Source organism: Ambystoma mexicanum, unplaced genomic scaffold (assembly GCF_040938575.1).
Source record: "Ambystoma mexicanum isolate Mex_15411 unplaced genomic scaffold, UKY_AmexF1_1 Mex_scaf26, whole genome shotgun sequence".
Lineage (NCBI taxonomy): Eukaryota > Metazoa > Chordata > Amphibia > Caudata > Ambystomatidae > Ambystoma > Ambystoma mexicanum.
In genome coordinates this window covers 234,466-306,554 of record NW_027182440.1, presented here as the reverse complement: position 1 = coordinate 306,554, position 72,089 = coordinate 234,466, and positions in this window count along the sequence as shown.

Here is a 72,089-nt window from a genome sequence, read left to right as displayed (position 1 = left end):
GTGAGGTTGGAGTCTGTCACATTCCCTTGCATAGAGAGCATATGTTCGTAAAACTAACAACGAGCTGGGATTCTGTCAAATTCCAATGCATAGAGCGCACATGTTCCTAACAGTAACAGCAAGCTGGGTGTCTGTCACATTCCCTTACATAGAGAGCATATGTTCCTAACACTAACAGCGAGCTGGGAGTCTGTCACATTCCCTTGCATAGAGAGCACATGTTCTTAGCACTAACAGAGAGCTGGGAGTCTGTCACATTCCCTGGTATAGAAAGCACATGTTCCTAACACTAACAGGGAGCTGGGAGTCTGTCGCATTTCCTTGCATAGAGAGCAAATGTTCCTAAAACTAACAGCGAGCTGGGAGTCTGTCACATTCCCTTGCATAGAGAGCACATGTTCCGAACACTAACAGCAAGCTGGGAGTCTGTAACATTGCCTTGCACAGAGAGCACTAACAGCGAGCTGGTAGTCTGTCACAGTCCCCTGTATAGAGCACATGTTCCTAACACTAACAGCGAGCTGGGAGTCTGTCACATTCCCCTGCATAGAGAGCACAAGTTCCTAACACTAACAGCTAGCTGGGTGTCTGTCACATTCCCTTACATAGAGAGCACATGTTCCTAACACTAACAGCGAGCTGGGAGTCTGTCACATTCCCTAACAGCGAGCTGGGTGTCTGTCACATTCCCTTGCACAGAGAGCACTAACAGCGAGCTGGGAGTCTGTCACATTCCCTTGCATAGAGAGCACATGTTCCGAACACTAACAGCAAGCTGGGAGTCTGTCACATTCCTTTGCACAGAGAGCACTAACAGCGAGCTGGGAGTCTGTCACATTCCCCTGCATAGAGAGCAAATGTTCCTAACACTAACAGCAAGCTGGGAGTCTGTCACATTCCCTTCCATAGACAGCACATGTTCCTAACACTAACAATGTGCTGGCAGTTGGTCACATTCCCTTGCACAGTGCACATGTTCCTAACACTAACAGCGAGCTGGGCGTCAGTCACATTCCCCTGCATAGACAGTACATGTTCCTAACACTAACAGCGAGCTGGGAGTCTGTCAAATTCCTTTTCATAGAGAGCACATGTTCCTAACACTAACAGCGAGCTGGGCGTCTGTCACATTCACCTGCATAGAGAGCATATGTTCCTAACACTAGCAGCGAGCTGGTAGTCTGTAACATTCCCTTGCAGAAAGAGCACATATTCCTAACATTAACAATGAGCTGGGCATCTGTCACATTCTCCTGCATAAGGAACTCATGTTCATAACACTAAGAGTGAGCTGGGAATCTGTCACATTCCCTTGCATAGAAAGCACATGTTCCTAACACTGACAGGGAGCTGGAAGTCTGTTGCATTTCCTTGCATAGAGAGCAAATGTTCCTAAAACTAACAGCGAGCTGGGAATCTGTCACATTCCTGGGCACATAGAGCACTAACAGCAAGCTGGGAGTCTTTCACATTCCCTTGCATAGAGAGCACTAGTTCCGAACACTAACAGCAAGCTGGGAGTCTGTCACATTCCCTTGCACAGAGAGCACTAACAGCGAGCTGGGAGTCTGTCACATTCCCCTGCATAGAGAGCACATGTTCCTAAAAATAACAGCAAGCTGGGAGTCTGTCACATTCCTTTGCATAGAGAGCACATGTTCCTAATACTAACAGCGAGTTGGGTGTCTGTCACATTCACCTACATAGAGAGCACATGTTCCTAACACTAGCAGCGAGCTGGGAGTATGTCACATTCCCTTGCAGAGAGAGCACATATTCTTAACATTAACAGCGAGCTGGGCGTCTGTCACATTCTCCTGCATAAGGAGCACATGTTCCTAACACTAAAAGTGAGCTGGGAGTCTGTCACATTCCCGGGCACAGAGAGCACTAACAACGAGCTGGGAGTCTGTCACATCCCCTTGCATAGACAGCACATGTTCCTAACACTAACAACGAGCTGGGAGTCTGTCACATTCCCTTGCATAGAGAGCAAATGTTCCGAGCACTAACAGCGAGCTGAGAGTCTGTCGCATTCCCCTGCATAGAGAGCACATGTTCCTAACACTAACAGCAAGCTGGGAGTCTGTCACATTCCCCTGAATAGAAAGTACATTTTCCTAACACTAACAGCAAGCTGGGCGTCTGTCACGATCCCCTGCATAGTCAGCACGTGTTCCTAACACTAACAGCGAGCTGGGAGTCTGTCACATTCCCCTGCATAGAGAGCACATGTTCCTAACACTAACAGCGAGTTGGGAGTCTGTCACATTCCCCTGTATAGAGAGGACATGTTCCTAACACTAACAGCAAGCTGGGCCTCTGTCACATTCCCCTGCATAGAGAGCACATGTTCCTAACACTAACAGCGAGCTGAGAGTCTGTCACATTCCCCTGCATAGAGAGCACAAGTTCCTAACACTAACAGCTAGCTGGGCGTCTGTCACATTCCCCTGCATAGAGAGCACATGTTCCTAACACTAACAGCGAGCTGGGAGTCTGTCACATTCCCTAACAGCGAGCTGGGTGTCTGTCACATTCCCTTGCACAGAGAGCACTAACAGCGAGCTGGGAGTCTGTCACATTCCCTTGCATACAGAGCACATGTTCCGAACACTAACAGCAAGCTGTGAGTCTGTCACATTCCTTTGCACAGAGAGCACTAACAGCGAGCTGGGAGTCTGTCACATTCCCCTGCATAGAGAGCAAATGTTCCTAACACTAACAGCAAGCTGGGAGTCTGTCACATTCCCTTCCATAGACAGCACATGTTCCTAACACTAACAGCGAGCTGGGCGTCAGTCACATTCCCCTGCATAGACAGTACATGTTCCTAACACTAGCAGCGAGCTGGTAGTCTGTAACATTCCCTTGCAGAAAGAGCACACATTCCTAACATTAACAATGAGCTGGGGATCTGTCACATTCTCCTGCATAAGGAACTCATGTTCATAACACTAAGAGTGAGCTGGGAATCTGTCACATTCCCTTGCATAGAAAGCACATGTTCCTAACACTGACAGGGAGCTGGAAGTCTGTTGCATTTCCTTGCATAGAGATCAAATGTTCCTAAAACTAACAGCGAGCTGGGAATCTGTCACATTCCTGGGCACAGAGAGCACTAACAGCAAGCTGGGAGTCTTTCACATTCCCTTGCATAGAGAGCACTAGTTCCGAACACTAACAGCAAGCTGGGAGTCTGTCACATTCCCTTGCACAGAGAGCACTAACAGCGAGCTGGGAGTCTGTCACATTCCCCTGCATAGAGAGCACATGTTCCTAACACTAACAGCGAGCTGGGAGTCTGTCACATTCCCTTGCATAGACAGCATATGTTCCTAACACTAACAGTGAGGTTGGAGTCTGTCACATTCCCTTGCATAGAGAGCACATGTTCCGAACACTAACAGCAAGCTGGGAGTCTGTCACATTCCTTTGCACAGAGAGCACTAACAGCGAGCTGGGAGTCTGTCACATTCCCCTGCATAGAGAGCAAATGTTCCTAACACTAACAGCAAGCTGGGAGTCTGTCACATTCCCTTCCATAGACAGCACATGTTCCTAACACTAACAATGTGCTGGCAGTTGGTCACATTCCCTTGCACAGTGCACATGTTCCTAACACTAACAGCGAGCTGGGCGTCAGTCACATTCCCCTGCATAGACAGTACATGTTCCTAACACTAACAGCGAGCTGGGAGTCTGTCAAATTCCTTTTCATAGAGAGCACATGTTCCTAACACTAACAGCGAGCTGGGCGTCTGTCACATTCACCTGCATAGAGAGCATATGTTCCTAACACTAGCAGCGAGCTGGTAGTCTGTAACATTCCCTTGCAGAAAGAGCACATATTCCTAACATTAACAATGAGCTGGGCATCTGTCACATTCTCCTGCATAAGGAACTCATGTTCATAACACTAAGAGTGAGCTGGGAATCTGTCACATTCCCTTGCATAGAAAGCACATGTTCCTAACACTGACAGGGAGCTGGAAGTCTGTTGCATTTCCTTGCATAGAGAGCAAATGTTCCTAAAACTAACAGCGAGCTGGGAATCTGTCACATTCCTGGGCACATAGAGCACTAACAGCAAGCTGGGAGTCTTTCACATTCCCTTGCATAGAGAGCACTAGTTCCGAACACTAACAGCAAGCTGGGAGTCTGTCACATTCCCTTGCACAGAGAGCACTAACAGCGAGCTGGGAGTCTGTCACATTCCCCTGCATAGAGAGCACATGTTCCTAAAAATAACAGCAAGCTGGGAGTCTGTCACATTCCTTTGCATAGAGAGCACATGTTCCTAATACTAACAGCGAGTTGGGTGTCTGTCACATTCACCTACATAGAGAGCACATGTTCCTAACACTAGCAGCGAGCTGGGAGTATGTCACATTCCCTTGCAGAGAGAGCACATATTCTTAACATTAACAGCGAGCAGGGCGTCTGTCACATTCTCCTGCATAAGGAGCACATGTTCCTAACACTAAAAGTGAGCTGGGAGTCTGTCACATTCCCGGGCACAGAGAGCACTAACAACGAGCTGGGAGTCTGTCACATCCCCTTGCATAGACAGCACATGTTCCTAACACTAACAACGAGCTGGGAGTCTGTCACATTCCCTTGCATAGAGAGCAAATGTTCCGAGCACTAACAGCGAGCTGAGAGTCTGTCGCATTCCCCTGCATAGAGAGCACATGTTCCTAACACTAACACCAAGCTGGGAGTCTGTCACATTCCCCTGAATAGAAAGTACATTTTCCTAACACTAACAGCAAGCTGGGCGTCTGTCACGATCCCCTGCATAGTCAGCACGTGTTCCTAACACTAACAGCGAGCTGGGAGTCTGTCACATTCCCCTGCATAGAGAGCACATGTTCCTAACACTAACAGCGAGTTGGGAGTCTGTCACATTCCCCTGTATAGAGAGGACATGTTCCTAACACTAACAGCAAGCTGGGCCTCTGTCACATTCCCCTGCATAGAGAGCACATGTTCCTAACACTAACAGCGAGCTGAGAGTCTGTCACATTCCCCTGCATAGAGAGCACAAGTTCCTAACACTAACAGCTAGCTGGGCGTCTGTCACATTCCCCTGCATAGAGAGCACATGTTCCTAACACTAACAGCGAGCTGGGAGTCTGTCACATTCCCTAACAGCGAGCTGGGTGTCTGTCACATTCCCTTGCACAGAGAGCACTAACAGCGAGCTGGGAGTCTGTCACATTCCCTTGCATACAGAGCACATGTTCCGAACACTAACAGCAAGCTGTGAGTCTGTCACATTCCTTTGCACAGAGAGCACTAACAGCGAGCTGGGAGTCTGTCACATTCCCCTGCATAGAGAGCAAATGTTCCTAACACTAACAGCAAGCTGGGAGTCTGTCACATTCCCTTCCATAGACAGCACATGTTCCTAACACTAACAGCGAGCTGGGCGTCAGTCACATTCCCCTGCATAGACAGTACATGTTCCTAACACTAGCAGCGAGCTGGTAGTCTGTAACATTCCCTTGCAGAAAGAGCACACATTCCTAACATTAACAATGAGCTGGGGATCTGTCACATTCTCCTGCATAAGGAACTCATGTTCATAACACTAAGAGTGAGCTGGGAATCTGTCACATTCCCTTGCATAGAAAGCACATGTTCCTAACACTGACAGGGAGCTGGAAGTCTGTTGCATTTCCTTGCATAGAGAGCAAATGTTCCTAAAACTAACAGCGAGCTGGGAATCTGTCACATTCCTGGGCACAGAGAGCACTAACAGCAAGCTGGGAGTCTTTCACATTCCCTTGCATAGAGAGCACTAGTTCCGAACACTAACAGCAAGCTGGGAGTCTGTCACATTCCCTTGCACAGAGAGCACTAACAGCGAGCTGGGAGTCTGTCACATTCCCCTGCATAGAGAGCACATGTTCCTAACACTAACAGCGAGCTGGGAGTCTGTCACATTCCCTTGCATAGACAGCATATGTTCCTAACACTAACAGTGAGGTTGGAGTCTGTCACATTCCCTTACATAGAGAGCATATGTTCGTAAAACTAACAACGAGCTGGGATTCTGTCAAATTCCAATGCATAGAGCGCACATGTTCCTAACACTAACAGCAAGCTGGGTGTCTGTCACATTCCCTTACATAGAGAGCACATGTTCCTAACACTAACAGCGAGCTGGGAGTCTGTCACATTCCCTTGCATAGAGAGCACATGTTCTTAGCACTAACAGCGAGCTGGGAGTCTGTCACATTCCCTGGTATAGAAAGCACATGTTCCTAACACAAACAGGGAGCTGGGAGTCTGTCGCATTTCCTTGCATAGAGAGCAAATGTTCCTAAAACTAACAGCGAGCTGGGAGTCTGTCACATTCCCTTACATAGAGAGCACATGTTCCGAACACTAACAGCAAGCTGGGAGGCTGTAACATTGCCTTGCACAGAGAGCACTAACAGCGAGCTGGTAGTCTGTCACAGTCCCCTGCATAGAGAGCACATGTTCCTAACACTAACAGCGAGCTGAGAGTCTGTCACATTCCCCTGCATAGAGAGCACAAGTTCCTAACACTAACAGCTAGCTGGGCGTCTGTCACATTCCCCTGCATAGAGAGCACATGTTCCTAACACTAACAGCGAGCTGGGAGTCTGTCACATTCCCTAACAGCGAGCTGGGTGTCTGTCACATTCCCTTGCACAGAGAGCACTAACAGCGAGCTGGGAGTCTGTCACATTCCCTTGCATAGAGAGCACATGTTCCAAACACTAACAGCAAGCTGGTAGTCTGTCACATTCCTTTGCACAGAGAGCACTAACAGCGAGCTGGGAGTCTGTCACATTCCCCTGCATAGAGAGCAAATGTTCCTAACACTAACAGCAAGCTGGGAGTCTGTCACATTCCCTTCCATAGACAGCACATGTTCCTAACACAAACAATGAGCTGGGAGTTGGTCACATTCCCTTGCACAGTGCACATGTTCCTAACACTAACAGCGAGCTGGGCGTCAGTCACATTCCCCTGCATAGACAGTACATGTTCCTAACACTAACAGCGAGCTGGGAGTCTGTCAAATTCCTTTTCATAGAGAGCACATGTTCCTAACACTGACAGGGAGCTGGAAGTCTGTTGCATTTCCTTGCATAGAGAGCAAATGTTCCTAAAACTAACAGCGAGCTGGGAATCTGTCACATTCCTGGGCACATAGAGCACTAACAGCAAGCTGGGAGTCTTTCACATTCCCTTGCATAGAGAGCACTAGTTCCGAACACTAACAGCAAGCTGGGAGTCTGTCACATTCCCTTGCACAGAGAGCACTAACAGCGAGCTGGGAGTCTGTCACATTCCCCTGCATAGAGAGCACATGTTCCTAAAAATAACAGCAAGCTGGGAGTCTGTCACATTCCTTTGCATAGAGAGCACATGTTCCTAATACTAACAGCGAGTTGGGTGTCTGTCACATTCACCTACATAGAGAGCACATGTTCCTAACACTAGCAGCGAGCTGGGAGTATGTCACATTCCCTTGCAGAGAGAGCACATATTCTTAACATTAACAGCGAGCTGGGCGTCTGTCACATTCTCCTGCATAAGGAGCACATGTTCCTAACACTAAAAGTGAGCTGGGAGTCTGTCACATTCCCGGGCACAGAGAGCACTAACAACGAGCTGGGAGTCTGTCACATCCCCTTGCATAGACAGCACATGTTCCTAACACTAACAACGAGCTGGGAGTCTGTCACATTCCCTTGCATAGAGAGCAAATGTTCCGAGCACTAACAGCGAGCTGAGAGTCTGTCGCATTCCCCTGCATAGAGAGCACATGTTCCTAACACTAACAGCAAGCTGGGAGTCTGTCACATTCCCCTGAATAGAAAGTACATTTTCCTAACACTAACAGCAAGCTGGGCGTCTGTCACGATCCCCTGCATAGTCAGCACGTGTTCCTAACACTAACAGCGAGCTGGGAGTCTGTCACATTCCCCTGCATAGAGAGCACATGTTCCTAACACTAACAGCGAGTTGGGAGTCTGTCACATTCCCCTGTATAGAGAGGACATGTTCCTAACACTAACAGCAAGCTGGGCCTCTGTCACATTCCCCTGCATAGAGAGCACATGTTCCTAACACTAACAGCGAGCTGAGAGTCTGTCACATTCCCCTGCATAGAGAGCACAAGTTCCTAACACTAACAGCTAGCTGGGCGTCTGTCACATTCCCCTGCATAGAGAGCACATGTTCCTAACACTAACAGCGAGCTGGGAGTCTGTCACATTCCCTAACAGCGAGCTGGGTGTCTGTCACATTCCCTTGCACAGAGAGCACTAACAGCGAGCTGGGAGTCTGTCACATTCCCTTGCATACAGAGCACATGTTCCGAACACTAACAGCAAGCTGTGAGTCTGTCACATTCCTTTGCACAGAGAGCACTAACAGCGAGCTGGGAGTCTGTCACATTCCCCTGCATAGAGAGCAAATGTTCCTAACACTAACAGCAAGCTGGGAGTCTGTCACATTCCCTTCCATAGACAGCACATGTTCCTAACACTAACAGCGAGCTGGGCGTCAGTCACATTCCCCTGCATAGACAGTACATGTTCCTAACACTAGCAGCGAGCTGGTAGTCTGTAACATTCCCTTGCAGAAAGAGCACACATTCCTAACATTAACAATGAGCTGGGGATCTGTCACATTCTCCTGCATAAGGAACTCATGTTCATAACACTAAGAGTGAGCTGGGAATCTGTCACATTCCCTTGCATAGAAAGCACATGTTCCTAACACTGACAGGGAGCTGGAAGTCTGTTGCATTTCCTTGCATAGAGATCAAATGTTCCTAAAACTAACAGCGAGCTGGGAATCTGTCACATTCCTGGGCACAGAGAGCACTAACAGCAAGCTGGGAGTCTTTCACATTCCCTTGCATAGAGAGCACTAGTTCCGAACACTAACAGCAAGCTGGGAGTCTGTCACATTCCCTTGCACAGAGAGCACTAACAGCGAGCTGGGAGTCTGTCACATTCCCCTGCATAGAGAGCGCATGTTCCTAAAACTAACAGCGAGCTGGGAGTCTGTCACATTCCCTTGCATAGACAGCATATGTTCCTAACACTAACAGTGAGGTTGGAGTCTGTCACATTCCCTTGCATAGAGAGCACATGTTCCGAACACTAACAGCAAGCTGGGAGTCTGTCACATTCCTTTGCACAGAGAGCACTAACAGCGAGCTGGGAGTCTGTCACATTCCCCTGCATAGAGAGCAAATGTTCCTAACACTAACAGCAAGCTGGGAGTCTGTCACATTCCCTTCCATAGACAGCACATGTTCCTAACACTAACAATGTGCTGGCAGTTGGTCACATTCCCTTGCACAGTGCACATGTTCCTAACACTAACAGCGAGCTGGGCGTCAGTCACATTCCCCTGCATAGACAGTACATGTTCCTAACACTAACAGCGAGCTGGGAGTCTGTCAAATTCCTTTTCATAGAGAGCACATGTTCCTAACACTAACAGCGAGCTGGGCGTCTGTCACATTCACCTGCATAGAGAGCATATGTTCCTAACACTAGCAGCGAGCTGGTAGTCTGTAACATTCCCTTGCAGAAAGAGCACATATTCCTAACATTAACAATGAGCTGGGCATCTGTCACATTCTCCTGCATAAGGAACTCATGTTCATAACACTAAGAGTGAGCTGGGAATCTGTCACATTCCCTTGCATAGAAAGCACATGTTCCTAACACTGACAGGGAGCTGGAAGTCTGTTGCATTTCCTTGCATAGAGAGCAAATGTTCCTAAAACTAACAGCGAGCTGGGAATCTGTCACATTCCTGGGCACATAGAGCACTAACAGCAAGCTGGGAGTCTTTCACATTCCCTTGCATAGAGAGCACTAGTTCCGAACACTAACAGCAAGCTGGGAGTCTGTCACATTCCCTTGCACAGAGAGCACTAACAGCGAGCTGGGAGTCTGTCACATTCCCCTGCATAGAGAGCACATGTTCCTAAAAATAACAGCAAGCTGGGAGTCTGTCACATTCCTTTGCATAGAGAGCACATGTTCCTAATACTAACAGCGAGTTGGGTGTCTGTCACATTCACCTACATAGAGAGCACATGTTCCTAACACTAGCAGCGAGCTGGGAGTATGTCACATTCCCTTGCAGAGAGAGCACATATTCTTAACATTAACAGCGAGCAGGGCGTCTGTCACATTCTCCTGCATAAGGAGCACATGTTCCTAACACTAAAAGTGAGCTGGGAGTCTGTCACATTCCCGGGCACAGAGAGCACTAACAACGAGCTGGGAGTCTGTCACATCCCCTTGCATAGACAGCACATGTTCCTAACACTAACAACGAGCTGGGAGTCTGTCACATTCCCTTGCATAGAGAGCAAATGTTCCGAGCACTAACAGCGAGCTGAGAGTCTGTCGCATTCCCCTGCATAGAGAGCACATGTTCCTAACACTAACAGCAAGCTGGGAGTCTGTCACATTCCCCTGAATAGAAAGTACATTTTCCTAACACTAACAGCAAGCTGGGCGTCTGTCACGATCCCCTGCATAGTCAGCACGTGTTCCTAACACTAACAGCGAGCTGGGAGTCTGTCACATTCCCCTGCATAGAGAGCACATGTTCCTAACACTAACAGCGAGTTGGGAGTCTGTCACATTCCCCTGTATAGAGAGGACATGTTCCTAACACTAACAGCAAGCTGGGCCTCTGTCACATTCCCCTGCATAGAGAGCACATGTTCCTAACACTAACAGCGAGCTGAGAGTCTGTCACATTCCCCTGCATAGAGAGCACAAGTTCCTAACACTAACAGCTAGCTGGGCGTCTGTCACATTCCCCTGCATAGAGAGCACATGTTCCTAACACTAACAGCGAGCTGGGAGTCTGTCACATTCCCTAACAGCGAGCTGGGTGTCTGTCACATTCCCTTGCACAGAGAGCACTAACAGCGAGCTGGGAGTCTGTCACATTCCCTTGCATACAGAGCACATGTTCCGAACACTAACAGCAAGCTGTGAGTCTGTCACATTCCTTTGCACAGAGAGCACTAACAGCGAGCTGGGAGTCTGTCACATTCCCCTGCATAGAGAGCAAATGTTCCTAACACTAACAGCAAGCTGGGAGTCTGTCACATTCCCTTCCATAGACAGCACATGTTCCTAACACTAACAGCGAGCTGGGCGTCAGTCACATTCCCCTGCATAGACAGTACATGTTCCTAACACTAGCAGCGAGCTGGTAGTCTGTAACATTCCCTTGCAGAAAGAGCACACATTCCTAACATTAACAATGAGCTGGGGATCTGTCACATTCTCCTGCATAAGGAACTCATGTTCATAACACTAAGAGTGAGCTGGGAATCTGTCACATTCCCTTGCATAGAAAGCACATGTTCCTAACACTGACAGGGAGCTGGAAGTCTGTTGCATTTCCTTGCATAGAGAGCAAATGTTCCTAAAACTAACAGCGAGCTGGGAATCTGTCACATTCCTGGGCACAGAGAGCACTAACAGCAAGCTGGGAGTCTTTCACATTCCCTTGCATAGAGAGCACTAGTTCCGAACACTAACAGCAAGCTGGGAGTCTGTCACATTCCCTTGCACAGAGAGCACTAACAGCGAGCTGGGAGTCTGTCACATTTCCCTGCATAGAGAGCACATGTTCCTAACACTAACAGCGAGCTGGGAGTCTGTCACATTCCCTTGCATAGACAGCATATGTTCCTAACACTAACAGTGAGGTTGGAGTCTGTCACATTCCCTTACATAGAGAGCATATGTTCGTAAAACTAACAACGAGCTGGGATTCTGTCAAATTCCAATGCATAGAGCGCACATGTTCCTAACACTAACAGCAAGCTGGGTGTCTGTCACATTCCCTTACATAGAGAGCACATGTTCCTAACACTAACAGCGAGCTGGGAGTCTGTCACATTCCCTTGCATAGAGAGCACATGTTCTTAGCACTAACAGCGAGCTGGGAGTCTGTCACATTCCCTGGTATAGAAAGCACATGTTCCTAACACAAACAGGGAGCTGGGAGTCTGTCGCATTTCCTTGCATAGAGAGCAAATGTTCCTAAAACTAACAGCGAGCTGGGAGTCTGTCACATTCCCTTACATAGAGAGCACATGTTCCGAACACTAACAGCAAGCTGGGAGGCTGTAACATTGCCTTGCACAGAGAGCACTAACAGCGAGCTGGTAGTCTGTCACAGTCCCCTGCATAGAGAGCACATGTTCCTAACACTAACAGCGAGCTGAGAGTCTGTCACATTCCCCTGCATAGAGAGCACAAGTTCCTAACACTAACAGCTAGCTGGGCGTCTGTCACATTCCCCTGCATAGAGAGCACATGTTCCTAACACTAACAGCGAGCTGGGAGTCTGTCACATTCCCTAACAGCGAGCTGGGTGTCTGTCACATTCCCTTGCACAGAGAGCACTAACAGCGAGCTGGGAGTCTGTCACATTCCCTTGCATAGAGAGCACATGTTCCGAACACTAACAGCAAGCTGGTAGTCTGTCACATTCCTTTGCACAGAGAGCACTAACAGCGAGCTGGGAGTCTGTCACATTCCCCTGCATAGAGAGCAAATGTTCCTAACACTAACAGCAAGCTGGGAGTCTGTCACATTCCCTTCCATAGACAGCACATGTTCCTAACACAAACAATGAGCTGGGAGTTGGTCACATTCCCTTGCACAGTGCACATGTTCCTAACACTAACAGCGAGCTGGGCGTCAGTCACATTCCCCTGCATAGACAGTACATGTTCCTAACACTAACAGCGAGCTGGGAGTCTGTCAAATTCCTTTTCATAGAGAGCACATGTTCCTAACACTAACAGCGAGCTGGGCGTCTGTCACATTCACCTGCATAGAGAGCATATGTTCCTAACACTAGCAGCGAGCTGGTAGTCTGTAACATTCCCTTGCAGAAAGAGCACATATTCCTAACATTAACAATGAGCTGGGCATCTGTCACATTCTCCTGCATAAGGAACTCATGTTCATAACACTAAGAGTGAGCTGGGAATCTGTCACATTCCCTTGCATAGAAAGCACATGTTCCTAACACTGACAGGGAGCTGGAAGTCTGTTGCATTTCCTTGCATAGAGAGCAAATGTTCCTAAAACTAACAGCGAGCTGGGAATCTGTCACATTCCTGGGCACATAGAGCACTAACAGCAAGCTGGGAGTCTTTCACATTCCCTTGCATAGAGAGCACTAGTTCCGAACACTAACAGCAAGCTGGGAGTCTGTCACATTCCCTTGCACAGAGAGCACTAACAGCGAGCTGGGAGTCTGTCACATTCCCCTGCATAGAGAGCACATGTTCCTAACACTAACAGCGAGCTGGGAGTCTGTCACATTCCCTTGCATAGACAGCATGTGTTCCTAACACTAACAGTGAGGTTGGAGTCTGTCACATTCCCTTGCATAGAGAGCATATGTTTGTAAAACTAACAATGAGCTGGGATTCTGTCAAATTCCAATGCATAGAGCGCACATGTTCCTAACACTAACAGCAAGCTGGGTGTCTGTCACATTCCCTTGCATAGAGAGCACATGTTCCTAACACTAACAGCGAGCTGGGAGTCTGTCACATTCCCTTGCATAGAGAGCACATGTTCTTAGCACTAACAGCGAGCTGGGAGTCTGTCACATTCCCTGGTATAGAAAGCACATGTTCCTAACACTAACAGGGAGCTGGGAGTCTGTCGCATTTCCTTGCATAGAGAGCAAATGTTCCGAACACTAACAGCAAGCTGGGAGGCTGTAACATTGCCTTGCACAGAGAGCACAAACAGTGAGCTGGTAGTCTGTCACAGTCCCCTGCATAGAGAGCACATGTTCCTAACACTAACAGCGAGCTGAGAGTCTGTCACATTCCCCTGGATAGAGAGCACAAGTTCCTAACACTAACAGCTAGCTGGGCGTCTGTCACATTCCCCTGCATAGAGAGCACATGTTCCTAACACTAACAGCGAGCTGGGAGTCTGTCACATTCCCTAACAGCGAGCTGGGTGTCTGTCACATTCCCTTGCACAGAGAGCACTAACAGCGAGCTGGGAGTCTGTCACATTCCCTTGCATAGAGAGCACATGTTCCGAACACTAACAGCAAGCTGGGAGTCTGTCACATTCCTTTGCACAGAGAGCACTAACAGCGAGCTGGGAGTCTGTCACATTCCCCTGCATAGAGAGCAAATGTTCCTAACACTAACAGCAAGCTGGGAGTCTGTCACATTCCCTTCCATAGACAGCACATGTTCCTAACACTAACAATGAGCTGGGAGTTGGTCACATTCCCTTGCACAGTGCACATGTTCCTAACACTAACAGCGAGCTGGGCGTCAGTCACATTCCCCTGCATAGACAGTACATGTTCCTAACACTAACAGCGAGCTGGTCGTCTGTCACATTCACCTGCATAGAGAGCATATGTTCCTAACACTAGCAGCGAGCTGGTAGTCTGTAACATTCCCTTGCAGAAAGAGCACATATTCCTAACATTAACAATGAGCTGGGCATCTGTCACATTCTCCTGCATAAGGAACTCATTTTCATAACACTAAGAGTGAGCTGGGAATCTGTCACATTCCCTTGCATAGAAAGCACATGTTCCTAACACTGACAGGGAGCTGGAAGTCTGTTGCATTTCCTTGCATAGAGAGCAAATGTTCCTAAAACTAACAGCGAGCTGGGAATCTGTCACATTCCTGGGCACATAGAGCACTAACAGCAAGCTGGGAGTCTTTCACATTCCCTTGCATAGAGAGCACTAGTTCCGAACACTAACAGCAAGCTGGGAGTCTGTCACATTCCCTTGCACAGAGAGCACTAACAGCGAGCTGGGAGTCTGTCACATTCCCCTGCATAGAGAGCACATGTTCCTAACACTAACAGCGAGCTGGGAGTCTGTCACATTCCCTTGCATAGACAGCATGTGTTCCTAACACTAACAGTGAGGTTGGAGTCTGTCACATTCCCTTGCATAGAGAGCATATGTTTGTAAAACTAACAATGAGCTGGGATTCTGTCAAATTCCAATGCATAGAGCGCACATGTTCCTAACACTAACAGTGAGCTGGGAGTCTGTCACATTCCCTTGCATAGAGAGCACATGTTCTTAGCACTAACAGCGAGCTGGGAGTCTGTCACATTCCCTGGTATAGAAAGCACATGTTCCTAACACTAACAGGGAGCTGGGAGTCTGTCGCATTTCCTTGCATAGAGAGCAAATGTTCCTAAAACTAACAGTGAGCTGGGAGTCTATCACATTCCCTTACACAGAGAGCACAAACAGTGAGCTGGGAGTCTGTCATATTCCCTTGCATAGAGAGCACATGTTCCGAACACTAACAGCAAGCTGGGAGGCTGTAACATTGCCTTGCACAGAGAGCACTAACAGCGAGCTGGTAGTCCGTCACAGTCCCCTGCATAGAGAGCACATGCTCCTAACACTAACAGCGAGCTGGGAGTCTGTCAAATTCCCTTGCATAGACAGCACATGTTCCTAACACTAACAGTGAGCAGGGAGTCTGTCACATTCCCCTGCATAGAGACCACATGTTCCTAACACTAACAGCGAGCTGGGCGTCTGTCGCATTCCCCTGCATAGACAGCACATGTTCCTAACACTAACAGCGGGCTGGGAGTCTATCACATTCCCTTGCATACAGAGAACATGTTCCTAACACTAACAGCGAATTGGGCTTCTGTCACATTCCCCTGAATAGAGAGCACCTGTTCCTAACACTAACAGCGAGCTGGTAGTCTGTCACATTCCCCTGCATAGAGAGCACATGTTCCTAACACTAACAGCGAGCTGGGAGGCTGTCAAATTCCCTTGCATAGACAGCACATGTTCCTAACACTAACAGCGAGCAGGGAGTCTGTCACATTCCCCTGCATACAGACCACATGTTCCTAACACTAACAGCGAGCTGGGAGTCTGTCAAATTCCCTTGCATAGACAGCACATGTTCCTAACACTAACAGCGAGCAGGGAGTCTGTCACATTCCCCTGCATAGAGACCACATGTTCCTAACACTAACAGCGAGCTGGGAGTCTGTCAAATTCCCTTGCATAGACAGCACATTTTCCTAACACTAACAGCGAGCAGGGAGTCTGTCACATTCCCCTGCATAGAGACCACATGTTCCAAACACTAACAGTGAGCTGGGCGTCTGTCGCATTCCCCTGCATAGACAGCACATGTTCCTAACACTAACAGCAACCTGGCCATCTGTCACATTCCCCTGCATAGGGAGCACATGTTCCTAACACTAACAGCGAGCTGGGAGTATGTCACATTCCCTTCCACAGAGAGTACATCTTCCTAACACTAACAGCGAGCTGGGAGTCTGTCACATTCCCTTGCATAGAAAGCCGATGTTCCTAACACTGACAAGCAGCAGGAAGTCTGTTGCATTTCCTTGCATAAAGAGCAAATGTTTCTAAAACTAACAGTGTGCTGGGAGCCTCTCACATTCCCGGGCACAGAGAGCACTAACAGCGACCTGGGAGTCTATAACATTCCCTTGCATAGACAGCACATGTTCCTAACACTAACAGCGAGCTGGGAGTCGGTCACATTCCCTTGCATAGAGAGCACATGTTTCTAACACTAACAGCGACCTGGGAGTCTGTCGCATTCCCCTGCATAGAGAGCACATGTTCATGACACTAACAGCGAGCTGGGCGTCTGTCACATTCACCTACATAGAGAGCACATGTTCCTAACACTAGCAGTGAGCTGAGAGTATGTCACCTTCCCTTGCAGAGAGAGCACATGTTCCTAAAACTAACAGCAAGCTTGGAGTCTGTCACATTCCCTTGCATAGAGAGCAAATGTTCTGAGCACTAACAGCGAGCTGAGAGTCTGTCGCATTCCCCTGCATAGAGAGCACATGTTCCTAACACTAACAGCAAGCTGGGAGTCTGTCACATTCCCCTGAATAGAAAGTACATTTTCCTAACACTAACAGCAAGCTGGGCGTCTGTCACGATCCCCTGCATAGTCAGCACGTGTTCCTAACACTAACAGCGAGCTGGGAGTCTGTCACATTCCCCTGCATAGAGAGCACATGTTCCTAACACTAACAGCGAGTTGGGAGTATGTCACATTCCCTTCTATAGAGAGCACATCTTCCTAACACTAACAGCAAGCTGGGAGTCTGTCACATTCCCTTGCATAGAAAGCACATGTTCCTAACACTGACAAGCAGCAGGAAGTCTGTTGCATTTCCTTGCATAGAGAGCAAATGTTCCTAAAACTAACAGCGAGCTGGGAGTCTGTCACATTCCCGGGCACAGAGAGCACTAACAGCGAGCTGGGAGTCTATAACATTCCCTTGCATAGATGGCACATGTTCCTAACACTAACAGCGAGCTGGGAGTTTGTCACATTCCCTTGCATAGAGAGCACATGTTTCTAACACTAACAGCAATCTGGGAGTCTGTCGCATTCCCTTGCATAGAGAGCAAATGTTCCTAAAACTAACAGCTAGCTGGGAGTCTGTCACATTCCCATGCACAGAGAGCACTAACAGCGAGCTGGGAGTCTATAACATTCCCTTGCAAAGATGGCACATGTTCCTAAAAATAACAGCAAGCTGGGAGTCTGTCACATTCCTTTTCATAGAGAGCACATGTTCCTAATACTAACAGCGAGTTGGGTGTCTGTCACATTCACCTACATAGAGAGCACATGTTCCTAACACTAGCAGCGAGCTGGGAGTATGTCACATTCCCTTGCAGAGAGAGCACATATTCTTAACATTAACAGCGAGCTGGGCGTCTGTCACATTCTCCTGCATAAGGAGCACATGTTCCTAACACTAAAAGTGAGCTGGGAGTCTGTCACATTCCCGGGCACAGAGAGCACTAACAACGAGCTGGGAGTCTGTCACATTCACCTGCATAGACAGCACATGATCCGATCACTAACAATGAGCTGGGAGTCTGTCACATCCCCTTGCATAGACAGCACATGTTCCTAACACTAACAACGAGCTGGGAGTCTGTCACATTCCCTTGCATAGAGAGCAAATGTTCCAAGCACTAACAGCGAGCTGAGAGTCTGTCGCATTCCCCTGCATAGAGAGCACATGTTCCTAACACTAACAGCAAGCTGGGAGTCTGTCACATTCCCCTGAATAGAAAGTACATTTTCTTAACACTAACAGCAAGCTGGGCGTCTGTCACGATCCCCTGCATAGTCAGCACGTGTTCCTAACACTAACAGCGAGCTGGGAGTCTGTCACATTCCCCTACATAGAGAGCACATGTTCCTAACACTAACAGCGAGTTGGGAGTCTGTCACATTCCCCTGTATAGAGAGGACATGTTCCTAACACTAACAGCAAGCTGGGCCTCTGTCACATTCCCCTGCATAGAGAGCACATGTTCCTAACACTAACAGCGAGCTGAGAGTCTGTCACATTCCCCTGCATAGAGAGCACAAGTTCCTAACACTAACAGCTAGCTGGGCGTCTGTCACATTCCCCTGCATAGAGAGCACATGTTCCTAACACTAACAGCGAGCTGGGAGTCTGTCACATTCCCTAACAGCGAGCTGGGTGTCTGTCACATTCCCTTGCACAGAGAGCACTAACAGCGAGCTGGGAGTCTGTCACATTCCCTTGCATACAGAGCACATGTTCCGAACACTAACAGCAAGCTGTGAGTCTGTCACATTCCTTTGCACAGAGAGCACTAACAGCGAGCTGGGAGTCTGTCACATTCCCCTGCATAGAGAGCAAATGTTCCTAACACTAACAGCAAGCTGGGAGTCTGTCACATTCCCTTCCATAGACAGCACATGTTCCTAACACTAACAATGATCTGGGAGTTGGTCACATTCCCTTGCACAGCGCACATGTTCCTAACACTAACAGCGAGCTGGGCGTCAGTCACATTCCCCTGCATAGACAGTACATGTTCCTAACACTAGCAGCGAGCTGGTAGTCTGTAACATTCCCTTGCAGAAAGAGCACACATTCCTAACATTAACAATGAGCTGGGGATCTGTCACATTCTCCTGCATAAGGAACTCATGTTCATAACACTAAGAGTGAGCTGGGAATCTGTCACATTCCCTTGCATAGAAAGCACATGTTCCTAACACTGACAGGGAGCTGGAAGTCTGTTGCATTTCCTTGCAGAGAGAGCAAATGTTCCTAAAACTAACAGCGAGCTGGGAATCTGTCACATTCTTGGGCACAGAGAGCACTAACAGCAAGCTGGGAGTCTTTCACATTCCCTTGCATAGAGAGCACTAGTTCCGAACACTAAGAGCAAGCTGGGAGTCTGTCACATTCCCTTGCACAGAGAGCACTAACAGCGAGCTGGGAGTCTGTCACATTCCCCTGCATAGAGAGCACATGTTCCTAACACTAACAGCGAGCTGGGAGTCTGTCACATTCCCTTGCATAGACAGCATATGTTCCTAACACTAACAGTGAGGTTGGAGTCTGTCACATTCCCTTGCATAGAGAGCATATGTTCGTAAAACTAACAACGAGCTGGGATTCTGTCAAATTCCAATGCATAGAGCGCACATGTTCCTAACACTAACAGCAAGCTGGGTGTCTGTCACATTCCCTTACATAGAGAGCATATGTTCCTAACACTAACAGCGAGCTGGGAGTTTGTCACATTCCCTTGCATAGAGAGCACATGTTCTTAGCACTAACAGCGAGCTGGGAGTCTGTCACATTCCCTGGTATAGAAAGCACATGTTCCTAACACTAACAGGGAGCTGGGAGTCTGTCGCATTTCCTTGCATAGAGAGCAAATGTTCCTAAAACTAACAGCGAGCTGGGAGTCTGTCACATTCCCTTGCATAGAGAGCACATGTTCCGAACACTAACAGCAAGCTGGGAGTCTGTAACATTGCCTTGCACAGAGAGCACTAACAGCGAGCTGGTAGTCTGTCACAGTCCCCTGTATAGAGCACATGTTCCTAACACTAACAGCGAGCTGGGAGTCTGTCAAATTCCAATGCATAGAGCGCAAATGTTCCTAACACTAACAGCAAGCTGGGTGTCTGTCACATTCCCTTACATAGAGAGCACATGTTCCTAACACTAACAGCGAGCTGGGAGTCTGTCACATTCCCTTGCATAGAGAGCACATGTTCTTAGCACTAACAGCGATCTGGGAGTCTGTCACATTCCCTGGTATAGAAAGCACATGTTCCTAACACTAACAGGGAGCTGGGAGTCTGTCGCATTTCCTTGCATAGAGAGCAAATGTTCCTAAAACTAACAGCGAGCTGGGAGTCTGTCACATTCCCTTGCATAGAGAGCACATGTTCCGAACACTAACAGCAAGCTGGGAGGCTGTAACATTGCCTTGCACAGAGAGCACTAACAGCGAGCTGGTAGTCTGTCACAGTCCCCTGCATAGAGAGCACATGTTCCTAACACTAACAGTGAGCTGAGAGTCTGTCACATTCCCCTGCATAGAGAGCACAAGTTCCTAACACTAACAGCTAGCTGGGCGTCTGTCACATTCCCCTGCATAGAGAGCACATGTTCCTAACACTAACAGCGAGCTGGGAGTCTGTCACATTCCCTAACAGCGAGCTGGGTGTCTGTCACATTCCCTTGCACAGAGAGCACTAACAGCGAGCTGGGAGTCTGTCACATTCCCTTGCATAGAGAGCACATGTTCCGAACACTAACAGCAAGCTGGGAGTCTGTCACATTCCTTTGCACAGAGAGCACTAACAGCGAGCTGGGAGTCTGTCACATTCCCCTGCATAGAGAGCAAATGTTCCTAACACTAACAGCAAGCTGGGAGTCTGTCACATTCCCTTCCATAGACAGCACATGTTCCTAACACTAACAATGTGCTGGCAGTTGGTCACATTCCCTTGCACAGTGCACATGTTCCTAACACTAACAGCGAGCTGGGCGTCAGTCACATTCCCCTGCATAGACAGTACATGTTCCTAACACTAACAGCGAGCTGGGAGTCTGTCAAATTCCTTTTCATAGAGAGCACATGTTCCTAACACTAACAGCGAGCTGGGCGTCTGTCACATTCACCTGCATAGAGAGCATATGTTCCTAACACTAACAGCGAGCTGGGAGTCTGTCACATTCCCTTGCATAGAGAGCACATGTTCTTAGCACTAACAGCGATCTGGGAGTCTGTCAAATTCCAATGCATAGAGCGCAAATGTTCCTAACACTAACAGCAAGCTGGGTGTCTGTCACATTCCCTTACATAGAGAGCACATGTTCCTAACACTAACAGCGAGCTGGGAGTCTGTCACATTCCCTTGCATAGAGAGCACATGTTCTTAGCACTAACAGCGATCTGGGAGTCTGTCACATTCCCTGGTATAGAAAGCACATGTTCCTAACACTAACAGGGAGCTGGGAGTCTGTCGCATTTCCTTGCATAGAGAGCAAATGTTCCTAAAACTAACAGCGAGCTGGGAGTCTGTCACATTCCCTTGCATAGAGAGCACATGTTCCGAACACTAACAGCAAGCTGGGAGGCTGTAACATTGCCTTGCACAGAGAGCACTAACAGCGAGCTGGTAGTCTGTCACAGTCCCCTGCATAGAGAGCACATGTTCCTAACACTAACAGTGAGCTGAGAGTCTGTCACATTCCCCTGCATAGAGAGCACAAGTTCCTAACACTAACAGCTAGCTGGGCGTCTGTCACATTCCCCTGCATAGAGAGCACATGTTCCTAACACTAACAGCGAGCTGGGAGTCTGTCACATTCCCTAACAGCGAGCTGGGTGTCTGTCACATTCCCTTGCACAGAGAGCACTAACAGCGAGCTGGGAGTCTGTCACATTCCCTTGCATAGAGAGCACATGTTCCGAACACTAACAGCAAGCTGGGAGTCTGTCACATTCCTTTGCACAGAGAGCACTAACAGCGAGCTGGGAGTCTGTCACATTCCCCTGCATAGAGAGCAAATGTTCCTAACACTAACAGCAAGCTGGGAGTCTGTCACATTCCCTTCCATAGACAGCACATGTTCCTAACACTAACAATGTGCTGGCAGTTGGTCACATTCCCTTGCACAGTGCACATGTTCCTAACACTAACAGCGAGCTGGGCGTCAGTCACATTCCCCTGCATAGACAGTACATGTTCCTAACACTAACAGCGAGCTGGGAGTCTGTCAAATTCCTTTTCATAGAGAGCACATGTTCCTAACACTAACAGCGAGCTGGGCGTCTGTCACATTCACCTGCATAGAGAGCATATGTTCCTAACACTAGCAGCGAGCTGGTAGTCTGTAACATTCCCTTGCAGAAAGAGCACATATTCCTAACATTAACAATGAGCTGGGCATCTGTCACATTCTCCTGCATAAGGAACTCATGTTCATAACACTAAGAGTGAGCTGGGAATCTGTCACATTCCCTTGCATAGAAAGCACATGTTCCTAACACTGACAGGGAGCTGGAAGTCTGTTGCATTTCCTTGCATAGAGAGCAAATGTTCCTAAAACTAACAGCGAGCTGGGAATCTGTCACATTCCTGGGCACATAGAGCACTAACAGCAAGCTGGGAGTCTTTCACATTCCCTTGCATAGAGAGCACTAGTTCCGAACACTAACAGCAAGCTGGGAGTCTGTCACATTCCCTTGCACAGAGAGCACTAACAGCGAGCTGGGAGTCTGTCACATTCCCCTGCATAGAGAGCACATGTTCCTAAAAATAACAGCAAGCTGGGAGTCTGTCACATTCCTTTGCATAGAGAGCACATGTTCCTAATACTAACAGCGAGTTGGGTGTCTGTCACATTCACCTACATAGAGAGCACATGTTCCTAACACTAGCAGCGAGCTGGGAGTATGTCACATTCCCTTGCAGAGAGAGCACATATTCTTAACATTAACAGCGAGCTGGGCGTCTGTCACATTCTCCTGCATAAGGAGCACATGTTCCTAACACTAAAAGTGAGCTGGGAGTCTGTCACATTCCCGGGCACAGAGAGCACTAACAACGAGCTGGGAGTCTGTCACATTCACCTGCATAGACAGCACATGATCCGATCACTAACAATGAGCTGGGAGTCTGTCACATCCCCTTGCATAGACAGCACATGTTCCTAACACTAACAACGAGCTGGGAGTCTGTCACATTCCCTTGCATAGAGAGCAAATGTTCCGAGCACTAACAGTGAGCTGAGAGTCTGTCGCATTCCCCTGAATAGAAAGTACATTTTCCTAACACTAACAGCAAGCTGGGCGTCTGTCACGATCCCCTGCATAGTCAGCACGTGTTCCTAACACTAACAGCGAGCTGGGAGTCTGTCACATTCCCCTGCATAGAGAGCACATGTTCCTAACACTAATAGCGAGTTGGGAGTCTGTCACATTCCCCTGTATAGAGAGGACATGTTCCTAACACTAACAGCAAGCTGGGCCTCTGTCACATTCCCCTGCATAGAGAGCACATGTTCCTAACACTAACAGCGAGCTGAGAGTCTGTCACATTCCCCTGCATAGAGAGCACAAGTTCCTAACACTAACAGCTAGCTGGGCGTCTGTCACATTCCCCTGCATAGAGAGCACATGTTCCTAACACTAACAGCGAGCTGGGAGTCTGTCACATTCCCTAACAGCGAGCTGGGTGTCTGTCACATTCCCTTGCACAGAGAGCACTAACAGCGAGCTGGGAGTCTGTCACATTCCCTTGCATACAGAGCACATGTTCCGAACACTAACAGCAAGCTGTGAGTCTGTCACATTCCTTTGCACAGAGAGCACTAACAGCAAGCTGGGAGTCTGTCACATTCCCTTCCATAGACAGCACATGTTCCTAACACTAACAATGAGCTGGGAGTTGGTCACATTCCCTTGCACAGCGCACATGTTCCTAACACTAACAGCGAGCTGGGCGTCAGTCACATTCCCCTGCATAGACAGTACATGTTCCTAACACTAGCAGCGAGCTGGTAGTCTGTAACATTCCCTTGCAGAAAGAGCACACATTCCTAACATTAACAATGAGCTGGGGATCTGTCACATTCTCCTGCATAAGGAACTCATGTTCATAACACTAAGAGTGAGCTGGGAATCTGTCACATTCCCTTGCATAGAAAGCACATGTTCCTAACACTGACAGGGAGCTGGAAGTCTGTTGCATTTCCTTGCATAGAGAGCAAATGTTCCTAAAACTAACAGCGAGCTGGGAATCTGTCACATTCCTGGGCACAGAGAGCACTAACAGCAAGCTGGGAGTCTTTCACATTCCCTTGCATAGAGAGCACTAGTTCCGAACACTAACAGCAAGCTGGGAGTCTGTCACATTCCCTTGCACAGAGAGCACTAACAGCGAGCTGGGAGTCTGTCACATTCCCCTGCATAGAGAGCACATGTTCCTAACACTAACAGCGAGCTGGGAGTCTGTCACATTCCCTTGCATAGACAGCATATGTTCCTAACACTAACAGTGAGGTTGGAGTCTGTCACATTCCCTTACATAGAGAGCATATGTTCGTAAAACTAACAACGAGCTGGGATTCTGTCAAATTCCAATGCATAGAGCGCACATGTTCCTAACACTAACAGCAAGCTGGGTGTCTGTCACATTCCCTTACATAGAGAGCACATGTTCCTAACACTAACAGCGAGCTGGGAGTCTGTCACATTCCCTTGCATAGAGAGCACATGTTCTTAGCACTAACAGCGAGCTGGGAGTCTGTCACATTCCCTGGTATAGAAAGCACATGTTCCTAACACTAACAGGGAGCTGGGAGTCTGTCGCATTTCCTTGCATAGAGAGCAAATGTTCCTAAAACTAACAGCGAGCTGGGAGTCTGTCACATTCCCTTACATAGAGAGCACATGTTCCGAACACTAACAGCAAGCTGGGAGGCTGTAACATTGCCTTGCACAGAGGGCACTAACAGCGAGCTGGTAGTCTGTCACAGTCCCCTGCATAGAGAGCACATGTTCCTAACACTAACAGCGAGCTGGGAGTCTGTCAAATTCCAATGCATAGAGCGCACATGTTCCTAACACTAACAGCAAGCTGGGTGTCTGTCACATTCCCTTACATAGAGAGCACATGTTCCTAACACTAACAGCGAGCTGGGAGTCTGTCACATTCCCTTGCACAGAGAGCACTAACAGCGAGCTGGGAGTCTGTCACATTCCCCTGCATAGAGAGCAAATGTTCCTAACACTAACAGCAAGCTGGGAGTCTGTCACATTCCCTTCCATAGACAGCACATGTTCCTAACACTAACAATGAGCTGGGAGTTGGTCACATTCCCTTGCACAGCGCACATGTTCCTAACACTAACAGCGAGCTGGGCGTCAGTCACATTCCCCTGCATAGACAGTACATGTTCCTAACACTAGCAGCGAGCTGGTAGTCTGTAACATTCCCTTGCAGAAAGAGCACACATTCCTAACATTAACAATGAGCTGGGGATCTGTCACATTCTCCTGCATAAGGAACTCATGTTCATAACACTAAGAGTGAGCTGGGAATCTGTCACATTCCCTTGCATAGAAAGCACATGTTCCTAACACTGACAGGGAGCTGGAAGTCTGTTGCATTTCCTTGCATAGAGAGCAAATGTTCCTAAAACTAACAGCGAGCTGGGAATCTGTCACATTCTTGGGCACAGAGAGCACTAACAGCAAGCTGGGAGTCTTTCACATTCCCTTGCATAGAGAGCACTAGTTCCGAACACTAAGAGCAAGCTGGGAGTCTGTCACATTCCCTTGCACAGAGAGCACTAACAGCGAGCTGGGAGTCTGTCACATTCCCCTGCATAGAGAGCACATGTTCCTAACACTAACAGCGAGCTGGGAGTCTGTCACATTCCCTTGCATAGACAGCATATGTTCCTAACACTAACAGTGAGGTTGGAGTCTGTCACATTCCCTTGCATAGAGAGCATATGTTCGTAAAACTAACAACGAGCTGGGATTCTGTCAAATTCCAATGCATAGAGCGCACATGTTCCTAACACTAACAGCAAGCTGGGTGTCTGTCACATTCCCTTACATAGAGAGCATATGTTCCTAACACTAACAGCGAGCTGGGAGTTTGTCACATTCCCTTGCATAGAGAGCACATGTTCTTAGCACTAACAGCGAGCTGGGAGTCTGTCACATTCCCTGGTATAGAAAGCACATGTTCCTAACACTAACAGGGAGCTGGGAGTCTGTCGCATTTCCTTGCATAGAGAGCAAATGTTCCTAAAACTAACAGCGAGCTGGGAGTCTGTCACATTCCCTTGCATAGAGAGCACATGTTCCGAACACTAACAGCAAGCTGGGAGTCTGTAACATTGCCTTGCACAGAGAGCACTAACAGCGAGCTGGTAGTCTGTCACAGTCCCCTGTATAGAGCACATGTTCCTAACACTAACAGCGAGCTGGGAGTCTGTCAAATTCCAATGCATAGAGCGCAAATGTTCCTAACACTAACAGCAAGCTGGGTGTCTGTCACATTCCCTTACATAGAGAGCACATGTTCCTAACACTAACAGCGAGCTGGGAGTCTGTCACATTCCCTTGCATAGAGAGCACATGTTCTTAGCACTAACAGCGATCTGGGAGTCTGTCACATTCCCTGGTATAGAAAGCACATGTTCCTAACACTAACAGGGAGCTGGGAGTCTGTCGCATTTCCTTGCATAGAGAGCAAATGTTCCTAAAACTAACAGCGAGCTGGGAGTCTGTCACATTCCCTTGCATAGAGAGCACATGTTCCGAACACTAACAGCAAGCTGGGAGGCTGTAACATTGCCTTGCACAGAGAGCACTAACAGCGAGCTGGTAGTCTGTCACAGTCCCCTGCATAGAGAGCACATGTTCCTAACACTAACAGTGAGCTGAGAGTCTGTCACATTCCCCTGCATAGAGAGCACAAGTTCCTAACACTAACAGCTAGCTGGGCGTCTGTCACATTCCCCTGCATAGAGAGCACATGTTCCTAACACTAACAGCGAGCTGGGAGTCTGTCACATTCCCTAACAGCGAGCTGGGTGTCTGTCACATTCCCTTGCACAGAGAGCACTAACAGCGAGCTGGGAGTCTGTCACATTCCCTTGCATAGAGAGCACATGTTCCGAACACTAACAGCAAGCTGGGAGTCTGTCACATTCCTTTGCACAGAGAGCACTAACAGCGAGCTGGGAGTCTGTCACATTCCCCTGCATAGAGAGCAAATGTTCCTAACACTAACAGCAAGCTGGGAGTCTGTCACATTCCCTTCCATAGACAGCACATGTTCCTAACACTAACAATGTGCTGGCAGTTGGTCACATTCCCTTGCACAGTGCACATGTTCCTAACACTAACAGCGAGCTGGGCGTCAGTCACATTCCCCTGCATAGACAGTACATGTTCCTAACACTAACAGCGAGCTGGGAGTCTGTCAAATTCCTTTTCATAGAGAGCACATGTTCCTAACACTAACAGCGAGCTGGGCGTCTGTCACATTCACCTGCATAGAGAGCATATGTTCCTAACACTAGCAGCGAGCTGGTAGTCTGTAACATTCCCTTGCAGAAAGAGCACATATTCCTAACATTAACAATGAGCTGGGCATCTGTCACATTCTCCTGCATAAGGAACTCATGTTCATAACACTAAGAGTGAGCTGGGAATCTGTCACATTCCCTTGCATAGAAAGCACATGTTCCTAACACTGACAGGGAGCTGGAAGTCTGTTGCATTTCCTTGCATAGAGAGCAAATGTTCCTAAAACTAACAGCGAGCTGGGAATCTGTCACATTCCTGGGCACATAGAGCACTAACAGCAAGCTGGGAGTCTTTCACATTCCCTTGCATAGAGAGCACTAGTTCCGAACACTAACAGCAAGCTGGGAGTCTGTCACATTCCCTTGCACAGAGAGCACTAACAGCGAGCTGGGAGTCTGTCACATTCCCCTGCATAGAGAGCACATGTTCCTAAAAATAACAGCAAGCTGGGAGTCTGTCACATTCCTTTGCATAGAGAGCACATGTTCCTAATACTAACAGCGAGTTGGGTGTCTGTCACATTCACCTACATAGAGAGCACATGTTCCTAACACTAAAAGTGAGCTGGGAGTCTGTCACATTCCCGGGCACAGAGAGCACTAACAACGAGCTGGGAGTCTGTCACATTCACCTGCATAGACAGCACATGATCCGATCACTAACAATGAGCTGGGAGTCTGTCACATCCCCTTGCATAGACAGCACATGTTCCTAACACTAACAACGAGCTGGGAGTCTGTCACATTCCCTTGCATAGAGAGCAAATGTTCCCGAGCACTAACAGCGAGCTGAGAGTCTGTCGCATTCCCCTGCATAGAGAGCACATGTTCCTAACACTAACAGCAAGCTGGGAGTCTGTCACATTCCCCTGAATAGAAAGTACATTTTCCTAACACTAACAGCAAGCTGGGCGTCTGTCACGATCCCCTGCATAGTCAGCACGTGTTACTAACACTAACAGCGAGCTGGGAGTCTGTCACATTCCCCTGCATAGAGAGCACATGTTCCTAACACTAACAGCGAGTTGGGAGTCTGTCACATTCCCCTGTATAGAGAGGACATGTTCCTAACACTAACAGCAAGCTGGGCCTCTGTCACATTCCCCTGCATAGAGCACATGTTCCTAACACTAACAGCGAGCTGAGAGTCCGTCACATTCCCCTGCATAGAGAGCACAAGTTCCTAACACTAACAGCTAGCTGGGCGTCTGTCACATTCCCCTGCATAGAGAGCACATGTTCCTAACACTAACAGCGAGCTGGGAGTCTGTCACATTCCCTAACAGCGAGCTGGGTGTCTGTCACATTCCCTTGCACAGAGAGCACTAACAGCGAGCTGGGAGTCTGTCACATTCCCTTGCATACAGAGCACATGTTCAGAACAATAACAGCAAGCTGTGAGTCTGTCACATTCCTTTGCACAGAGAGCACTAACAGCGAGCTGGGAGTCTGTCACATTCCCCTGCATAGAGAGCAAATGTTCCTAACACTAACAGCAAGCTGGGAGTCTGTCACATTCCCTTCCATAGACAGCACATGTTCCTAACACTAACAATGAGCTGGGAGTTGGTCACATTCCCTTGCACAGCGCACATGTTCCTAACACTAACAGCGAGCTGGGCGTCAGTCACATTCCCCTGCATAGACAGTACATGTTCCTAACACTAGCAGCGAGCTGGTAGTCTGTAACATTCCCTTGCAGAAAGAGCACACATTCCTAACATTAACAATGAGCTGGGGATCTGTCACATTCTCCTGCATAAGGAACTCATGTTCATAACACTAAGAGTGAGCTGGGAATCTGTCACATTCCCTTGCATAGAAAGCACATGTTCCTAACACTGACAGGGAGCTGGAAGTCTGTTGCATTTCCTTGCATAGAGAGCAAATGTTCCTAAAACTAACAGCGAGCTGGGAATCTGTCACATTCCTGGGCACAGAGAGCACTAACAGCAAGCTGGGAGTCTTTCACATTCCCTTGCATAGAGAGCACTAGTTCCGAACACTAACAGCAAGCTGGGAGTCTGTCACATTCCCTTGCACAGAGAGCACTAACAGCGAGCTGGGAGTCTGTCACATTCCCCTGCATAGAGAGCACATGTTCCTAACACTAACAGCGAGCTGGGAGTCTGTCACATTCCCTTGCATAGACAGCATATGTTCCTAACACTAACAGTGAGGTTGGAGTCTGTCACATTCCCTTACATAGAGAGCATATGTTCGTAAAACTAACAACGAGCTGGGATTCTGTCAAATTCCAATGCATAGAGCGCACATGTTCCTAACACTAACAGCAAGCTGGGTGTCTGTCACATTCCCTTACATAGAGAGCACATGTTCCTAACACTAACAGCGAGCTGGGAGTCTGTCACATTCCCTTGCATAGAGAGCACATGTTCTTAGCACTAACAGCGAGCTGGGAGTCTGTCACATTCCCTGGTATAGAAAGCACATGTTCCTAACACTAACAGGGAGCTGGGAGTCTGTCGCATTTCCTTGCATAGAGAGCAAATGTTCCTAAAACTAACAGCGAGCTGGGAGTCTGTCACATTCCCTTACATAGAGAGCACATGTTCCGAACACTAACAGCAAGCTGGGAGGCTGTAACATTGCCTTGCACAGAGAGCACTAACAGCGAGCTGGTAGTCTGTCACAGTCCCCTGCATAGAGAGCACATGTTCCTAACACTAACAGCGAGCTGGGAGTCTGTCAAATTCCAATGCATAGAGCGCACATGTTCCTAACACTAACAGCAAGCTGGGTGTCTGTCACATTCCCTTACATAGAGAGCACATGTTCCTAACACTAACAGCGAGCTGGGAGTCTGTCACATTCCCTTGCATAGAGAGCACATGTTCTTAGCACTAACAGCGAGCTGGGAGTCTGTCACATTCCCTGGTATAGAAAGCACATGTTCCTAACACTAACAGGGAGCTGGGAGTCTGTCGCATTTCCTTGCATAGAGAGCAAATGTTCCTAAAACTAACAGCGAGCTGGGAGTCTGTCACATTCCCTTGCATAGAGAGCACATGTTCCGAACACTAACAGCAAGCTGGGAGGCTGTAACATTGCCTTGCACAGAGAGCACTAACAGCGAGCTGGTAGTCTGTCACAGTCCCCTGCATAGAGAGCACAAGTTCCTAACACTAACAGCGAGCTGAGAGTCTGTCACATTCCCCTGCATAGAGAGCACAAGTTCCTAACACTAACAGCTAGCTGGGCGTCTGTCACATTCCCCTGCATAGAGAGCACATGTTCCTAACACTAACAGCGAGCTGGGAGTCTGTCACATTCCCTAACAGCGAGCTGGGTGTCTGTCACATTCCCTTGCACAGAGAGCACTAACAGCGAGCTGGGAGTCTGTCACATTCCCTTGCATAGAGAGCACATGTTCCGAACACTAACAGCAAGCTGGTAGTCTGTCACATTCCTTTGCACAGAGAGCACTAACAGCGAGCTGGGAGTCTGTCACATTCCCCTGCATAGAGAGCAAATGTTCCTAACACTAACAGCAAGCTGGGAGTCTGTCACATTCCCTTCCATAGACAGCACATGTTCCTAACACAAACAATGAGCTGGGAGTTGGTCACATTCCCTTGCACAGTGCACATGTTCCTAACACTAACAGCGAGCTGGGCGTCAGTCACATTCCCCTGCATAGACAGTACATGTTCCTAACACTAACAGCGAGCTGGGAGTCTGTCAAATTCCTTTTCATAGAGAGCACATGTTCCTAACACTAACAGCGAGCTGGGCGTCTGTCACATTCACCTGCATAGAGAGCATATGTTCCTAACACTAGCAGCGAGCTGGTAGTCTGTAACATTCCCTTGCAGAAAGAGCACATATTCCTAACATTAACAATGAGCTGGGCATCTGTCACATTCTCCTGCATAAGGAACTCATGTTCATAACACTAAGAGTGAGCTGGGAATCTGTCACATTCCCTTGCATAGAAAGCACATGTTCCTAACACTGACAGGGAGCTGGAAGTCTGTTGCATTTCCTTGCATAGAGAGCAAATGTTCCTAAAACTAACAGCGAGCTGGGAATCTGTCACATTCCTGGGCACATAGAGCACTAACAGCAAGCTGGGAGTCTTTCACATTCCCTTGCATAGAGAGCACTAGTTCCGAACACTAACAGCAAGCTGGGAGTCTGTCACATTCCCTTGCACAGAGAGCACTAACAGCGAGCTGGGAGTCTGTCACATTCCCCTGCATAGAGAGCACATGTTCCTAACACTAACAGCGAGCTGGGAGTCTGTCACATTCCCTTGCATAGACAGCATGTGTTCCTAACACTAACAGCGAGCTGGGAGTCTGTCACATTCCCTTGCATAGAGAGCATGTGTTCCTAACACTAACAGTGAGGTTGTAGTCTGTCACATTCCCTTGCACAGAGAGCATATGTTTGTAAAACTAACAATGAGCTGGGATTCTGTCAAATTCCAATGCATAGAGCGCACATGTTCCTAACACTAACAGCAAGCTGGGTGTCTGTCACATTCCCTTGCATAGAGAGCACATGTTCCTAACACTAACAGCGAGCTGGGAGTCTGTCACATTCCCTTGCATAGAGAGCACATGTTCTTAGCACTAACAGCGAGCTGGGAGTCTGTCACATTCCCTGGTATAGAAAGCACATGTTCCTAACACTAACAGGGAGCTGGTAGTCTGTCGCATTTCCTTGCATAGAGAGCAAATGTTCCTAAAACTAACAGCGAGCTGGGAGTCTGTCACATTCCCTTACACAGAGAGCACAAACAGTGAGCTGGGAGTCTGTCATATTCCCTTGCATAGAGAGCACATGTTCCGAACACTAACAGCAAGCTGGGAGGCTGTAACATTGCCTTGCACTGAGAGCACTAACAGCGAGCTGGTAGTCTGTCACAGTCCCCTGCATAGAGAGCACATGCTCCTAACACTAACAGCGAGCTGGGAGTCTGTCAAATTCTCTTGCATAGACAGCACATGTTCCTAACACTAACAGTGAGCAGGGAGTCTGTCACATTCCCCTGCATAGAGACCACATGTTCCTAACACTAACAGCGAGCTGGGCGTCTGTCGCATTCCCCTGCATAGACAGCACATGTTCCTAACACTAACAGCGGGCTGGGAGTCTATCACATTCCCTTGCATACAGAGAACATGTTCCTAACACTAACAGCGAATTGGGCTTCTGTCACATTCCCCTGAATAGAGAGCACCTGTTCCTAACACTAACAGCGAGCTGGTAGTCTGTCACATTCCCCTGCATAGAGAGCACATGTTCCTAACACTAACAGCGAGCTGGGAGCCTGTCAAATTCCCTTGCATAGACAGCACATGTTCCTAACACTAACAGCGAGCAGGGAGTCTGTCACATTCCCCTGCATACAGACCACATGTTCCTAACACTAACAGCGAGCTGGGAGTCTGTCAAATTCCCTTGCATAGACAGCACATGTTCCTAACACTAACAGCGAGCAGGGAGTCTGTCACATTCCCCTGCATAGAGACCACATGTTCCTAACACTAACAGCGAGCTGGGAGTCTGTCAAATTCCCTTGCATAGACAGCACATTTTCCTAACACTAACAGCGAGCAGGGAGTCTGTCACATTCCCCTGCATAGAGACCACATGTTCCAAACACTAACAGTGAGCTGGGCGTCTGTCGCATTCCCCTGCATAGACAGCACATGTTCCTAACACTAACAGCAACCTGGCCATCTGTCACATTCCCCTGCATAGGGAGCACATGTTCCTAACACTAACAGCGAGCTGGGAGTATGTCACATTCCCTTCCACAGAGAGTACATCTTCCTAACACTAACAGCGAGCTGGGAGTCTGTCACATTCCCTTGCATAGAAAGCCGATGTTCCTAACACTGACAAGCAGCAGGAAGTCTGTTGCATTTCCTTGCATAGAGAGCAAATGTTTCTAAAACTAACAGTGTGCTGGGAGCCTCTCACATTCCCGGGCACAGAGAGCACTAACAGCGACCTGGGAGTCTATAAAATTCCCTTGCATAGACAGCACATGTTCCTAACACTAACAGCGAGCTGGGAGTCAGTCACATTCCCTTGCATAGAGAGCACATGTTTCTAACACTAACAGCGACCTGGGAGTCTGTCGCATTCCCCTGCATAGAGAGCACATGTTCATGACACTAACAGCGAGCTGGGCGTCTGTCACATTCACCTACATAGAGAGCACATGTTCCTAACACTAGCAGTGAGCTGAGAGTATGTCACCTTCCCTTGCAGAGAGAGCACATGTTCCTAAAACTAACAGCAAGCTTGGAGTCTGTCACATTCCTTTGCATAGAGAGCGCATGTTCCTAACACTAACAGCGAGTTGGGCGTCTGTCACATTCACCAACATAGAGAGCACATGTTCCTAACACTAGCAGCGAGCTGGGAGTATGTCACATTCCCTTGCAGAGAGAGCACATATTCCTAACATTAACAGCGAGCTGGGCGTCTGTCACATTCTCCTGTATAAGGAGCACATGTTCCTAACACTAAAAGCGAGCTCAGAGTCTGTCACATTCCCTTGCATAGAGAGCACATGTTCCTAACACTAACAGTGAACTGGGAGTATGTCACATTCCCTTCTATAGAGAGCACATCTTCCTAACACTAACAGCAAGCTGGGAGTCTGTCACATTCCCTTGCATAGAAAGCACATGTTCCTAACACTGACAAGCAGCAGGAAGTCTGTTGCATTTCCTTGCATAGAGAGCAAATGTTCCTAAAACTAACAGCGAGCTGGGAGTCTGTCACATTCCCGGGCACAGAGAGCACTAACAGCGAGCTGGGAGTCTATAACATTCCCTTGCATAGATGGCACATGTTCCTAACACTAACAGCGAGCTGGGAGTTTGTCACATTCCCTTGCATAGAGAGCACATGTTTCTAACACTAACAGCGAGCTGGGAGTCTGTCGCATTCCCCTGCATAGAGAGCACATGTTCCTAATACTAACAGCGAGTTGGGCGTCTGTCACATTCCCTTGCATAGAAAGCACATGTTCCTAACACTGACAAGCAGCAGGAATTCGGTTGCATTTCCTTGCATAGAGAGCAAATGTTCCTAAAACTAACAGCTAGCTGGGAGTCTGTCACATTCCCATGCACAGAGAGCACTAACAGCGAGCTGGGAGTTTGTCACATTTCCTTGCATAGAGAGCACATGTTTCTAACACTAACAGCGAGCTGGGAGTCTGTCACATTCCTTTGCATAGAGAGCACATGTTCCTAATACTAACAGCGAGTTGGGTGTCTGTCACATTCACCTACATAGAGAGCACATGTTCCTAACACTAGCAGCGAGCTGGGAGTATGTCACATTCCCTTGCAGAGAGAGCACATATTCTTAACATTAACAGCGAGCTGGGCGTCTGTCACATTCTCCTGCATAAGGAGCACATGTTCCTAACACTAAAAGTGAGCTGGGAGTCTGTCACATTCCCGGGCACAGAGAGCACTAACAACGAGCTGGGAGTCTGTCACATTCACCTGCATAGACAGCACATGATCCGATCACTAACAATGAGCTGGGAGTCTGTCACATCCCCTTGCATAGACAGCACATGTTCCGAGCACTAACAGCGAGCTGAGAGTCTGTCGCATTCCCCTGCATAGAGAGCACATGTTTCTAACACTAACAGCAAGCTGGGAGTCTGTCACATTCCCCTGAATAGAAAGTACATTTTCCTAACACTAACAGCAAGCTGGGCGTCTGTCACGATCCCCTGCATAGTCAGCACGTGTTCCTAACACTAACAGCGAGCTGGGAGTCTGTCACATTCCCCTGCATAGAGAGCACATGTTCCTAACACTAACAGCGAGTTGGGAGTATGTCACATTCCCTTCTATAGAGAGCACATCTTCCTAACACTAACAGCAAGCTGGGAGTCTGTCACATTCCCTTGCATAGAAAGCACATGTTCCTAACACTGACAAGGAGCAGGAAGTCTGTTGCATTTCCTTGCATAGAGAGCAAATGTTCCTAAAACTAACAGCGAGCTGGGAGTCTGTCACATTCCCGGGCACAGAGAGCACTAACAGCGAGCTGGGAGTCTATACCATTCCCTTGCATAGATGGCACATGTTCCTAACACTAACAGCGAGCTGGGAGTTTGTCACATTCCCTTGCATAGAGAGCACATGTTTCTAACACTAACAGCGAGCTGGGAGTCTGTCGCATTCCCCTGCATAGAGAGCACATGTTCCTAATACTAACAGCGAGTTGGGCGTCTGTCACATTCCCTTGCATAGAAAGCACATGTTCCTAACACTGACAAGCAGCAGGAATTCGGTTGCATTTCCTTGCATAGAGAGCAAATGTTCCTAAAACTAACAGCTAGCTGGGAGTCTGTCACATTCCCATGCACAGAGAGCACTAACAGCGAGCTGGGAGTCTATAACATTCCCTTGCAAAGATGGCCCATGTTCCTAAAAATAACAGCAAGCTGGGAGCCTGTCACATTCCTTTGCATAGAGAGCACATGTTCCTAATACTAACAGCGAGTTGGGTGTCTGTCACATTCACCTACATAGAGAGCACATGTTCCTAACACTAGCAGCGAGCTGGGAGTATGTCACATTCCCTTGCAGAGAGAGCACATATTCTTAACATTAACAGCGAGCTGGGCGTCTGTCACATTCTCCTGCATAAGGAGCACATGTTCCTAACACTAAAAGTGAGCTGGGAGTCTGTCACATTCCCAGGCACAGAGAGCACTAACAACGAGCTGGGAGTCTGTCACATTCACCTGCATAGACAGCACATGATCCGATCACTAACAATGAGCTGGGAGTCTGTCACATCCCCTTGCATAGACAGCACATGTTCCTAACACTAACAACGAGCTGGGAGTCTGTCACATTCCCTTGCATAGAGAGCAAATGTTCCGAGCACTAACAGCGAGCTGAGAGTCTGTCGCATTCCCCTGCATAGAGAGCACATGTTCCTAACACTAACAGCGAGTTGGGAGTCTGTCACATTCCCCTGTATAGAGAGGACATGTTCCTAACACTAACAGCAAGCTGGGCCTCTGTCACATTCCCCTGCATAGAGAGCACATGTTCCTAACACTAACAGCGAGCTGAGAGTCTGTCACATTCCCCTGCATAGAGAGCACAAGTTCCTAACACTAACAGCTAGCTGGGCGTCTGTCACATTCCCCTGCATAGAGAGCACATGTTCCTAACACTAACAGCGAGCTGGGAGTCTGTCACATTCCCTAACAGCGAGCTGGGTGTCTGTCACATTCCCTTGCACAGAGAGCACTAACAGCGAGCTGGGAGTCTGTCACATTCCCTTGCATAGAGAGCAGATGTTCCGAACACTAACAGCAAGCTGTGAGTCTGTCACATTCCTTTGCACAGAGAGCACTAACAGCGAGCTGGGAGTCTGTCACATTCCCCTGCATAGAGAGCAAATGTTCCTAACACTAACAGTAAGCTGGGAGTCTGTCACATTCCCTTCCATAGACAGCACATGTTCCTAACACTAACAATGAGCTGGGAGTTGGTCATATTCCCTTGCACAGCGCACATGTTCCTAACACTAACAGCGAGCTGGGCGTCAGTCACATTCCCCTGCATAGACAGTACATGTTCCTAACACTAGCAGCGAGCTGGTAGTCTGTAACATTCCCTTGCTGAAAGAGCACACATTCCTAACATTAACAATGAGCTGGGGATCTGTCACATTCTCCTGCATAAGGAACTCATGTTCATAACACTAAGAGTGAGCTGGGAATCTGTCACATTCCCTTGCATAGAAAGCACACGTTCCTAACACTGACAGGGGAATGTGACAGACTCCCAGCTCGCTGTTAGTGTTAGGAACATGTGCTCTCTATGCAGGGGAATGTGACAGACTCCCAGCTCGCTGTTAGTGCTCTCTGTGCAAGGGAATGTGACAGACTCCCAGCTTGCTGTTAGTGTTCGGAACTAGTGTTCTCTATGCAAGGGAATGTGAAAGACTCCCAGCTTGCTGTTAGTGCTCTATGTGCCCAGGAATGTGACAGATTCCCAGCTCGCTGTTAGTTTTAGGAACATTTGCTCTCTATGCAAGGAAATGCAACAGACTTCCAGCTCCCTGTCAGTGTTAGGAACATGTGCTTTCTATGCAAGGGAATGTGACAGATTCCCAGCTCACTCTTAGTGTTATGAACATGAGTTCCTTATGCAGGAGAATGTGACAGATGCCCAGCTCATTGTTAATGTTAGGAATATGTGCTCTTTCTGCAAGGGAATGTTACAGACTACCAGCTCGCTGCTAGTGTTAGGAACATATGCTCTCTATGCAGGTGAATGTGACAGACGCCCAGCTCGCTGTTAGTGTTAGGAACATGTGCTCTCTATGAAAAGGAATTTGACAGACTCCCAGCTCACTGTTAGTGTTAGGAACATGTACTGCCTATGCAGGGGAATGTGACTGACGCCCAGCTCGCTGTTAGTGTTAGGAACATGTGCACTGTGCAAGGGAATGTGACCAACTCCCAGCTCATTGTTTGTGTTAGGAACATGTGCTGTCTATGGAAGGGAATGTGACAGACTCCCAGCTTGCTGTTAGTGTTAGGAACATTTGCTCTCTATGCAGGGGAATGTGGCAGACTCCCAGCTCGCTGTTAGTGCTCTCTGTGCAAAGGAATGTGACAGACTACCAGCTTGCTGTTAGTGTTCGGAACATGTGCTCTCTATGCAAGGGAATGTGACAGACTCCCAGCTCGCTGTTAGTGCTCTCTGTGCAAGGGAATGTGACAGACACCCAGCTCGCTGTTAGGGAATGTGACAGACTCCCAGCTCGCTGTTAGTGTTAGGAACATGTGCTCTCTATGCAGGGGAATGTGACAGACGCCCAGCTAGCTGTTAGTGTTAGGAACTTGTGCTCTCTATGCAGGGGAATGTGACAGACTCTCAGCTCGCTGTTAGTGTTAGGAACATGTGCTCTCTATGCAGGGGACTGTGACAGACTACCAGCTCGCTGTTAGTGCTCTCTGTGCAAGGCAATGTTACAGCCTCCCAGCTGGGAGTCTGTCACATTCCTTTGCATAGAGAGCACATGTTACTAACACTAACAGCGAGCTGGGAGTCTGTCACATTTGCCTGCATAGAAAGCAAATGTTCCTAACACTAACAGCGAACTGGGAGTCTGTCACATTCCCCTGCATAGAGAGCACATGTTCCTAATATTAACAGCGAGCTAGGAGTCTGTCACATTCACCTGCATAGACATCAAATGTTCCTAACACTAACAGCAAGCTGGGTGTCTGTCACAATCCCCTGCATAGTCAGCACATGTTCCTAACACTAACAGCGTGCTGGGAGTCTGTCTCATTTCCCTGCATAGAGAGCACATGTTCCTAACACTAACCACGAGCTGGCGGTCTGTGATATTCTGCTGCATAGAGAGCACATGTTCCTAACACTAACCACGAGCTGGCGGTCTGTGACATTCTGCTGCATAGAGAGCACATGTTCCTAACACTAACAGCGAGCTGGGAGTCTGTCACATTCCTTTGCATAGAAAGCACATGTTCCTAACACTAACAGCAAGCTGGGAGTCTGTCACATTCCCCTGCATAGAAAGCAAATGTTCCTAACACTAACAGCGAGCTGGGAGTCTGTCACATTCCCTTGCACAGAGAGCACATGTTCCTAACACTAACAGCAAGCTGGGCGTCTGTCACATTCCCTTGCATAGACAGCACATGTCCCTAACACTAACAGCGAGCTGGGATTCTGTCACATTCCCCTGCATAGAGAGCACATGTTCCTAACACTAACCACGAGCTGGCGGTCTGTGACATTCTGCTGCATAGAGAGCACATGTTCCTAACACTAACAGCGAGCTGGGAGTCTGTCACATTCCCTTGCACAGAGAGCACATGTTCCTAACACTAACAGCAAGCTGGGAGTCTGTCACATTCCCTTGCATAGACAGCACATGTTCCTAACACTAACAGCGAGCTGGGATTCTGTCACATTACCCTGCACAGAGAGCACATGTTCCTAACACTAACAGCAAGCGGGGCGTCTGTCACATTCCCTTGCATAGACAGCACATGTCCCTAACACTAACAGCGAGCTGGGATTCTGTCACATTCCCCTGCATAGAGAGCACATGTTCCTAACACTAACCACGAGCTGGCGGTCTGTGACATTCTGCTGCATAGAGAGCACATGTTCCTAACACTAACAGCAAGCTGGGAGTCTGTCACATTCCTTTGCATAGAAAACACATGTTCCTAACACTAACAGCGAACTGGGAGTCTGTCACATTCCCCTGCATAGAAAGCAAATGTTCCTAACACTAACAGCAAGCTGGGAGTCTGTCACATTCCCCTGCATAGAGAGCACATGTTCCTAATACTAACAGCGAGCTGGGAGTCTGTCAAATTCTCCTGCATAGACAGAAAATGTTCCTAACACTAACCACGGGCTGGGAGTCTGTCACATTCCCCTGCATAGAGAGCACATGTTCCTAACACTAACAGAGAGCTGGGAGTCTGTCACATTCCCCTGCATAGACAGCACATGTTCCTAACACTAACAGCAAGCTGGGAGTCTGTCACGTTCCCTTGCATAGACAGCAGATGTTCCTAACAGTAACAGCGAGCTGGGATTCTGTCACATTCACTTGCATAGAAATCAAATGTTCCTACCACTAACAGCGAGCTGGGAGTCTGTCACTTTCCCCTGCATAGAGAGCACATGTTCCTAATACTAACAGCGAGCTGGGAGTCTGTCAAATTCTCCTGCATAGACAGCAAATGGTCCTAACACTAACAGCAAGCTGGGCGTCTCTCGCAATCCCCTGCATAGTCAGTACATGTTCCTAACACTAACAGTGAGCTGGGAGTCTGTCACATTTCCCTACATAGAGAGCACATGTTCCTAACACTAACCGCAAGCTGGGAGTCTGTCATATTCTGCTGCATAGAGAGCACATGTTCCTAACACTAACAGCAAGCTGGGATTCTGTCACATTCCCTTGCACAGAGAGCACATGTTCCTAACACTAACAGTGAGCTGGGAGTCTGTCACATTCCTTTGCATAGAGAGCACATGCTCCTAAGACTAACAGCGAGCTGGACGTCTGTCACATTCACCTGCATAGAGAGCACATGTTCCTAACACTAACAGCGAGCTGGGAGTCTGTCACATTCCCTAACAGCAAGCTGGGAGTCTGTCACATTCCCTTGCGCAGAGAGCACAAACAGTGAGCTGGGAGTCTGTCACATTCCCTTGCATAGAGAGTGCATGTTCCAAACACTAACAGCGAGCTGGGACTCTGTCACATTCCCCTGCATAGACATCACATGTTCCTAACACTAACAGCGAGTTGGGAGTCTGTCACATTCCCCAGCATAGAGAGAACGTGATCCTAACACTAACAGCGAGCTGGGCATCTGTCACATTCCCTTGCATAGACAGCACATGTTCCTAACACTAACAGCAAGCTGGGAGTCTGTCACATTCCTTTGCATAGAGAGCACATGTTCCTAACACTAACAGCGAGCTGGGCATCTGTAACATTCACCTACATAGAGAGCACATGTTCCTAACACTAGCAGCGAGCTGGGAGTCTGTCACATTCCATTGCACAGAGAGCACTAACAGCGAGCTGGGAGTCTGTCACATTCTCCTGCATAAGGAGCACATGTTCCTAACACTAACAGCGAGCTGGGAGTCTTTCAAATTCCCTTGCATAGAGCGCATATGTTCCTAACAATAAGAGCGAGCTGGGAGTCTGTCACATCCCCCTGCATACAGAGCACATGTTCCTAACACTAACAGTGAGCTGGGAGTCTGACACATTCCCTTGCATAGACAGCACATTTTCCTAACACTAACAGCGAGCTTGTTAAGGGAATGTGACAGACTCCCAGCTCGCTGTTAGTTTTAGGAACATTTGCTCTCTATGCAAGGAAATGCGACAGACTCCCAGCTCCCTGTTAGTGTTAGGAACATGTGCTTTCTATACAAGGGAATGTGACAGGCTCCCAGCTCGCTGTTAGTGCTAAGAACTTGTGCTCTCTATGCAAGGGAATGTGACAGACTCCCAGCTCGCTGTTAGTGATAGGAACATGTGCTCTCTATGCAAGGGAATGTGACAGACACCCAGCTTGCTGTTAGTGTTAGGAACATGTGCGCTCTATGCATTGGAATTTGACAGAATCCCAGCTCGTTGTTAGTTTTACGAACATATGCTCTCTATGCAAGGGAATGTGACAGACTCCTAACGGTGAACGACGGCATCGCTCAGAACGAAGCAACAGTAACATATTCAGATTTCGAAGAGGCAGTGGAATTGGTCAGAGAAGCAGGGGAAGGGGCATGGATGGCGAAAGCAGACATCAAATCGGCATTTCGCCTGTTGCCAGTCAACAGCAGATCACAAAAATGGCTATGTATGCATTGGGAGGGGGAATACTTCATTGACAAATGTCTCCCAATGGGGTGTGCCATCTCATGCGCATATTTCGAGAGGGTGAGTTCATTTTTACAATGGGCAGTAACACAGGGGATGAGGGAGTCCATGATGGTGCATTACCTAGATGACTTTTTATTTGTCGGCCCCAAAGGGGCAGACATGTGCAAGGCAACACTGGACAAATTTGCAGAAATAACGAGTGAGTGGGGCATTCCACTGGCAGATGAGAAAATGACGGGACCAACACAGGTGATCCAATTTCTAGGTATAGAGATCGACTCGAACAAGGGGAGGTGTCGGACCCCAGAGGACAAAGTGACGGAGCTGCTCAAGACAATACAGGAGCTACGAGGAAGAACCAAGGCAACCGTGAGGGAATTGCAAGCGCTGGCAGGGAAACTGAACTTTGCAGGAAGAGTCATACCGCAGGGAAAAGTGTTCCAGAGAAGGATCGAGCTGAAGACAAGAGGGGCTACCAAGGGGCACCACAGGGTCAGGTTAGGAGGGGGAGTCAGGAGAGACCTAGAAGTATGGGCGGATTTTTTGGAATATTTCAGGGGAACAGTGATATGGCGCTCGCCAGTGAACGAGGAAGGCAAAAGAGTGTTGTTCACTGACGCAGCCGGTGGCTTTGGTTTTGGAGCAATACTGGGGAGAAAATGGTGTGCAGATGAGTGGCCGGAATCATGGCAGGTGGCGGAATGGACAAAGAACATAACGCTACTAGAGCTCTTCCCAATATGGGTCGCGTTATGCGCATGGGGGAAGAGCTAGGAAACAAGGAGTTGGGGGTATGCTCGGATAACATGGCAGTAGAACATGTGTTAAACAAGGGAAGTGCGTCATGCAGTATGGTATTGGAATTGACGAGGGCAATCACACTGGAAAGCCTAAAATTAAATACATGCATAAAGGCGAGGCATATCGCAGGGGAGGAGAATGTGGTGGCTGATGCAATCTCTCGTTTTCAGTGGGAGAGATTCAGTGAGCAGAGACCGGACGCCGACAAGGAAAAAACGCCCACGCCGCAGAAGGCATGGGTCCCATTGGAGGCACTAGAAAGGAAAGCACGGTTGGCCTCAAGGTCGACTCAAAAGAGGTGGGAGAAGAGCGGAAAAAGGAAAGGGTCAACGACAAGCTGACCAGGAATGCCCTGACATACAAGACGGGTAAGCGGTACGCAAAGAGTGTAAAAGATGTGTTGTTGGAAACAGGTGTAAAAGAGGTGGAAAAAATATCAACGGAAAAAATCTGTGAATTTCTTGAAGGGGCATTTGCCAAAGGTAAAAAGAAAAGCTGGGCAGCAGCGCACCTGGCGGCGGTGGCATATACCACAAAAGTGGCGGGCATACTGGACCCGACTGACAGCGATAAAATAAAATATGCTATGAGGGGATGGGCGAAGTTAGAAGGGAAGAAACCTGATAGCAGAAGGCCGGTCAATTTTGGGAAGTTGATAATTTTACTGAAAGTGCTGCAAGATACATGCAGCAGCACATACGAAACTGCGCTGTTCAGGGCAGCATTTGCGCTAGCTTATTATGGGGCTTTCAGAATAGGGGAACTGGTGGCCAGGAATACGGTGGCAGGAGACGGCCTGGCAAGGAAAGACATTAGTATGGGTATCAAGGGGATGTCGATAATGCTAAGGAAATCTAAGACAGACCAAGGGGGGAGGGGGAGAGCGATAGATCTCAATTGCATCAAAGAGAAGGACCACTGTCCCAGATGCATCACCAGGGAATTTTTAGATCTGCGACCAGAAGTCGACGGGCAGTTATTGATCCATTGGGACGGCAGCGCGCTTAGTAGGTACCAGTTTCAGGCGGTATTGAAACAAGCGGTGGCGAAAGCGGGATGGGATCCAGCCGAGTTTGGGACACACTCTTTCAGGATAGGGGCAGCAACCTCTGCGTGGGCGGGGGGCCTGGGAGCAAAGGGGGTGAGACGAATTGGGGGATGGAAGTCACAATGTTTTAAGAGATACATAAGGGAGGAACTGATATGACACTTATCTCCCCCGTTTCCACAGAGGTCGGACCCTACAAATCAGCCTGGATAGTGGGGCACTCTTTTGTGACCCGGGCAGGCAGGTGGCTGGAAGAGGTGAAGCAAGGATTACATTTCAGGAACACAATTACGTCATGGTGGGGACTCCCGGGGATGCACTGGGAGGACATCCACGAAAGGCTATCAGACCTGATAGGTTTCAGGGAACCCCCCCCCGAGTACCTGGTTATACATTTAGGGGGGAACGATCTGGTGAGCACGAACAGGGGCAAATTGCAAAGAAATATCTGTGAGTCACTGCATAGCATAGCCCGCAGCTGGTGGAAAACAGAGATTTTTATGTCAGAAATAATACCCAGAAGGATCTGGTATGGGGCACAGAAGAGGCACGCAATTGAGATAGCCAGAAAGAAACTAAATAAATCAGTAGAGAAGTACTGCAAGAGCACAGGGCTGCATTTCATAAGACATGGCTTACACCGGAACATCCCGGACATGTTTCACCAAGATGGAGTGCACCTATCAAAGGTTGAGATGGGGGGTTTTTCCGACTACATTTTTAGGGCACTTCAGGCAAGAGGCTGTAGGTAGGGGGCTTTTGGGGGGGACCTGAGCGGGCGTAAGGAACACCCACTCAGGTGTGGCGGCATGTGCCCAGCAACGAAGGCTCAGGGATAACAAGGACTCAGAAGGAGCCTTGAGCTGCTTCGGATCTGGACACAATGTGCCCAAAAGCATATGGCAGTGTAATGATTTTTGTTATGTTGGATTTTCTGTAAGAAAATAAAATGCCTACGGCCTACAACTTTTCCATACACATAAGTTGTCTGTGATTTATTACTTAGGTAGGGATATGGTAAGAGCAGCAAAGTGTACCCACACTACTCAGCCTATGACCCAGGCCCCGGGCCGCATGAAATGCGGGACGATAGAGGGTCTGGGAGTTTAGGCGCGGGGTGGGGGGAAAACGGCGCGAAAGCGTAGGGAGGGGCGTCCGAATGGTGCCACAAGAAACAAAAGCCCAGGAAGGGCAGGAAGCGGCACCTGGGAAGGTGCGAAATATAACAGCAAGAGGTCAGGGGGTAACCCGGCCGCCCCCAGGAAGGAACAAAAGGCCGGGGGGGTATAAGTAAGTCTGGGAAAAGGAGAGGCGGCACAAAACAGGTAAGAGCTCACCTCTCTCGGGTAGGGTCTTGGTACCTGGAGAAGGGAAAGGGAAAACGTTGCCACCCAACCCACCCTACAAGAGAAACGGAAGAAGTGGGGGTGCAGGCAGGAGCCAGGACGCCGAGTACTCTCTCGGTACATGGTACGAAAAGAAGGAGCAAAGCGAAAGTAAGAACGCCGAGTACTCTTTCGGTGCACGGTCCAAGAAAAGAAGGAGCAGGCAGAAGAAAAGAACGCTGAGTACTCTTTCGGTACACGGTCCAAGAAACGTTGTAGGCGGCATGTGCCCAGCAACGAAGGCTCAGGGATAACAAGGACTCAGAAGGAGCCTTGAGCTGCTTCGGATCTGGACACAATGTGCCCAAAAGCATATGGCAGTGTAATGATTTTTGTTATGTTGGATTTTCTGTAAGAAAATAAAATGCCTACGGCCTACAACTTTTCCATACACATAAGTTGTCTGTGATTTATTACTTAGGTAGGGATATGGTAAGAGCAGCAAAGTGTACCCACACTACTCAGCCTATGACCCAGGCCCCGGGCCGCATGAAATGCGGGACGATAGAGGGTCTGGGAGTTTAGGCGCGGGGTGGGGGGAAAACGGCGCGAAAGCGTAGGGAGGGGCGTCCGAATGGTGCCACAAGAAACAAAAGCCCAGGAAGGGCAGGAAGCGGCACCTGGGAAGGTGCGAAATATAACAGCAAGAGGTCAGGGGGTAACCCGGCCGCCCCCAGGAAGGAACAAAAGGCCGGGGGGGTATAAGTAAGTCTGGGAAAAGGAGAGGCGGCACAAAACAGGTAAGAGCTCACCTCTCTCGGGTAGGGTCTTGGTACCTGGAGAAGGGAAAGGGAAAACGTTGCCACCCAACCCACCCTACAAGAGAAACGGAAGAAGTGGGGGTGCAGGCAGGAGCCAGGACGCCGAGTACTCTCTCGGTACATGGTACGAAAAGAAGGAGCAAAGCGAAAGTAAGAACGCCGAGTACTCTTTCGGTGCACGGTCCAAGAAAAGAAGGAGCAGGCAGAAGAAAAGAACGCTGAGTACTCTTTCGGTACACGGTCCAAGAAACGTTGTAGGCGGCATGTGCCCAGGAACGAAGGCTCAGGGATAACAAAGACTCAGAAGGAGCCTTGAGCGGCTTCGGATCTGGACACAATGTGCCCAAAAGCATATGGCTATGTAATGATTTTTGTTATGTTGGATTTTCTGTAAGAAAATAAAATGCCTACGGCCTACAATTTTTCCATACACATAAGTTGTCTGTAATTTATTACTTAGGTAGGGATATGGTAAGAGCAGCAAAGTGTACCCACACTACTCAGCCTATGACCCAGGCCCCGGGCCGCATGAAATGCGGGACGATAGAGGGTCTGGGAGTTTAGGCGCAGGGTGGGGGGAAAACGGCGCGAAAGCGTAGGGAGGGGCGTCCGAATGGCGCCACAAGAAACAAAAGCCCAGGAAGGGCAGGAAGCGGCACCTGGGAAGGTGCAAAATATAACAGCAAGAGGTCAGGGGGTATCCCGGCCGCCCCCAGGAAGGAACAAAAGGCCGGGGGGGTATAAGTAAGCCTGGGAAAAGGAGAGGCGGCACAAACCAGGTAAGAGCTCACCTCTCTCGGGTAGGGTCTTGGTACCTGGAGAAGGGAAAGGAAAAACGTTGCCACCCAACCCACCCTACAAGAGAAACGGAAGAAGTGGGGGTGCAGGCAGGAGCCAGGACGCCGAGTACTCTCTCGGTACATGGTACGAAAAGAAGGAGCAAAGCGAAAGTAAGAACGCCGAGTACTCTTTCGGTGCACGGTCCAAGAAAAGAAGGAGCAGGCAGAAGAAAAGAACGCTGAGTACTCTTTCGGTACACGGTCCAAGAAACGTCGTAGGCGGCATGTGCCCAGGAACGAAGGCTCAGGGATAACAAGGACTCAGAAGGAGCCTTGAGCTGCTTCGGATCTGGACACAATGTGCCCAAAAGCATATGGCTATGTAATGATTTTTGTTATGTTGGATTTTCTGTAAGAAAATAAAATGTCTACGGCCTACAATTTTTCCATACACATAAGTTGTCTGTAATTTATTACTTAGGTAGGGATATGGTAAGAGCAGCAAGGTGTACCCACACTACTCAGCCTATGCACCCCGGATGATCTGCACGGCCTCCGCCTCGTCCTCTGTGAATCTTCCCAACTGCAGCACCAGGAGGATGGCGTGGGGGCCGGGGGCGCACATCCCCACACCCTTCCGTACTTCGCAGAGGGTCTCCTGAGCAGAGGCTCGTGTGTCTAATACACCGGGGGTATCCACCACCATGACCCGTCTGCCACCCCGGGAGGCGCTCCCTGCCGCACACACTCCTGTCACTAAGTAGGCACTTGCTATAGATACAAAGGCCCTCCTGCCCAGGATGCTGTTCCCGGAGGCACTTTTCCCGACTCCAGTTTTCCCCACGAGGACCAGGCGCAGGTCACCCTCCGGTGTCACTGTGGAGAAAACAGTGAGGCAATTAGCAATGCATATAGGGCCCAGTCTCCAGCTCAGCCAATCACACCGGAGCGTGTGCTAAGCACTCTCTCGTAAGTGACGTTGCCGATCACAGCACGTGCCATTCTATCTACGCTTTTTACATTTGAAGCTCCTCTGTAAAGTAGCAGAACACCGAAGAAACTCAAACATGTACTAATGGTAGCCGGCTGGAAGGCACCGGATGAATAGAATATCCCCTCCTTCCAGCGCCTTGAAGACGCCCACACACCACACACAGTGCTTCAAGTGGGATTAGAAATCAAGGGGAGCTCTCGTAAGGGGGTGGGCCTATAAGCTAAGCCACCTATTGATAGTCGCCCCCCCCGCGCCTAGTGGGCGTGGGGTGGACTGGTAAAAGAATTATAGCTGTGGCGCACTGCCATTATTACATTTCACAAGCCCAGCCCCTCCTTTTAAACAAAAGTAGTGGCTGGGCGCACCAAAGGTGTGACACCAGTATGCCCCCGCCCGCTCACACGCAGCAGGCAGCCCTTTCATTCAAGGCACCGCGTGCTTAAAAACCAAGGGCTCCTTCAGGAAAAGGTCTCTCTGCTGCTGATGTCTCCTTTAGTTTCTGAGTAAATAGTCATCACCAGCATGAAGCAAAGGCAGCCTTTTCCCCACCATCCGCTCGCATCTTTCACCCCTTCGTTCTCCGACCTATTGTATTGTCACCCACTTGTGCTGTGTGTCTCTGGTCTTTCCATTGTTCTGTTTTCTCTACTTTACCTTTGCATTGCCTGCAATTCTCTACTTCTAGGTTCCTGTACTGTTGGGTTGGGCTTCTGTGCTGTGCCTTTGTTGTATTGAGTTTCTGCACTGTACTGTGACACTGCCGTTGTTTTTTCTCTACAGTTTCGACATTGTGTTGTTCTCTACAGTGTTGGCATTCCATTGCATCGCCTGCATTCCTCTACTTCTAGGTTCCTAGTTGTATGCTGTACCTTTGTTGGGATGGGTTTCTGTACTGTGCCTTTGTTCGGTTGGGTTGCTGTACTGTACTTTGACACTGCCGTTGTTTTTTTCTCTACTGTATTGACATTGTGTTGTTCTCTACTGTGTGGCATTCCATTGCATCGCCTACATTCCTCTACTTCTAGGTTCCTAGTTGTATACTGTACCTTTGTTGGATTGGGTTTCCGTACTGTACTTTGACACTGCCATCGTTTTTTCTCTACTGTATTGACATTGTGTTGTTCTGTACTGTGTTGGCATTCCATTGCATTGCCTGCATTCTCTACTTCTAGGTTCCTAGTTGTATGCTGTACCTTTGGTGGGTTGGGTTTATGTACTGTACTCTGACACTGCCATTGTTTTTTCTCTACTGTATTGACATTGTGTTGTTCTCTACTGTGTTGGCATTCCATTGCATCGCCTGCATTCCTCTACTTCTAGGTTCCTAGTTGTATGCTGTACCTTTGTTGGGATGGGTTTCTGTACTGTGCCTTTGTTGGGTTGGGTTGCTGTACTGTACTTTGACACTGCTGTTGTTTTTTTCTCTACTGTATTGACATTGTGTTGTTCTCTACTGTGTTGGCATTCCATTGCATCGCCTGCATTCCTCTACTTCTAGGTTCTTAGTTGTATACTGTACCTTTGTTGGATTGGGTTTCTGTACTGTACTTTGACACTGCCATTGTTATTTCTCTACTGTATTGACATTGTGTTGTTCTGTACTGTGTTGGCATTCCATTGCATTGCCTGCATTCTCTACTTCTAGGTTCCTAGTTGTATGCTGTACCTCTGGTGGGTTGGGTTTATGTACTGTACTTTGACACTGCCATTGCTTTTTCTCTACTGTATTGACATTGTGATGTTCTCTACTGTGTTGGCATTCCATTGCTTTGCCTGCATTCTCTACTTCTAGGTTCCTAGTTGTGTGTTGTGCCTTTGTTGGGTTGGGTTTCTGTACTGTGCCTTTGTTGTGTTGAGTTTCTGCACTGTACTCTGACACTGCCGTTGTTTTTTCTCTACAGTTTCGACATTGTGTTGTTCTCCACAATGTTGGCATTCCATTGCATTGCCTGCATTCCTCTACTTCTAGGTTCCTAGTTGTGTGCTGTGCCTTTGTTGGGTTGGGTTGCTGAACTGTACTTTGACACTGCAGTTGTTTTTTTCTCTACTGTATTGATATTCTGTTGTTCTCTACAGTGTTGGCATTTCATTGCCTGCATTCTTTACTTCTAGGTTTCGTTGGTTGTGTATTGTGGTTTGTTGATGGGGTCTGCATTCCACCTGATTTTGTAGATCTGGTGTTTCTTGTTCTGTGCTGCACTCCCCTCTCTGTTGTGCCCCCCTCCTGTCTGTGCCCAGCGTTACCCCGCTGCTTGGGCTCCCCCCTCTTTCCGTCATGCAGCCTCTATGGTGCTCTCTGTCTTTTCTCTCTTCTCTTCTCTAACTGATATTTTATCGACTATCGTATCCCTTTCACTAGGTCTGCCAGTAAGAAGCTCAAAAGGGACATCCTGGATCCCACCTAGGCCTCCCTATCGCCGATACCTACACCAGGACTTCCTCCAGACAGAACCTTACCAACATCTTATTTGTCATTCCCTCTCTATGCCTATGGACCTCCCATATGGTCGCTGTTCTCTCTCCTTTTTTTCTCATCTCCCATTAATGGTGGCACCCGGTGGGCAGCCATCCTGGCCCCATTCCACTCCTCTAAGACCACATTCATTTATGCTTAAATGGCACCGCCTTGGTCGAGGGCCCTCAGGCCAATCTCCTCCTTTTTGATATACGCTTCCCGCACCTTATTAACTTCCTTTCTTCTCCTGCTATCCCTACTTACCCGTCTCTGGCACCTCTGCTGCTCCCTTCCTCTGCCACCTATCAGACACCCTCCGCTGCTTCTTCGGCCACTCTTTTGCCTCCTTCCTCCGCCACCTCTCTGGAACTCTCTTCTTCCTCTCTGACTACCCTGCCATCTCTTCTTTCCTCCTCTGCCCATTCTCGGGCCCCTCCAACACTTCCACAGGGCGTACCTTTGGTTTGTACCCCTCCACGGAAGTCCTTCAAAGGTGGCAACCTGTTCCACATCGATACTCTCAACTCTCGCTCCTCTGTCAACCACTCCTCTGACATCTGCCGTCTCTTGGAAAAGCTTGATTTGGATGTACTCGGTCTCACAGAGACTTGGTTCATGGCCAGCTCTAGCATGAGTTTTGACACTCCCCTTCCCGATGGCTACAAGATCCTCTCTGAACCCAGAAACAACCATCCCGGCTGGGGTGTTGCCCTGATTTACGCAGAGTGGATTCTTGCTTCTGTCATTCCAACACAGGACTCCTCCTTCTTTGAATCCCTAGTCTGCAGACTCTGCATCTCTCCTGTCCTCTCGCTCACTATGGCCACTATCTACTGTCCCAGTCGCCCTCTTCCTCTCTGAGTGGGCTAACCTCTCCTCCTCCCTCCTTGCCTCTACCTCTCAACTTCTACTCCTCGGAGACCTGAACATTCGCCTGGATGCTACGAGCCCCTCTTAGGGCTCTTTTGCAACCTCTGCAACTCTCTCTCTCTCTCCCTCTCTCTCTCTCTCTCTATTCTTCCTTCTGGCCCAACTCACTCTGCAGGGCACACCTTGGATGTTCTGGGCTCTTCAGACCTCCTCCTCTCTAACCCTCTCAGCACTCCTCTCTCTTGGAGCATACATGTTCTTCTTTCCTCCCACCTCTCTCTCTCTCTCTACCCCTTAGGTCAAGCCAACCCCAGCACTGCCACCCACCTTCTCGGTCATCCGGCCCAGGAAGCGTGAGTCAGTTGATGCTTTTTCTGCTACTTTCTCTCCTCCTCCTACACCTTTGGCTGACGCACACCCTGACACAGCCCTCTCTAACCTGCATCTATGTATCACTAACACTCTGGATATCCGTGTCCCTTTCATGAGGTTCCGCTTGAAGCCCACATCCAAGTGCAACTCTTGGTATGAATCAAACCCTTAAACGCAAGTGTAGGGCGGCTGAGAGGAAGTGAAAGGCATCAGGTGCACCCCGTGGCAAACTGGCCTGCTGCCTGCTCCAAAGGAGTACTGTCCTCTCTAGGAAGAAAGCCTACATCCAAGCCCACTTCTCTGCAGCATCTAACAACTCAGCTGAACTTTTTAAAATCTGCAAGGAGCTGGCCAATCCTGTTGCAGTCTCTACTGCTCCTGTTCCCTCCCAAGCCGTCTGCATGGCCCTGGTTTCTCATTTAACCACTAAATCTCAGGACATCCTGTCGACCCTCTCTTCCTCTACCTCCTCTTCCTCCTCCTCTACCACTCCTGGCTCCTCTTTGGCTGTTTCTCCTTCTCCTTTCTCCTTTCCCCTTTTCACCCCAGAAGATGTTACCAGACAAGTCTGATCTATGAACATCTCATCAAAGCAGGTTCTCCCCTGCTCATCCAGAACCATCAAGGACCACATCGACACCATTGCTCCACCCTTGCCCGATTTTTACAATCACTCTTTTGCCATTGGAACCTTCCCTTTCCCCTTAAGCACTCCCTTGCGCAGCCCCTTCAAAGAAGCCCTTTGGCGATCCTTCCTCTGTGGCTAACTGCGCCCGATCTCCATCACTCCTTTCCTGGGCAAACTCCTGAAAAAGCTGGCCATCTCCCAGCTTAATCTTCACACTGAATCTGTTGGTTGTCTCCACGACCACCAGTCTGGCCTCAGAGCTGCCAGAAGCAGGGAAACTGCTCTCCTGAACACACGTGAAGACTTGCTCTCTAATCTTGACACTAACGTTCCTTCTGTCTTCATTCTCATAGATCTATCCTCTGTTTTTGGCACAGTCAACTACGCCATCCTGCTAAATTGCCTCAGTACCAACCTGGGTATCACTGGTCAAATCCTGGTCTGGTTGACCTCCTTGCTCACTGACCGACCCTCCAAGGTCCACCTTTGGTTTTTCCTCTCTTCTATCTCTCTCTCTACTTGTGGTGTTCCCCAGGGGTCTAACCTCTCTCCCTGGCTCTTCAACCACTACCTGGCACTTCTTGTCCACCGCATCACTACATTCTGCTCTAACTTTCATTGTTATGCGGATGCCACCCAGCCCTTCTTCACGCTCCCCTCAGCCACCTCTGCTCCTTCTCTGATACCAGACTGTCTGGCAGCAATTCAGGAATGGTGTGCCACCAATGATCTCTGCCTTAATGCCAGTAAGACTCAGATCCTCTCATTGGGGCATAGGTGCCCACCTTTCCTCTCTCTGGTCGCCCACCCTGGGCCCTCTGCCTGCTCCTTCCTGTGAGGCTACGAATCTTGGCGTCATCTTCCACTCCACCCTCTCCTTCTCTCCTCACATCTCTGGCGTCTCTAAGAAGTCACACTACCAGCTGCACCTCCTCAGATGTATTCTGCCCTTTCTCACTTTCCCCCAGAAGCTCACTGTCTTCAGAGCCCTGGTCCTCTCTAGGCTGTAGTATTGCAACAGCCTCTTTCTAAATCTGCCTGTCTCTACTCTTCAACCTTTACAACTTATCCAGCACAGGACTGGAAAGACTTGTCCTTGGCCTCAAGCCCAGGGATCGTATCTCTCCAGTTCTGAAATCTCTACACTGGCTCCCTGTTTCTGCAAGGATCAAATTCAAGACCCTTTGCATTGTCCACAGGGATTTATGGGGCCTGGGACCGCACTACCTCCAACTTTCCCTTCCTAAAAACCTTACTTCTCGAGCCCTCTGCTCATCCACATCCAAATCTCTGAGGGTCAGACGCATCTCCAAGCAGTGACTGGGGGTAGATCTCTATCCTCAGCTGGGGCCTCCCTCTGGAACAGTCTCCCTGCCTCTCTCAAACTTGAGCAGAACCACATCCAGTTTCGGAAGCAACTCAAGGCCTTCTTTTCCGTTTCCGCTTTCTCTCTTCCTTGCCCTGCTGATGTCCCTGACTGCTCCGCACACTGGTCACCTGGCCACCCTCTGAAACTTGGGCCCAGGCTCCTGCATGTCCAGTTGCCCTGGCACTGCCTCTGGGCTTCCACAGTACTTATGGGTCTGAATCTGCACCCTACAGTCCCTTGTCTCTCTGCACTTAGGAGCCACCCTCCGGCAGCACCTATTGAGTTACCTGAACATCTCCCTCCCTCTCTCCCCGACACGTCTCCCCTCCCTCCTCCCTACACTTGTGCGATCTGAATGACACAAGGCCTAGTAAGATTGTTGTTTTGTCCTCCTTCTGTCCCCCTCTCCTTGTCTTGTCTCACCTAGAAACACTTGTGTACAGGCACGCTATAAATGACTTATCATATCATATCATTTACTCAGAAACAAAAGGAGAGCTAGGCAGTCCAGCCCTCCTCCTGTTTGAGTGCATACACTTGCTTCTTGCACATGTCAGTACTTCCATTTATTTATTCTATTTATTGAGCATTTTTAGGGCCCCTATACAGCAGACCGTGTTTCTAGGAGCCACAAGACAAGGGGGCAGGGGGGAACAAGAAGGATAAACAAAAATGAACAGTCCTACTAGACCTTGTCACATTCGGATTCTGCAAGTGCAGAAAACAGGAAGTGAAGGGGGTCAGGAGGAAGGTAAGGGAAATGGGGATGCAGGAGGGAGGTGGCCCCAAGGGCTGGGTAAGTGCTAGGGGGGCCCAGGGGGCAAGTGCACAGGGGGGCAGAATAAAGGTGGGCTACTGTGAGGAGGGGGGGTGTACCAAACTCAGTAGTCTAGTCAGAGAAGGGTGCCAGAAGGCAAGTGCTGGAAGGGGGTGCTAAGGCTGAGTGGGTGCTGGGGATGATTGCAGGGGGGGAGCCCAGAGGGTAAGTGCGCGGGGGGAGCGGATAGGGTGGACTAGTGTGAGAAGGGTGTGAACCAGACTCGGTAGTCTAGTCAGGGAAGGGTGCCCAAAGGCAAGTGCTGGAAGGGGGGCTGCTGAGGTAAACTGGTCAAGGGGGGGCCTGGCCCAGGTATGACTCAGAAGGGACCAGGCAGTTCAGTCTCAGCAGCAGGAGGGCTTTATCAATGAAGGGGGAGAGGAAAGGAGGAGGACAAAGGGAAGGTCTTGAGAAGCTTCCGCAATTTAAGGAGATCTGGCTTAAGTCTGAGAGGGGTGAGGAGGCCATTCCAGAGGGAGGCTTCTGCTGAAAAAAGAGATCTACCCCCCACCTTCTGCTTGGAGAAACATCTGACTTGCAAAGAGTTAGAGCTAGAGGGCCGAAGGACTCGAGGAGGGAGGTATTTAGGGATTGGCAAGTTCCTTGCTGATTTTGAAAATTTCATCCGTGTTGTTGGTGGCCCCAGAGATGCAGGCTTGAATATGGGCCCGCTTCTTGGACCAGATGGAGAGTCTGTAATGCCTTTGGAGCAGGCGGCAGGCCAGTTTTTCAGAAGATGTGGGATAGGCTAACCACTTCCGTTCTGCGACTCTGCCCTTGCATTTCAGCGAGGCTAGGTCAGAATCATACCAACTGTTGCACTTGGAGGTAGGCGTCATGCGGATCCTCGTGGCAGGGGCCAGGATGTCAAGGGTGTTGGAGATGGAGAGGTGAAGGTTAACAAGGGCTGAGTCAGAGTGAGAGTCAATAGCAGGGGCGAAGGGGGGAATAAAAGAGGCAGCAAAAGCCGCTACTGACACTCGCTTCATTGGTCGGATGGCAGAGAATTGGCTGGCAGCACAGGGAGAGGCTTAGTTGGGGAGCCAAGGAGCTCCAGATGAGAGAAGAGGAACAAATGATCAGACCAAGGGAGAGGAATACTGAGAGGGGTGGAGAGAGAGAGAGAGAGGTCTGCTGATATGAGCACATCCAGAGTGTGCCCGGCTGAGTCGGACCAGAGGGAAGAATGGTGAGGGAGAAAGAGTCACTGAGGTTGTGAAGGGTAAGGCCGCATCAAGAGTCGAGATGAATTCTGACATCTCAGAGGAGGAGAAGCTTAGAGGTAGAGGTCAGGAGAGAGGAGTTAAGGTTGGCCCACTCTGACAGGAAGAGGGAGATCGGCCAAGGGGTGGAGGGTCTGTAGAAAGTGGCGAAAGTGAGCGAGAGGGTAGGAGAGACTCAAAGCTTGCAGACAAGATATTCAAAGGAGGCGATGGGTTGAGAGGGTATGATGGAAGCAGGGACCTATTCAGGGAAAATAAGGGCCACTCCACCATCAGAACGGTTAGGCCTGGGCTTGGAGAGGATCTTATAGTCCTCGAGGAGAAGAGTGTCAAAAGCAGTGACAGAGCTGGCTTGAACCACGTCTCAGTTAGGGCGAGGATGTCGAGGTTAATGTCTTCACATGCCTTTTCATTTTTTCTAATCCAAAGTGCTGCAGACAGCATTTGTAACCGTGCAGCCACTACCTGGGCTGCCTGAGGTGTCAGCATGGCTGGGACTAGTCGACGGTGGGCCCGGCATGACTCTGGCTCAGAAGCCCTTTCTGGAGACTGCCGGGACTCACTCTGGCAAGCCCCGGCCCATTTAAACCCCTGAGCATACATGCTAGGCTGGTTACCAAACAAACCCCCCCACCAGGGCTTTAAATGGGCCGGGGCCAAACCCCAGCAGTCTCCAGAAAGGGCTCCTGAGCCGGTGCCCTGCCGTAGCCCATCCCGACTAGCACCAGACACCTCAGGCAGCCTTGTACTCGAAGATAACCCTGAACTCCGAAACAGGAGGAGGGCCCAGTCTCTGCTTTTATTTCTGAGTAAAGCGCCATCATGCAGCACAAAGGCCTTTAAACAAGGCTTCATGATGTGTGATGACTATTTACTTAGAAACAAAAGGAGAAACTAGGCCCTCCAGCCCTCCTCCTGTTTCCGAGTACAGAGTCATCACGCAACAGGCAGCCTTGTCATTCAAGGAGTTCATGTTTTTTAACCACGCAGTACCTTGAATGAAGGGGCTGTCTGCTGCGTGTAAGAGATGGGGCACACTGATGTCACACCTTTGGTGCCCCCAGATAAGGTGATAATGCCAGTGTACCCCAGCCCTCCTCCTCCCATTGGCGAGGGGGGGCTCTCATTAGGGGGTGTGGCCTATGTACACACATACTTAGGCCACGCCCCCAATGAGAGCCACCTCGATTTAGCATCCCACTTATTCCACTGCTCCCCACCTTTCATGCCTCAAATCTCTATGTAATCCAACCACGCCCCTTCCCTGACTTTCCATACTTACCCCGCTGTCGGCAGTTATCTTCCATGGTCCGATTTAAGACGGTCTTGCTGATTTTCGACTCTGTTCAAGAAATAGATACAGACCCACATGAAACATCACAAAGGTAAAAATACTGCACACAACTCTACAGGTATTGGGGAAGGAGAGCAGGTTTTATTTTGATCAATTTATATGCGATCAAAAGCGTATTCAGTGCTGACAGGATTTACGGATTCACACAATCTTTCAGAGGCGACTTGTGAATATTTTAATTGGTGAGGGGAGGCATGAAGTTTTGCTACAAATACCGAACATAGCGAAGGAGCCTGAACCAACCATGGGGAATTCGTTGGAGGCTCGTTCCCCTAGAAAAGTAGAGGTACGTTGGGTAAAATGCCGCACAGTATGAAATCAGTTTTGCAAATCATCAAAAGTCCACAGGAGCATTTTTATGGTGCCTTTCTAACACAATATATGCAAGTATAAAAACCATTTATATCGCTTATTGTGTCCATGCATTTCCATGCTGGCTGCACCAATAGATGCTAGTATTGCCATATAGAAACATACTCGTGTTTCCTTTGCACATAATACCATTAATGATACTATAAGAAAACATGGCCATGTTAGTTCTGCCAATATATGCCAGCATTCTCATTTCAGAAAATACTTCTTTTGGCTTTGCCAGTAAAAATACCATGTCACAGTAAGGAACCATGTCCAGACTGGCTGCACCCAAGTAGGCCAGTGTAGCCACTAAATAGCACTTAACATATTTGCTTTCAAATTGAAAAATCACACCACAGTAATAGTACATGGCCAAACTGGGTGCCCCACATCAGGTAAGTCTAACCCCTTAATAACACTTATCATGATTGAGTCCCAGTAAAAGCTACCATGCTGCGGGGTTCAAAGGCAGCCCCCAGTCAAAAAGAAAACTGCGTTTGGCGAAGTTGGGCCTATAAATGCAGAAACACTGTATTTGAATTGGGAAAGCATAATTTCCCTAGCCGAATGTAAGGCTGGCAGTTAATTTCAATTGTAAAGTAGGACAACACTGTTTCCTTGGATAAGACAGAGAGGCCATAGAAATGTGGGCCTTATGCAGATTGAAAACCAGGAACGTGGAATATGAAACTACACGGCAGAAGGGGACGGCCACATCAACAGGCTGTATCCAGAGAAATACCATTAAATGGGCCTCACATTTGAGTGACTGGGCCAAAGGCCTTAAACTACTTTCCTGATGTCTAAAGTGCAGCCTTGCTGACACAGAGAGCAAAGAATGTAGGGTAACTTTAAAAAAAATAAAAACATAAAACGGCCACGCGCGGCCTGAGAGCTCTGTACGAAGAGTTATCCGACGAAAATGAGGGCACAGACCTCTGATCTTCCCCAGTCCCATATTTAAGTTATTGGGCTTGCATTCCTGTCCCAAGGCCCCAGCATTCCAATGTACAAACAGCCTCACACCACCGACCATAAAGCTGTTAAGACCCCCAATCGAACAGAAAAGATCAAAAGGCAGGGCAAGCTGCCTCAACATTAGGTCAAGTGATTTGTGCTGCGAGGTGCCGAGAGGGGCAAAACAACAAATCTGAAACGAGGATGGGGAGATTTGGATGGGCGCTGATGAATCTTGCAATGCAGCTGGGGTTTGTAGTATGCGATGACCTTGAGAGTCTCCTCCTAGCCCGTGTCTGCAGTACCAGGTGCACTGTAGGTTAGAGATACCGAATGCATTGTTTTCTTTATTCCTAGACTGCCAATTATGTTTACGTGCCAGCTGACGTGCAAGGAGGAGCCCACGTGGAAGAAGAAGAACAGAAGAGGCTGGGATCAACTGCCTGGCATCCCGTAGGGAGCAGGTAGCCTATGTATAGGGGCACACCAACCAGCCATTTGGCATTTGTAACCTATGTAACATATGTCATTGATGGTTCTGTGTGCTCTCTTAAGGTACTGCTCATGCTTATTTTGGCAGACCGTTCCGTAGCAGCAGAGTTCTTTGCTGGCACATTTTTATTTGTGTGGAATTAAACTTTGTTCTCCTTGCAAGAGGTGCACCGGGCCTTTTTCCCTGGTGGGGCACATTTCTTCTGGTGTGAGCGCTGAGGGACTTCTCTACAAACCCTCAATGAAAATGGCATTAAACTGAAATTCAAGTAATCCTTGACTATATGAAACTTTTCAGTTTTTGTTAATAACATTTACCTGTCTACCCAATGCTGGTTAACATGTAAATCACTATGTTTTACAGGATGATCTCACAACAACTCCATGTGACATCTTGGAAGGCTATAAGGTAAAATCTAAAATTAATAATTTTAAAACGCCACATGTACACAGTGTTTGACTTTATCTTGATAAGAATTTACAAATGATATTACAACAACTAATCTTATCATTTGAGGTCGACGATAATTTAAAAATGTTTTGTCAAGAAGTACATTGTGAGATCAAAGATTGTAAAATTAAATCTGTTTAACAATTAAATGTCCAAGGAATTTACTTTTGAAGGGGTTGAAATTGTAGAGACACATGGACCAGAGGTGTACATAACATATTGGGCCTCATTACGACCCTGGCGGAAATGGAAAAATGATGGCGGAAATGCAATACCGCCATCGAACACCGCTCGTTGCGATTATGACCCGTCACCGTAAAGTACGATGCCATTAGCGACACCGCAGTGAACGGCAACGCTAACTGCACCAAGTACGCGCACGCGCGCCTTGCAAAACCGGAATCACCGCCATGGCGCAACGGTACGCGAATTCTGACCCTAGCGGACATGTACTGAACGCCATCAAGCACGTCGGAAAGTACCATTCCGCCATGGCGAGAAATACGGCATCGTGAACCAACCGTAAATGGCCCACTGAGTGGCTGTACTCCACTCCCTGGCCACATTGCACAACTCCTGGCAGGCGCAATGTACTCACACTATGCAACCAGTGAAATCTACAATTCACCCATGCATGCCAACGTAGAAATGCATGCAGGGGCTCAAAGCGCCCCGTGAGTGGGCATCCATGTACGGCATGTCACCATAGCCGTACTGATGCAGCACAGGGATGTGAAGGTACAATACATCAAAATGAAAATCAAGAACACATGACACAAAACAACAGTAGTCCCCCATCGCTTGCCACCAGCGCAAGGCAACATCCAAAACAGCATCCTGAGGGGGATTGCACCAGCCCTGTACTCTTGCCAGTAAACAAACCAACCATCAGCAGAAGCATGTACCACACAAGTTGGCAGAGTGACTGAGCAGCCAGGCTCATCCCAAGAGGGGCCGATGGGAGCTGCAGGGCACAGATGGCATGAATACAGAAGCTATTCCAATGGACATGACCCCAGTCCCCCTCCAACAAACGCACGCAAACACAGGCACCTGTGACCAGCCACATTCTGAACATCCCATCATTCCACCAATCGACCTGGCTGACAGGCACCAGTCTGCCAAAAGCCAATCCCCCGCCCCTGAACAGCACATCATGTAAACAGTCACAATGGCAGCCCCTATCCGTGACCATACTGTGCTACGTAGGCAAACGCGGCCAGTACTGTACCACACAACTCAACTCAGAAGGCGGAACACAATGCAGATCATCTCGCAATACATACCGCCACAAATCGAAAATCGCCACATCACCTGCAAAGAATAACGCAACACGCCAAATATCGGAATACAATTTAAATGCACATCCAAATGACAAAGGCCTCACAGCAATTTGCAAAATAACACCAAAACATCCATCATCACCGAGGGCTGCATCTGCAATAATTGACCAGCTTCCACTTGTGTGACGCCCTGTACCATCATGGCACACAGGGCCTACATCAACGTTCCAAAAGGCAACATGGAAGCGGCAAGAACCGCAGGTCCGTCCCATGAGGCAGGCACTAGTCGAGCTGAAAGGCCGAAATGTTGCACCTAGCCACCAGTACAGCGTAAGGGCATGTGGCCCATTGGCGATCGTCCCATAAGATCGTAATGGTGCTCCACTGATTCACCCGAAGCTGCAGGTGTCGAGAGTAAAACCCATCTGGAGGAGTGGCGTACAGATGGCATCTGCAATAGGGCAGGAGATACCTGTCACCCAAATGAAACACAAATTAACCGATTGCATTACGGGACTCATGATGCATTACAATCTTCATTCAACACACCAAATCCACACCCATATGCATGCTAGCCCACTCCAAAGGAATATACACACCCCTAAATCAGTATCGATACATAACGAAATCAATCGAGGTAAATACACCATTGGCAACGTCGGTTACTGTGCATGCGTCCGTCAAGATAGAACCCATGACATGGGATTAGTAACGTGCCTAGACACAAGTGTATGAAGGCGCGTCGAGACAGGGAGGATCCGACAAGGGCAGATAGACGTAAGTCCCACTATGGCAGCCTTGCATCACATAGCGCAGGGGAAGGGGATTGATTCAAAAAACCCATGTACATGGCAGACCCTAAATGGAATCATCTGTCCATGCATCCATTCATCATTCCCTCATCCCGCAATGAAAACGCATGAATATTCACTCACATAATATGTGAAACTTCCATCGCGCCTGTGCGTAATGCAGTCTGCAAAAACCACTGTGCTCCTGGCCGGATCTGTAGTGTTGTGAAGCAAGATGGATTTGGGAACGTCCTGCCTTATCGTCCACTACGCTATTGCGCATCCCATTCAATTCATGTCATTCATTGCTTGCTCGTTATGGGCCCTGTCCCAAGGACATTCAACAATAGAACGTTACATTTCCAGGCAGACCTGTGGGCGTCTCCTCACCGCTACTTCGCAACCAAAAATGCTGGCCTTCGAATTCCTCACTTGCAACATTACGTCGAAAAGGCTTCTGTGAACGCTTGCATTCACAATTACATCAATGTAGTGCGGCTGTGTGTCATAATGCTAACTGGCTGCAATCACAAATGGGACGCCACGCCCGTCGGTGAAGTACGTTACTGTGCTGCATGAGGGTCGGCCATCGATCGAGCCCTACATACCACTGACTCTTCACAGGTATGTAAGCGGCTGCAATTATAGCATGTGTAACAATGGGAGCATAGCATGAAAATCAGTCAAAGTACATCACACTGCCATCGGGATTTGATACATGATTCCAATCCCAAGATGCCATGCGGCCAAATGCAGCCTTACGTGCGGGACGTGCTCGGCCAGAAGGGATTGCATCTGCCACAGATTCATTCAATCAGCACAGGTGGAGGCCATACAGGCCGACAGCACATATATAGCAGACCCAAACCCCTCCCACAACCACTCCCACTCCAAAATGCTACCGGCAGGACTAGCGATGTTGGGCCTGGGGGACCAGATAGCACTGCAAGTGCTACAACTACAAGAAGACGACGAACAACAACAGGTACAACAACCGGGCGCACAGGGGAGACGGAGGAGAAGGAGGAGGAGGAGGGCAAGGCAGGGTCAGCAAGGCCCACAAGCACTGCCACTACCACCACGCAGGTGGCCCGCAATCCCACGCCTCCGAGCTGATCCGTTCAACCTCACTGCTGAGCAGATCCACACCCTCTACCGTTTGGACCGGGACACCATAATCGCCATTGTGGACATGACACATGCTGACCTCGTGAGCATGATAGATAGCCCAACCGCCATCCCACCCCTACTGAAGGTGGTGTCTGTACTCCACTTCCTGGCCACAGGCACCTACCAGCACACAGTCGGACAGTTGCATGGCATTTCACAGCCACTGTTCTCACGGACACTCTTCCAAGTGCACGATGCCCTCCTGAAGCACGCCGACGACCACATCACACTACCACGCACGTACCAGGAGATTACCAACGCAAAAGTGGGATTCCATGCACTTGGCGGCATCCCGGGTTGCATTGGTGCCATCGACTGCACCCATGTTGAATTGGTTGTCCCACATGCCATGGAGGTCCAGTACCGCAACCGGAAACAATTTCATTCAATCAATGTGCAAATGGTGTGTGACTCCAACAAGATCTTTACGCATTGTTGTGCCAGATTTCCAGGATCTACCCATGATTCTATGGTCCTGAGGAACACAAGAATACCACGCTACATGGAGCGACAGGCAGGGCACAGATCCTGGCTACTCGGTGAGTCTCATTCCATGCATGACATCGTGGCCCATTTGATGCGTCAATGACCTTGCAGGAGGGGGGGGGGGGCTACTTAGCACTATCATTCCACTGACACCCTTTATTCGTCTCATACAGGTGATGCCGGGTATCCACTGAAGAGATGGCTCCTTACACCAATCCGGAACCCACAGAACGAGCATGAGGAGGACTACAACCATGCCCACTCACGTACCCGTGTGGTCATTGAACAGGCATTCGGCCTACTGAAGGCTCGTTTCCGCAGCCTCAGCAGGTCTGGCGGGGCACTCATGTACAGCCATGAGAAGGTTTCTAAGATGGTCATGGCATGTGTCATGCTGCACAACATGTGCATACGTAGGAATGTGCCCATGCCCCCTGACGCTGTACTGCATGCACCTGAAGATGATGATGATGAGGGTGGGGATGTGGAGGCACCTCAAGGAGTCCATGAGGCACAGGATGCACGTGCAATCCGACAGAGCATCATAGATGCATGCTTCTAGCAACCACGCATGGTGCCTATTACACGGAAAGGGGACCTGTGGCACTGTGTGTGTGTAGTACAGGCACATTGTGGACTGTACGCCTATGAAGGCCTCGTACACAAATATCAATGTCCACACATGTCATTGGATGATAATGAAGTGCTGTATTGTTAATGTGATTTGATTTATACACCCTATGGACCCGCCACCCAGTGAAGCCCAACACACCCCCTCCACCCTACTACCTCCCCCCCCAACACCAGTGTCCAAATATGCATGCTGTCCGTGGGTAGACGCTATTGCAAGCCCCCTCTACGGGTATCAGGGGCACCCCTGCCCGTGGAGCGCAGGTTCCTGCCAGATCTGCGTTGGGGGCTGCCCTGGACGGAACTTGCCACGGATGATGTCTCTGCCTGCTCGCGTCCATGCATGTCTCTGAGGGTTTGTGAGAGCTCCGAGAGCACACGGCGCACAGCAGCAAGTTCAGCACAAACGTCTTTGGACGTCGCATGCAGTTCCCCCCTCAGGCTCTCGGTGCTTTTCTCCATTTGTGCTCTCAGGCTCTCGGTGCTTTTCTCCATTTGTGCTCTCAGGCTCTCGGTGCTTTTCTCCATTTGTGCTCTCAGGCTCTCGGTGCTTCTCTCCATTTCTCCCCTGAGGCTCTCACTACTTTTCTCTATTTGTGCCCTGAGTGTCTCGGTGGATGTTTCCATGGCTGCCCTGGAACCCCCGCATTCATTTGCATGGTCCTTGAGTAGCGTGGACACTTCCTGCTGTTGCTCGATCAGCAGGTCGAGGGACTGTTGCCTCTGCTGGGCCATGGACATTTGCGGTGGTGTGACAGGGGGGCTGCTCAACACATGTTGCCTTGGCACAGGACTTGTGGGGGTTGGCCAGTCGTCGTCTTCAGGGTGCCCCTGCGTGGTTTCGTCATGGTGTAGGGGATGTAACATGCAGGGGGATTGGGAAAGGTCATGGATGGTACCTACGTCGCCAGCACTGTTTTCCGTGTCGGAGCATGCTGGCATGACAGCTGTGTCACCTATGGTGCTGCTACCACCAGAGGCAGTGCCATCAGATACGTTCTTTGGGGGGACCTGTGGTGCTGGGGTTGTGGACTTGCTGGCTGCTGGGGTGCCTGTTGCAGTCCCCTCCAGTGTGCTGCCACTTGATTCCTGCTGCTGCCGTGTCTTGATCCTTGCACCTGAGGTGGAGGCTCTTGGGACGTTGGTCCTGGCCCTCTTTGCAGGCGTGCTGGTAGGGGTGTCCTGCAGCTCGTCGTTGGTATCGGACCCTGTGGTGGAGTAAAGAGGGGCGAGCGTTAGTTATGGGTCTGTGGGATTTGGAATGGCAACGTATCAAATGCATTGGGGTGGTACATGAGGCTGATTTGGGAGTGGGCCTTGGAGGTGGTCTCATTTTCGTGTGGATTGAGGATGCATTCATTTGGCTGCCTGCAGTTAGGGGGTGCATGCTGCACATGTAGGGGTTGTTTATGGCATCTTGATTAATTTGTTTATTCATTCTGACTTTTAGAGGGCGCTGTCAGGGCAAAGTATGTATTGCACTATGGGGTCACATGGTACTGCACATGTTCGTGCTTTGTGGATTTCGCATTGTTTCTCTTGGCCAACCTACCTGATTCTCCGGATGTCGGCACTCCTTTCTCCATCCCTCCGACTCCCTCTATGCTCTCCATTCCTATGGTGGAGGCGCAGATATCCTCCCAGGGGGTCAACTTGATGGGCGACTCTGATCCCCCCCCGGTAGCTGTGGCGATGTTCCTGTTCGCAGAAAGTATGCTGCGTACGCGGATCCGCAGGTCGTCCCACCGCTTGCGACATTGCTGTGGCGTGCGGGGTGTTGTCCCCACCGCACTTACGCGCTGTGCCACCAGGGCCCATATGGCCTTCTTGTTGGCAAGGGCCGTCCTGGTCATTTGACTGGAGAAGACGACGGCGGCATTTTCCTGGAGGGTCTCGGTGAGCACGGTCAGTTCCTCTCGGGAGAAGTGGACCTGCCGCTTGCGATCACACGCTTTCTTGGCTACCTTTCCCATATTTATTTTTTTAACTGGGGTTGCTAACGGGTTGGGATGTGTGTCAGGGTCGGATTTTTAATGGTTGTGTTGGGATTCGGATTTTATAGTTGTGCGGCGTGCTGTTTCCCGTTCCGGCCACATGCTTTTACTTCCGTTTCCGTATATTTACGGTGCCCGTAATTTGCGGTGCCCGCTCATTACGGTGACCGCTCATTACGGTGACCGCTAAGATGGGTGGCGGTATTGCACCTGGTGCAGCGTACGGCGGCGGTAAGGGCCGTTTTGGGGTCATTTCCGCCATCGCAGCCTCTCGGATTCCGCCATGGCGTAATGCTCATGCCCGATGGGTCGTAATTAGCCGCACTTTGCTCCTTCGTGCAATGGCGGAAACGCTATTTACGCTGTTGCGGTCCGGTCAGTCACTTTCCGCCAGGGTCGTAATGAGGGCCATTGTAAAATTTCATTTATCATCTCATTTGATTGGCATGTCATTTATAATATGTTTTAATCTTTTACGTACGTAAAGTAGGTTCTATTTGTAGATACGTATATATGTTTCTTTAAGTGGAAAAGAGAATTGCTTGGTTTATACATTGTCAAAATGCTGTTTTTCTGATCTTTTGGTCATCAAATTGAAGTTCAATATATCAAAGCAAATTAAAAAAAAACAAGTGTGAAGGACCCTGATGGGTCCTTCACAACTCCACCATGCCTGAGCTGGACCATTAGGTAGGGCTTGTCTAACTCTGTCTTTTCTTGTATCTGCACACCTGAAGTAGCCCCATACCATGAGGTGTGGCTTTAGCAGACTGAGCTCCTACCATTACCCTGACCCACTAAAGTGTTAATTTGCTCCAAGGTCTTATGCATGGTCTTGCACTGTTGTCGAATGCCATTTCACATTTACTGTAACTAGCGCCTCGGTGCCGCAGGTTTTGTGCGCTGCTATAAATACAAAAATAAATAAATCAAATAACAAACCTGTTATGATGTTGCTTGCTAAACCGATGTCACTTGGGAGCAACTACATTTTGTGGCACAGCATGGTCCACTCAAGTTTGAGAGTCGTGATGCATCTGTCCAGTGGCCGGAATATGAATTGAAAGTCACCAGTGAGCAATGGAAAGTAACCATGGATCATTGCTACATTACAAAATGTCACCCTGATGAAAGGACAACACAGAAGATATATGGACATTGATTGCAGACCCATTGACACAATCACCACCGTCTAAAAAATGTCCATCGAAGAAACATTCAATGTTCCCTTTTTCTCCAATTCAGGTGGAAAATCCCAAAAATCACAGCCCAAAATAACTGAAGCATCTTCGCAATTGATGGACGAATGTGCTCAAGATCTGGACTTCAGGATTCCTATTGTGGAGTACTTGTCCACTACCATCGAATCACAAACCACTCTGCTGCTGGATGATTGGCTATTAAAGGAGCCAACATACATTGCATTCGACTGCTGCCTGCTAGAGATTATACACATGATTAGATGTGATCATAAATTACATTGGAGGATATGTGGGGAGCCATCGGTGAATTTGACTTGTGTAGTCAAAGGCACTAACCTGAAAATTCAGGCTAGATGTGTCCATCATCATAACCCATTTTCATGGTCAGCACAACCTATGCTTGGAAAAGTGCCTGCTAGAAATGTACTTTGTTCATCTGTGTTGCTGTTCAGTGAAAATTGTGCCAAACTCTCAAGAAAAATTGGGTTTATTGCCTACTTCTGGCTCTGTTTCAATTGCGTACACAACCCAGCAAGGACCACCACTTCTCCCCACACGAGATAGTGACAGGGAGGTGCAGGCAGACACCCCCTATCACCAGTAGGTAGGGTCTCTGATGCTCACAAAACAGCAGCAACAATATTGGGTGGGGAATTCAAAGCGTATCTAACATAACTCACACGAGTGGTGAGAAGCATTGCAAAACAAATAGCCCCGCCCTTCACCCAGAAGAGTGATACAAGCACCACTACAGCAGCTGCCGACAGCCCAGAAAGGAAATGAATGCCAGGGGATCTGGTGTACATGCGCAGCTTTGTAAGAAGGTGGAATTCACCAAGATTTCACGGCCCTTATGAAGTGATATTTTGCACACCATCAGCGGTCAAAGTGAAGGGCCTGAAATATTGGATCCACCTTTCAGATGTCAGGAAGGCACATGACAGCGTAACACAAGGAGAGGGGCAACCAAGTGATCAAGAAAGAGCAGTGCCCTAAGAGGTGAAACAGATACGTAGAATACAGAAAAGAACAGAGAAATAGTATAAGTAAAATAGGTACGAATACAAAGGTCACCTGTACATAAGAGAAAAAGAATGAACTGTATATACCATGGATGAATATCTCTCTCCCTCTCTCTCTCTCTCTCTCTCTCTCTCTCTCTCTCTTTCTCTCTCTCTCTCTCTCTCTCTTTCTCTCTTTCTCTCTCTCTCTCTCTTTCTCTCTCTCTCTCTCTCTTTCCATCTCTCTCTCTCTCTTCTTTCACCCTTGATCTCCGACTTTTCTTTCAATAATGAAATGACAAAATGAAATGATAGGTTTTTGTATAACTGAAAATGCACTTAACACATGATATTCCACTCTAGAGGTGTGACAATGCCGGAGAGAAGAGCCCTGAATGGCTAGATAGCAATAGGGACAATGTTAGCGCCACTAGGGCTTACTCTTACGACTGGGCCTTTATTTTATGGCCATTGTATTTTCTAAACTTTTATTATGTTCAGGTTTGTACTGGAGTGTTTCTTTTATTGTTAGAGATATAAAAGAAGGGAGGTGGGGGAAACCTTGTGCAAGAATAACCCAGCTAATATGGGATGGGGTGAAACTGATGTAGGTCCACAATGCCTCTGCAAATCTTACCTCCTTGCATAAGAACAGCACAATGAGAGCACCTCAGTTGGGGTCCCCAACAATGAACGTTAGCGAAAATGTAATTTATGTGCATGGTGAATAGCGACCAACCTCTGATGTCTCAGTACTGCTGCATACTCACTCTCAGACAACCTCTGACCCTACCTCAAATGTCGAGTTTATGCACATTATGTTCCAAGCAACCACTCCCAGTACTCCTCCGAACACACAGTTTTGGCAACATGATTATGAACAGAACGAAAAGTTAAATGTAGGCATTTTTCCTATCCTCTATCAAAGAATTGAGCAGATACACTCTGGTCTAGGGGGGAGTAATAGGAGCAAAAGGGAAATAGATATGATGCATACCATGGCCTAGGGCTGGATGCAGTAGAAGACCCCCGCCACCCAGACCAAGCTAATAAATGCTACAATGACATGAGCACCATGGGCAAGCAGGTAACAAATGAATGCTGCTTTGTGTGTTCTCTGATTCCTCACGCGTCAGGGACACCTAACGTTCTAATGCCACAGGAAACCCCCATAGCGGATGCCCAGTGTCTCGTTCATCTTGCACTTTGTAGAATTCGAAGTACCTTCCAAGCACACACAGTAACGCTACAACTGCTTCAGAACGAGAAGACCTGCCACAGTAACCCTCAAGGAGTGATTTGAATCATAGACGTTTATCGTCATAAAGGGAACAATGTTCGCAGAAAGCAAATGGCAAGAGACAAGTAATGTGCAAAGCAGAAGCACTACGAGGACTGTCAGAAGAAAGATTTCAATGGATAGAAAGAACATGCACTCAAACATGGCCTCAGCACATTGCCAAGCTAACATGGGTAACAGCTCTTGAGAAGCCAATCAAGAACCAATGAGAAGTGAAATACGAACTTTGTTTTCACGGAGAAGGAAAGGTACCCATGGGATCAAACAAATACTGCCACAAAACGCGTGTCCTCCCCGACATGTGAAAGGGAACAGCTGCCTTGATAATTATTGGGTATGTGGCAAACAGGCATATTGGCACCTTCCGCAATCATGAAGCAGCACTTGTGCTCTGGCTACGCTGCATTCAGCCCCGATGGTGATCCCGGAGGGCCACGTCCAAGGGGAGAGGGTGCCCCCAAGACTGTTCTCTGCACCCCAGTCAACAACCGAAGAACCCCCATGTATGAAGTGCTGTCGGAGGACAAGCTGCAAGACAGAGTGTCACGTAAAAAGAGAGCTTCAAACTACATATATACAAACTCTTCCAATCTCTTAGCACAGATACTGGACCAGTTCAAACTCTTCAACTCAGCAGAGACATATTTTGCATCACTCATACCGAGCATCAAAGCCCGAGAATATGCCAAATGGTTGCAGATTGTGAGGTGGGAGCTGATCCAATTGGCCAACGACACTGAAGAAGGGTTCAACATCAAGGTAGAACTCAGAGCCCTGCGGTTGATGACAATGCAAAACCGCTACGTCTTGGACCTCCTCACAGCAACAGAAGGTGGTGTTTGCTGAAAACTCGGGAGTGCATGTTGCACATTCGTGCCTTCTGCAAACGTGGACAACTGGACACTATCACATGTAATTGCTGCAGTACATGATCTCAGGGAAAGGATGAAGAAGGAAGGTGGGGTCCAGCCTAGTGACTGGTTCGAGACAGTTTTTGACTGGGTACCATCATGGTTCGGGACTGCAATGAAGCTACTCGTCCCCATGATAGTATTCTTGCTGAGGATATTTTGTGTGTGCCAGGTAGGTGTTTGATGCTGAGCAAAATCTATGCCTAGTAGTGCAATGATGATGGTGACAGTGGGCAATCCAAACAAAGTGCCTCATGATACTAAGGAAGTGCAAGTACAAACAGGTGAAGACAATGAGTGCAAATACCGTATGACAGCCATGTACAACATAGGGGATAGAGTGGACAACTTGTGGCATACAACCATCAAAGAACCCCATGAGTTAGAATGGTAAAAGGAGGTGTGGGCTGACCTGGCTGGGAATGGTGGGTGCATCTACATGACATGTACTCCTGAGTAAAATGCCAGAAGGCGTGAAAGTCTAAATTCTGTATGCAGGGCTTGGATGCCAATAAAGGGGACTCCAGCCTGGGATTTTGGGCTGATGGAGGCAGAAGAACATAGACGCACTAATGGCCAAGGGTATTCATTACTTTAGGAGTAACGAAAGGGAGGAATGTTGGGGAGCGGTGGTCTTTATGAGGCCCCCGTACATTGCCGAGTGAAATGGACCTCTTGCTTATCCAATGGGGGGAGACTTGCCCATGTCGGCCATCTGACGACAGGGGACAGAAGCCATTGGATGACACATACAGTCTCCATTTTATGCCACTCCAAACTCCATCTTATTACTAGGGCGCACAATGATTTCCAAAAAAGCCATCTCTCCACCTGGCCAGTGCCGCGCACAGTCAGCCCACCTGCCCCCACCACCTCCTCCTCTGTCTGCGCCGCACAAGCTCTTTTCTCCTGGAAGCCCAGTCGCAAATTGTTGCAAAAGACACAGTATTCTTTCTCTTCCTCTGAGCTCACTGCCCTGTGTGTGACTGGAGCAGAGCCACCGCCCGCGTGCCCATCAGTCTCCACAAACCTGTCTATGGCCCCAGGACCTCCACCCTGAAGAACCACAGTTCTCCGACCTCTCTAGATGTAGATACACATCTGACCCCCTTTTTATGGGCAAACCGATCACCCACCACAGATCTAATCCCCTACCATTGTATCTCCTGGGTAAAAATTACACATGTCAACTTATATCATGAGGGATCAGGTAGATCAAAACCTCCAAGGTGGGCACCTGGGCCCGAACGCCAGGATTCATAGGCCCGAGGGTATAAAGGGCAAAATCGATCAAGATATCTAACAATATGAACTCTACAACATCCCCATGACTGTCCAGTTTTTCTAACGATTATTTGTTGCATGCCTTCAGTTCCAGTTTTTGCTAAGATAGATTAGTTAGTTATGCTTCATATTGTGTGCTTGACCTTCGTCCCGCAGAGATGAGCCCAGCTGACCCACGTGCTGCTCGGCGAACACCCACGCATCCAGCCAATCGAGTGTGACTGTCACCTATGTTTCTATAATGTATCTGCACGTCTAGCCTATTATGTTCAAGTATCATACACCTATATCGAAGCGTCAGCAGTGATGCGTTTCAGTCTTATAATGTGCTGCCTGTGTGATGTTTGGCAGAGCGCTCGCAGGACAGCAGAGTTCTCTGCATGCATTTTTTACCTAATATAAACTTTGTTCAACTTGCAATCTATCTCCTGGTCTCATTCCCTACAGGAGGGGAGTCCATTTATTCCAAGTTTGGGATCTGTGTTTGGGGATGAGCTCCTTCAATATGGCGAGCAACACTTTGAGTCTATAGTATTCACGGCATGGCACAAACTAAAATGTTCCAAACTTTCTAGCCACTGGACGCAATTGACTTATCATCCCAGCCACTTTTGATTTCAAATAATTTCTAAAAAATATTTTATTGTGGTTCGCTATGACTGGATATATTAAGTATTGCATATTATCTTTGATAGATAGCTTTTTTTTCCCAATACCATTGATACTTGGTTTTAATCAACGCCCTTTACAGATTCTCAATATCACCATTTTGAACGGATTGATTTTAAGCTCAATTGAATTTATGTACTCACCGAAAGCATTTATCAATCTTTGCAAGCCAATAGGTGTTGAGTCTAGCAAAATAAAGTCATCGGTGTATGCCGCCCAGTTGATTTTCAGGGACCCAATTTTGGGGACAACTAAGGATTTGTGGTCCAAGACCGTGCCCACGCCACATAAAGATTATACAAAATATTCCCCTGAG